Source organism: Temnothorax nylanderi, unplaced genomic scaffold (genome assembly GCF_030848795.1).
Source record: "Temnothorax nylanderi isolate EJ_2023f unplaced genomic scaffold, tnyl_v1.0 TNYL_tig0372_pilon, whole genome shotgun sequence".
Taxonomy (NCBI): domain Eukaryota; kingdom Metazoa; phylum Arthropoda; class Insecta; order Hymenoptera; family Formicidae; genus Temnothorax; species Temnothorax nylanderi.
The window spans coordinates 78,329-150,417 of record NW_027249434.1 but is presented as its reverse complement, the minus strand read 5'-3'; the positions used below and the strand labels follow the sequence as shown (position 1 = coordinate 150,417).

General features: G+C 39.4%; 3 protein-coding genes and 1 pseudogene across 5 annotated transcripts; 2 read left to right on the top strand and 2 right to left on the bottom strand.

Annotated features, from left to right (window-relative positions):
- Positions 1-18,852: 18,852 nt before the first annotated feature.
- Positions 18,853-21,656, bottom strand: LOC139781890 (uncharacterized; annotated as a pseudogene).
- A 12,572-nt stretch (positions 21,657-34,228) lies between these two features.
- LOC139781893 (uncharacterized) lies at positions 34,229-68,869 on the top strand. 3 transcript variants are annotated; one of them, XM_071720780.1, is made up of 4 exons: positions 35,046-35,161; positions 44,522-44,716; positions 46,929-47,704; positions 68,060-68,869. In XM_071720780.1, the coding sequence occupies exon 4, from the start codon at positions 68,080-68,082 to the stop codon at positions 68,692-68,694; it is 615 nt and encodes a 204-aa protein (XP_071576881.1). In that variant the 5' UTR covers positions 35,046-35,161; positions 44,522-44,716; positions 46,929-47,704; positions 68,060-68,079; the 3' UTR covers positions 68,695-68,869. The 3 variants fall into 3 exon arrangements, 1 of the variants encoding a protein (XP_071576881.1); XR_011720725.1 differs by lacking the exon at positions 35,046-35,161 and adding an exon at positions 34,229-34,613 and having other exon boundaries at positions 44,522-47,704; XR_011720724.1 differs by lacking the exon at positions 35,046-35,161 and adding an exon at positions 41,565-42,451 and having other exon boundaries at positions 44,522-47,704.
- On the top strand, positions 42,445-44,515 carry LOC139781894 (uncharacterized). The gene is made up of 2 exons (XM_071720781.1): positions 42,445-43,542; positions 43,619-44,515. Exons 1-2 carry the CDS (start codon positions 43,153-43,155, stop codon positions 44,138-44,140), a joined length of 912 nt encoding a protein of 303 aa, XP_071576882.1. The 5' UTR covers positions 42,445-43,152; the 3' UTR covers positions 44,141-44,515.
- LOC139781889 (uncharacterized) lies at positions 49,830-62,273 on the bottom strand. Its single transcript, XM_071720777.1, has 3 exons — positions 62,260-62,273; positions 61,281-61,992; positions 49,830-49,883 (listed from the first exon to the last, which is right to left on the bottom strand). Exons 1-3 carry the CDS (start codon positions 62,271-62,273, stop codon positions 49,830-49,832), a joined length of 780 nt encoding a protein of 259 aa, XP_071576878.1.
- Positions 68,870-72,089: the final 3,220 nt, after the last annotated feature.

Below are 72,089 nucleotides of genomic sequence, written 5' to 3'. Positions count from 1 at the left end.
GTTTTACAATAAAAGTAATTTTTCCTCTTCATACTTGATGTGAGCCAGCCTTTAAATTTTGGTAAAGACTCCCACTGTTTTGAATATTTTTTTCCATAGAATTGTTTGGCATCAAATTTCTTTTTTCTAGGAGGGGATTCTGTTGGGTCATCATAATTATCTGAATCTGCCATCTGAGACAAACAGAAATCGTACTTGACGTTTTATATACACATTCAGGCCTCAGGGTGCATTCCGTTTCACGCATGATGCATCATTTATCCTTGTTTAACATTTGGTGAACAACAAGGATAAATAATGCATCATGCGCAAAACGGAATGCATCCTATGTCTAGTCTAAACTGTAACACTGCGATGCTTTAAAAAATTGCTGTCGAATCGAAAATTTAGTGTAAGGGATATTAAGGTTAGGTTCACTTTTATTAAAATTAATACTTACTAAACAATAATATTATCATTTATTTTTTTTAAATTTAATATTTAAACATAAAAGCTTCCCTTTCATAAAAACGTCAAATATTTTAAATTTTGGCACAATTAGTTTGTATGTCCGAGGAACTCGCGAGGAGACGAGGATGCGTTTGGATTTCACAAAAGAATAGCTCGTGTTAACTCAAAGTACTATTTATTTTTATAAACGTGATAGTAATCTTGGCGAACTCTAAGCGACTGACGCGACTTCCTGTCGTAGCGCGCTCGGCGCCTTCTTCCTTCCTGGATACAGTCGCCCTCTATCGATTGCGCACGCAGGCGCCTAATAATCGCAGAGAGCGGAGAGTACAAAAACTCACTCAACACGCTCACTGTTTGAGTACTCGTTAAAGCTCTGTAAACCTAAACTATCTCGCAGATTGTTAAATCTCTCTCTCGGCACGGCCTTCGTAAAAATGTCGGCCTTTTGGCTCTCGGTAGGAATATGCTTGACTTCGATCTTTTATGGAACTCAGGGTTCTTGGCTAACCTAATCGCGCTTTGGTTGCCGACATATAACACGGTTGCCTTCTCACAGCTCGCGCCCAAGTCTTTCAATAGGTTTCGAAGCCAAATATTTTCCTTCGCCGCTGCCGCTGCAACAACATACTCAGCTTCGGTAGTACTAAGCGTTACCATTCTCTGTCTTTGACTTGACCACGTGACTAGACCGTTCGCGAAGTTAAACGCGTAACCCGTAGTCGAACGACGCGTTTCGGAATCGCCCGCGTAATTGGCGTCGCAATACCCCACGAGGTTTGACTCCTTTCCCCCGCTACTATATATTATTCCCAGATCTCTACTTCCTTTCAAATATGCGAAGATTCGCTTCACGGCCCTCCAATGTGTCTCGTTGTGTTTGTTTAGAAATTTCGCGACCGTATTGACCGCATACGTGATGTCAGGGCGAGACACCACTGAGAAAAACATGAGCGAACCTACTGCTTCTCGATAAGGCGACCTATTCTCGACCTCTATCTCGTTTTCCACCGGTTCTAGAACCGCATGAGGATCAGCAGGAACGCTCACTGCCTTCGCATCGGTCATCCTGAATTTTTCGAGTATTTTCGCTACGTAGTCGCTTTGATGAATCACCATCGACCTTTCCTCTCTATTTCTCGCGATCTGAAGTCCCACGAATCTACTCGCGTCCCCGACCGTTATTTCGAACGCTTCCTTCAGACACTCGACTACTTTTTCAATCACTCTCAACGATTTACAGGCTATTATTCCATCGTCGACAAACAAGGCCAAGTACAGGATTTCACCCTCGATTAGGCCCACGTACACACACGGATCCGCGTCGGATTGCACTAGATCTAACTTTCGAGTAAATTTACGGAATTTCTCATTCCAACAGCTCGGCGCTTGTTTTAAACCGTACAGCGATTTATTTATTCGACACACAACAGTCGCACTATCACTCTCGACGATCAGTCCCTCCGGTATCTTCATGAAGATCTTCTCTTCCAGTTTGCCGTGCAGGAACGCTGTGCATAAGTCGAACTGCAACAGCTCGAGATCGTTCTGTGCCACTAGAGCTAGAAACATCCTCAGCGAGTCGAATCGTATAACCGGGGCGAACGTCTCCTCATAGTCGATACCGTGCTGTTGGCGAAAACCTCTCGCGCATAGTCTTGCTTTGTACCTTGGTTTGTCACTTGTTTTCTCGTGCACGACCTTGAAGACCCATTTTGAGTCGATGATTTTCATGTCTTCTCTCTTCTTCACCACTGTCCACGTGTTGTTTTTCTCGTGAGCTTGAAGCTCGTTCTCAATAGCGCTCATCCATTTCTCACTTTCTGGGCCGTTGACAGCTTCGTGATACGTATCCGGCGGCTTGTACTCGCTGAAGTCGAGTTCTGCGAGATATCTATTCGGATCTCCTGCGAGATATCTTTTCGGTTCTCTCAGCAGTGCACGATCTCGCAGTCCGCGCCGTTCGGCTCCTGGAGTCTCCACCGATCCTTGTCGTATCGGGTCTGTTGCTTCCCGTCTCGCTTGCTCGTCTCCCTCGCCGTCTGCTCGTTCGTTGTCTCTGGCCTCATCTTCTTCGTCGTACTCATCGCTGATTTCGATAACATCTTCTTCTCGCGTGCCTCGAGTCGTACTTGGTAAGCTGAGCTCTCTTTCGCTCGATGCTACACCACTCGACTCTATCAAACTCGACTGTTCGTCAAACACGACATCTCTCGACACGCTCACTCTCCTTTTCTCCGGATCGTAGAGCCGATAATTCGAGGACTCTCCCTGGTATCCCACCAGTATCATCTTCTTAGCTTTGTCGTCGAGTTTCCTGCGAAACTGCTTTGGCACATGCGCATAAGCCGTCGATCCGAAGACTCGCACATGCTCGAGATCCGGTTTCCTGTTCGTCCAAGCTTCGTACGCCGTCTTTAGATTTTTTCTGCTTGAGTGCGTAGTGCGGTTCAGCACGTAGACTGCTGTACTAACTGCTTCTGCCCATAGATTCTTCGGCAGGTCCTTAGCTCGGAGCATCGTCCTTGCACATTCAAAAATCATCCGGTTTGCCCTCTCCGCCTTTCCGTTTTGCTGCGGTGTGTGAGGCGCGGTGTTCTCCATGACGATACCTCTTTCCGCGAGATACTCTGTCATCTTTGTATTTTTATATTCACCGCCATTGTCTGAACGCACGACCTTTATCGGCCTCCCGAATTTGTTCAAAACCATTTTCTCGTACATCTTGAATTTCTCAAGCACTTCGCCTTTGTGACGCACAAAATAAACGTAACAAAAACCCGACGCGTCGTCTATAAATGTCACGTAAAACTTTGCGCCTCCCAGGGACTCAACCTGTATTGGTCCACAAACGTCAGTATGCACGCACTCTCCCGGCTCGCTACTTCTCTTTCCCGGTCTCTCCCGAAACGGCTGTCTGTGAGATTTTCCGAGTTGACACGGCTCGCACACGAACTTCTCGGTGTTTTTCGATTTCACCCCTTCGACGAGGCCACCGCGTACCATGTCGCACAGTGATCGAGCACCTACGTGGCCGAGACGCTCGTGCCACACTCTGAAATCGACCGACGAGATATTCACCTCAGTCTTTTCACCCGGCTTTATTACTCGAAACAGCATCCGGTAGAGCTCGTTGCCCTGTTTTGCCCCGAACACCATAACTTTATTGTCTCGCGTGACCGTCACTTGCTGCTTGCTGAATTTCACGTCGTACCCCTTTTTGGTACACATACCGACCGAGAATAAATTTTTCCGGAGACTCGGCATATACAGCACACCTTCGATGCGTGATTCGCGCCAACGGCCGTCGACGAACTTCGTGATATGTATCACCCCTTCGCCCTTCACCTCGCATTGTCCATTGTTCCCGAGCAGAACAGCGCCGCCGCTGCTCGATGTGAATTCATCGAACCACTCGCGCCTGTACAAGATGTGCCTCGACGCTCCACTGTCTGTCAGCCACACATCCTTCTTATCGGCCGCTAACACTTGTTTGATTACCTCACTTAAGGGGCCGTTGCTTCTCTCTCGTACTTCCGGTCTTCCACGCGCTTCGTCGCTTGTGGCCACAAACGCGTAATCACGCGATTCACTTCCATCGCGCTCACTTCGATTTTTCTTTTTTGACGGACAAGCGCGCGCGAAATGCCTCTTTTCTTTGCACTTGTAGCACTCCACTGTTTTCTTCGAACGCCTGTTCTTGTTTCCGTCCTTTTTGTTGTTCTTTCCAGCACTGTTCTTTATCACAGCTAACGCTTCTGCGGAGTCATCTCCCGTCTCCATTCGAGCTTCCTGACGGATGAGTCGCTCAGTTAAGTTATCGACTGTTTGTCTCGTTTCCTCGATGTTGTCCCATACCGTACGAAACGCACTGTATTTCGGCGCTAGACTGGCTAGAATTTTTGCCATCACAGTGGTATCATCCACTGCTCCGCCGAGATCACGCAGCTGCTGCGCCATGTTTTTTACTTTGGCCACGTGCTGCACCATCGAGTCTCCCGTCGCCATCCTGTACTCATGGAACATCTGCATTAAATACAGCTTGTTCGATGCTGATTTCTGCTCATGTACTGCGCACAGAGCATCCCACATCTGCTTGGCTGTGGTGCACGTTACCAGCGGCTGTAATTGAGCCCTCTCAACTGACGCCGAGATCAGCACCATCGCCTTCGCATTATCCTTTTTCCAGGTCGCCCTTACTTCTGCCGCCGCATTTTCTGTCACCACACTGTCCCATCGACGACTTCGTCCACGCCCGCCGCGACGAACACCGCTCTCATCTCGAATTTCCACGTGAGAAAGTTTGTGCCGTCGAGCTTCTCGACGTGTCTCGATGTCACTTCCGACGTCATTTTTGTCGAACAGACCACTTGTTTTCGCAAAATCCCGATCGCTACCACGCGGTCGCACCGTTACGCGAACTCGCGTTTTCCCGATCGCTGCCACGCGGTCGCACCGTTACGCGACTCGTGTTTTCCCGATCGCGCTTCTCGCTCTCTCGCTTAATTTTCTGCAGCTAGTGTGGCTGGGCCCATAACCTTTTGGCACAATTAGTTTGTATGTCCGAGGAACTCGCGAGGAGACGAGGATGCGTTTGGATTTCACAAAAGAATAGCTCGTGTCAACTCAAAGTACTATTTATTTTTATAAACGTGATAGTAATCTTGGCGGACTTTAAGCGACTGACGCGACTTCCTGTCGTAGTGCGCTCGGCGCCTTCTTCCTTCCTGGATACAGTCGCCCTCTATCGATTGCGCACGCAGGCGCCTAATAATCGCAGAGAGCGGAGAGTACAAAAACTCACTCAACATTAAATAGGGAAAGAAAACCGGTTATAACACGCAATAATGGGCGCGTTCATGATGGAAGGAAAACAGATGTGCTCTTGCGCAACCTTCTCTAATAACCAGTCTTCTTCTTTGTGATATGGCCTTTGAGCAGTACTGCTCTTATATGGCCAGGACAAACCAATTGTCGTATGAGCCGTAAGGCGTGTCTTAATTTTCAGTTGCACTGACGCAATAAATTTAATTGGACTCACTATGCAGACAGTAACAGTCGTAATACTTTAAAAAAATGTTTCCTTCCGGACAAAACACGTCCGAACTGGTCCGTGCCCCGCGATCACTCGCGACTCTCTAATAACCAGTGAATGCGTTGGAACAAGCGGGAGACATTGATGATATTAGCCAATAAAAGGCTACGTATATAAAGAATATATATTACATCCAACATGGCGCTCGCTTGTTCCAGTCGCGACATCTGCGCATCCCTCTAACGAGCACACCTTGTTTCCTTCCACCATGGGCGCGTTCAGCCGCTTTAGCCGCTCAGTAGCAGTCGAATGTGATTGGTTCTTACTTTTAGAACCAATCAATCAACGTAGAGTGTTGATAAGACGAACTCAACAGTTGTGTCTGCCGAACGCGCCCAAAATGTGAAAAATCCCTATTAAATTTATCTCCCCCTAAATTCTTAGATGTCCTAAAAATCCCTAGATTAGGGATAAATCCCTTGATGTGGCAATACCACCTCCGCAGGGGGGCGGAACCTACTGCCTCCACGCATACACTTTCCGCGCGAAACGAGGTTAGGTTAGGTTAGGTTAGGTTAGGTGCCACATAATCCGTAGGGGGTTAAAAGGTGATTAAATGTGCAAATATCTATTTTTTTAGACTATTTTACGTTTTCCCCCTTGGGGGTTCAACGGGTGAGAGTTAACAAGGAAGAGTACCACCACTCAACTGCTCTTGTCAAGCGCTACAATATGGGGTATCGCACCCCCCCCCTCCCGGGGGGGGGGTTTGCGTAAACTTAACCGAAATTTAATATTGGAAGTATTAAGTTGGTGATTAATTACTTATTTTGAGTATTAAAAGCACTGTTGTTAAGTGTTGTAAAGGCGGATACGCAATAATTAAATGTAATTGTAAGTAATATCCGCCTTTAGGCTTTAAAGTGCTTGCTTTATTTTCACTTTTTTCTCAAACGTTTGCATCATTTTCATATTACATTATCACACGTTTAAATAACAATATAAAATAATAAATCAATTTTTTTTTATAATCTTATTTATATAAAGCAATTAATGTAATTACAATATGAAGATCAAAGAAAAAATATACCTTAATTATATATATATATATATATATAAATATATAATATATAATTATATTATAATATTAATATATATAATTTATATATATATATATATATATATATATATATATAACTTGTACAATAAATGTATACAGGTAAATAATTTCATTGTCATGTACATGTACAAATTAAGTAATCCTATAGTTTTATACGCGCAGTTACGCGTAAGCAGTTACATTTCATCTGATTAACTCGGAATATACTGCGAAATCGCAAAAGGTGGATGAGGAAACGTCTGTAAGCCAAACCGCAAGATACTATTTCCCGAATGCAACGGGAAGGAGGAAACTACGGTGTATCCGTCTCGGCACTCCGGAGTTATGCCCCACCAAAAATAAATCGGAATCCCCGATGGCGCGGAACCGAAACTCCGACGCGCTGCGTCGCGACACGACGTCGGCTCATGGCGAGTCGCCAGGAGAGCGCAAAGTTTACATAACAGAGGAGTTTGACAGTACGCCGGGCACGTGACCGCGGCCTCTATCTTATCTCAGCAAATACGCCTGCCCGACCGGCGCGACCGGCATGCCGCGGCCGCGGCGTGTGCACGTCGCTCTTATTATTCCCTTTTACGTAACTGGTGGTCGCCCGTATCGACCGGCCATCCTAGGCTCTGGGCGTTTCCCGCCAACTTGGTCCGCGGTTTCCTCCGCTGATATCCTCGAGCTTCCGGCATCCTGCAGTGTGGACAAGATAAAATAATCACCCGCTACCCAGATCAACCTTTGCAATACGCTTTTTTTCCCCTTATCTTCTGAGTATGTCTAATTGTAAGTTGTGTAAACAATGTGATATCTGTAAACGCATCTCTTGTACTCTAATGAAATGCATCTGGTAGCCTATGGATCGACGAGACTATCAAACACGTAAAAGTTTTCCAGCTGTACGAATATTATGTCTGCTAAGCTTAATCTCTATTAAGATTTTAATTTAATTAAATCTGAATTCAAGGCTAACACTTTTACAAGTTTCACACACAAATATGTCTTACTGTAGCTTATTTATATTTTTACATTTAATACTGCGTTTTATAAGTATAAATGAATTTTATTAGTTAAATGTTTTATAATAAGTTAAATGTTTTTGTAATAAATATAGTATTAGATTTTTATCGTATTTTATAGACCAGCATCGAGCCATGTATTATTTTTCAAAAATATGTCCGATAAATCGTTTCTCGTTTTACAGGAAGTGTTTAAAATTTGGAGGTTCGGCGTTAATCTCGCTTTCGAGATTTTCATTGACGAAGAAGATGAAGACGGTGTTATATAAGTGTAACGTTGATGAAAGTTATGGTCATAATTTTGTACGTGTGGAACAGAGCTGTTACGATGTGTAGCATGCAGTTTTTTTTGGCGCATAAGTTATACAACGAGTTCACGTGGAGGAATCACGTGTATGGGAGCAAATGTCGTTCGCAAGGCATGCGATTAAGTAGATCTTATCATCGTTTGTCATTTCGCGATATGACTTGCGCTAGAGCACTTGTCGATTATACTGTTTGAACGTGCACAATATGAAATTTCTTGATGAGTATAAGTAAGCTTCTTGAAAGATCTCTCATGATATGATTACATTTCAAGTCTAATAAACATTATCTGTTAGATGTTTAGATGGCAGGTAGTATGCAGCATGTACTATGCACTCACAAGGGAACATTCTCAATTGTTTCTTATCGACTTTTGCGAGGTTGCATTGTGTTATTGCACTTGAAATATGAGGCACGTATTTTTGACATATATTTCATTATAAATTTCTTATATCAATACTAATATATTTTTGATCGTATCTATTTTTAATTCTGCTTTTTAATTGCCTAAGCCGCCTAATTATTACTCAACCTTCTCGCTATAACATTCTTTGTTATGTAATATCAAAAGTGTAAAAAATAGGTCGATTCGTATGAAGGTAGGAAAGTGTGTTGTAACCTGTTGTTTTCGATTGCAAGGCGAAAAAAAGGTTTGGAATGGCGGATTACAGTTCTCTCTGCGGCAATCTATTACGACATACCAAATAAAGGAGAAGGTTAAATGTGTATACAGAAAAAAATACGAGTTGGCAGAAAAAAAAAATAAGTTGCGTGTCATTGTGACCCAGTTTCCATTCGCGTTTTCCAAATACACTTTATCGTTGAATATCGGAAAACGCTGAGAGCGTGCTCGACCTTTTCTTCACAATGTACTACATTATGTTCGGTAAAACGGAACAACAATTACAAGTATTCCACTTTAAAAAAATATTTAATTAATATGTAGTAAATAAAATATACTACATAATGCTATATATACATATAATAGTTACATAATGCTATATATATACAGCTAAACAAATAACAATGGCCAAATTTCGAGCAAAAATAGGTGTTAACATTTATATATTCACAATACAATAGTACAATCGAATTAGTTTACGTTTCGACCATACTTGGTCTTCTTCAGAACCGCATATACATAATTAAAGTCGAATTTACAAATAAAGGAATCGGGTACGATCCGGCGCTACGAATTTACAATCAAATCTACCCATGTCAGCAGAGAAATAGATCATATTGAATATATATTATCGGATGTTAGTCAAATTTAAAGCTGAGTCGATCGTTTGTTTGTTACGTTGCAATACTTATGTGTGTCCAAGTTGATGGTACAAGCGAGGCCATTGTCTCCAAACCCTCTTAGTGGCAACTGAATCAAATTTTGAAATTCAGTAGGAGCACGTGAATTTAATAATTAAGTTTGACTCGTAAAAATGGACTCACATAAGGGGTCAGTGCAACCAAACGCGAGAGTAATCTTTCCATCGTCAGATAGGAGCGTGTGTTCGTAACTAAAGATTGCGAACGACTGAGAAAATATCCGCGTCGCAAGGGCAGAGCAACCAAATCATTGTTATTAAAACACTTATGACAACAGCCTCAACACATCAAAATAAGCCTCGTTTAATAATTCTGTGTCCTTGTTTGAATTTATGCCGTTAGGTTGCTCCTTGATGTGTATCATTTCTGCAGCAGTCTCTTTTTATAGTTATGCTCCACTTCTAAGATACGAACATTGTCCCAGTCGAAAGAATGATCAGATCCGATAATATGCTCAGAGACTACCGAATGCTTGGACGCATCTAATTTGATATTAGCTTTATGTTCTTTTATTCTAGTGCGAAGACCAAGTATGATCGAAACGTAAACTAATTCGATTGTACTATTGTATTGTGAATATATAAATGTTAACACCTATTTTTGCTCGAAATTTGGCCATTGTTATTTGTTTAGCTGTTTGCTTCATCGAGCGTATTTATTTCGTTTTTTGTTATATATATACATATATAATATTAATTATATATATTAAGAAATAATATTCGACATAAAAATATCTTTAAAGTGTTATAATAATTAAGTTGTAAGCAAATAATGTGTAATATTAAAACAAAGGAATATGATTGCTTTAAAATATTTGGAATATGATATTTTCGTCATTGTGTGTTTTATTATTCTAATTATTATAAGAATTTTTTCCAAGATTACATAACACAATTATGCTACAATTATTTACAATAAAAAATAACTGATTTTCTAGTTTTATCAATGTAGGTACTGTTAAGATATAATATATAGATAATCGATTATTGATATAGATAATTGACTCATTTAATAATTATATAATGACATCATTAATATATTCATTTTCTTTAATTATTAAAATATGGATAACAAAATTGATATTACACGTGAAAATTTAAAACCATCTAATAGTTACTAACATGCACAGCAAATGATAACATCTGCAAGACAATTAAATTATAACGATCATTATATTGTGTATAAACACTAACATTACGTAAGTCAAATTATAAAATCATATAATAGCCTATAATTATTACAATGTTATTACTATTACGCTTAAAAGAATAACTAATTCCTATAAATAGAATAATTTTTATAATATTGTATATATATTTTTATTGTAATAGCTGTCACATTTTTTTATATATATAGTTATATTATGTTTTTTGTTCTGTCTTTTTCTTTATGACTATTTTTCTTGTATTGTTTCAGTACGTATATAGATTTAATAGTTTAAATTATAATTACCTATCAACTGTGTATAAGTAGTGTGCTTATTGATCTTTAAGGATATGTTCTGCGTTTTATGGAGCTTTTGTCGAGCTCTGAACTATCTAATTATTAAATCAATACGATTTACTCGAACGAAAGGTAGGTGACAATACTTTTCAATGCGTATATTACCCTCTCAATTAGGGAAAGCTTCCGCCGGATTAAACGATGAATCACGAATTAATGTGCACGCACGTTTGCAACCCGGTGAATGAGTAAGAGAGCAAATCTCGCGACTATCTTACGTAATTCGCCTCGGTCATCGCAACTCGGAGTGTGGGCGCAACACGCGCTGTAAAAACCCTGCTTTAGATCCGGATCGATTCGCGGCTATTCCTTCATTTGCTACGTGGGTTTCCTATTTAACATCGTATCGGCCAAATTTCCGTTGTCGTGCCAGGCGTCATCCGACTAACTGGCCGGATTGCCCCGCGGTGACTCAGTCAAGCCGACAGCAAATCCGCCTTATTGCGAAAGTCAGATTTAGTCATCGGGATCGTTTGCACTCTATTTTGTATTGTTCTTGGATCGTGTCGTAACCACGACGATTATGCATTTGTGTTTTTGGTCGGGTCATTTTCAAGCATCGAAGATAATAATGTAATTCGTTAAACGATCACCACTTATTATTACCGAATAATTAAAATAATTATTCCCAAGATGGGAAATACACATCCACACATTATACAAATATTAATAAACTATAAAATGATACAATTTTAATTTATTTATATAATATTAATATTAATTATTACTTAATATTAATTTTATATTTAGTTATTTTATTTTAGTTAATATTTATTACATAAATAAATAATAAATATTAATAATATATATGCAGGTAATATATGTTAAATACAAATATAAATAAATAATAAATATTAATAATATATTATGCAGGTAATATATGTTAAATACAAATAATAAATAAATATATATATATTTATAATAAAATAATTGTGTTTTAATTATGCGATAAAATTTGTTAGACATTTTATAAAGTTTAAGCTAAAATGCTTTTAAGCTAAACTTTAACTGTAGAAAAATCTGTGTGACCTTTAATAAGGTAGTTATATATACTCTTTTTAATGTAAATATTTCATTATATACTTTTATGTAATTAATTGTTTATAAATAATGTTGCTTCTTTGATCTGGAAAATAAATCGAAGGAAGATTTTTGAATATATATTTTTGTATTTCAATAAATACTTTAAGCAAAAATTTGGTAATTTTGTTCATACTGTATTAAAAGCTCCCACAAGCTTTTGTGCTTACAATTATAATAATAGATTTTCCGATTTTCATATCATGTTTATTCTTGTCACCAATAAATATGTATAACCGATCGATGAGACTGCATCTTGAAATTGTTTGTATGTGTAGCATGCAATTGTAGACTACACATAATTTCTTCATGTATAACAATGAATCTCTAAAGTAATCTTCTATCACAAGACTAAGACAGCATTATCGATTAAAAATGTCTGTTAACACAACTGAAAACATTAAAGCTTACAAACAAAAAGACTACGGAAATTAGGATAACAGCATTCAAATAGTTATACTAATTATTTTAATTGCCGTTTATGTCTTCCATCGATTTTTTATCGTTACCTAACTTTTACAGGACTTATAATTTCCATATATTTCCGTATACTTAATTCCAATATATTATTTTTAGAACAAATTATTCAAGATGTTATTATCTTTACAAATGTCTGTCTAAAACTGTTTATATAGTGTTTAATAGCAAAATTTTTTAATTAAAACATATTTATTTTTTAGAAATTATGTTATTTATCATTAGATTTTACATATACATATTTCTTATTTACATTAATATTTGTAAAATAAGTACAATCGAAAGTAATTTCGAAACAACAGTGACAATTATGAGCACAATTTAACTGTAACTTGTACTTGTCCGCCACAGCAACATAGTGCAAAGACATGCTTTCAGCCAATATTGTGCAATCCAGTACTGCGCCTCTCGCGAAACGAATCGTAATCGGACTCAATTAGAAAATACGTAAGAGTTCAAGCAGCTAAATCAATTTAAGCACCCTGCATTGATAGAAGCAACCTCGTGAGACCCTCTGCGTTGACGTCAATTATCGCTTTATTCATGAGGACCGGAACTATGATATTTATTTACATATGTCTGAGATGGATTTTATCACACTTGTGATTATTCAGAATAGGAGAATGAAGATTTTCCAGTAACATGTATATGAAAGAGAGAGCGAGAGAATTAAAGAGAGAGATTGATTTACTACTATAGAAACAGCAAGATTCTTATTCTCATTTTTGCTAAAATTCTAAATTAAAATTATTTATATGTTAATAATTGAAATGAATTCTGCTGCTACGTTACTTAATGAATTTAAAGGTATTCTAAAATAATACAGAATAAAGACGATTTTAAAAATGCTAGAACAAAATAATATATTCTAAGAACTTTACGTTTTAAATGTCTCCATTTCACAATCAGAACATTATAACGATAAGTGTGTGAACGAAGGACTATTTTCATAAATACAATTATAAATTTATTATTTAAAAATTTTGTCAAAAAAATTCATTTTTTAATATACTAGACACCACAGACGCGCGCTTTCGCGCGCGCTATTAGCTTTAACATTATGCTATTACTATTACACTATTAACTCCTTGATACACACAACTGTCAAAATATACGAGACAGCTGCAAATGAAGTAGCGCAGCGAGAGAACCAATCGGCATCGCGGAAAAGCGACAAACAATAATTAGATATGATGATAATTTATAAAAATGTAAAAAAATGAAATTTAAAGCGCTATATGTTACATTAAAATAATAATATATACGAAAAAGTGGTACATTTTTTTATGTAGAGAATATCGTTGTTCTTCTGGACTTTAATGTGTATTTTAGAATTAACGTTATAAAATAAGAATTTAAGGGGAGGGAGGGAGGGAGGGAGGGAGGGAGGGAGGGAGAGGAGGGAGGGAGAGAGAGGGGAGGGAGGGAGGGAGAGAGAGGAGAGGGAGGGAGAGAGAGAGAAGAGGAGGAGAGAGAGAGAGAGAGAGAGAGAGAGAGAGAGAGAGAGAGAGGAGAGAGAGAGAGAGAGAGAGAGAGAGAGAGAGAGAGAGAGAGAGAGAGAGAGAGAGAGAGAGAGAGAGAGAGAGAGAGAGAAGAGAGAGAGAGAGAGAGAGAGAGAGAGAGAGAGAGAGCGCATTTTGTCGCATTGTTTCCGGCGCTTTCGTGTCGTCTGTGCCACCCTCGAATATGAGAAAACTGACGTGTGGATTGCTGTTCTTCTCGCCTTGACACAAATCGACTGCGCCTGCGACGGATTAATTTCGCTTCGCGGTAATTGCACAACCGAAACGCACTCGCGGATTTGCAAGAGCCGTGATGGACTCGCTCGGGCGTGACGCTGTTATTATGTTAATATCGATCGCGTAACTTGCAAGTCGCGGGCAAAAGTCGTGGGAGAACTCACGATTCTGACGTGTAAGTTCTCAAAAAAGATCATAATTGCATGTAAAAATGTTTCACTAGATATCTATATAGAGGCTAAATGTCGTGAGATAGATCGCGTCGTAAACGAGCGCGGGAGGTTGAAATACAATGAAAAACTGTAAAAATATAATAACATTGCAACCGTCTACATACTCTACATACATAATGCAACCGTCGGAACAAATAAAATTCAGGGATTCGGTGATAAAAAGTTGACGCTAAGGATTATGTAGTCATTTCTACACTGAAAAAGGATTTGCTGTATTAGCAAATATTTGTCATTATAGTGACACAAACATTTTGATTTGCGGCTGCGGTAGCGAACTTTTTGCTATTGCAACAAAAGTTTGCTACCCGCAGCAAATCAAATGTTTGTTGTCACTAATTTCTCTCAGTGTAGATATAGCTAAATGGAGGTTACGGATAAATACGATTTTTATATTTATCGCATTTTAATAATAAGTCACATTATTATATAAAATAAAAGAAGTAGGATATTATAGACATTTGATTAAGATTATCTAAGTGTCCTAAATGTTTATTTAACGTACATAAAAGTACAATATAGTAATACTTGCAAATCACAAATCGTATCTATTATAGACGAATGCAATAAGTAAATTGGAATAACGGATACGCTAGCTCTCGTATTAGCTTTTGACACAAGAGATTATAAATATACCAGTTACTAATAAAGCTATAATTTTTACATTACAAAGGTTCACTTTATTATTTGATTTTTATAAGTAATAAAATCATCGGTAATATAAAAAAATATTTTACAGAATATTATTTTAAGGTATATAATTAAATATCTAATTTCCAGTAACAAATAATGATACATAATATGTAAATAAAAGACAATAAAATTCAGAAAGAAATTAAAGAATGATTAATAATCTGAACAGCAAGCACAAAGTGCAATTTATTTTCGTAATATAACGATTTTAATATTATTTTAAAATTTACAAGAAAAACTTATTAATCTACATTTGGTCATTTTATTGTATAGAAAGTCTGAGGAAAACATTATCAATAAATCCTTATTATCGCCCCTTTCTCATCAATACTTTACTAAAGTTTCACAATTTTCTTTTGTTTATTCTCTTGTTTTTTCTATATTTCAACAATTATAATAATTTATAATGTTAAAATCTTCTGCGAAACGTATAACTGGCGATTTTATTTGAACATAAGTTAAATGTTTTATGATATTCGATGGGTGAAACGAATTGAGTTTCGATTGATGGATGGGCGCGATCGGAGAGGGATCGAGGACACGACCCACTTTGTCGACGGAATCTTCACGGACGTCGTAAACTACCATTTCTTTTTCTTAATTGCCATTCCGCAATAATACTTCTCAAATTCAAAATAATCTCACATCTTCCCATCACGATTGGCGTTTCGAATCTCAATGTCTCGGTCTTGCATTTGCAAAGACGCGAGATTCGCATAACCATTCTTTACATAATGGTGTATGTGGTCTTAACTCTCTTTGTTAGCATTTCGTAATACATTTCGTAATAGAAATGATAGTACCTGTCCATAAAATATTATTTTACAGAAGAGTATTCACGGTTTTTAATCTTCAACATATAACATGCACATTCTTAGAAAAGAAATAATAAACTATAAATAATTTGTAGAATATTGTAAAAGAGATAAACGAAAAAATCTGATATTAATTCAGATGTGTTCCATCCGAAACAATGATCTTTTTGTAAGCTTTTTCAGTCTTTTCGTCGTATTACGACGTTACTCATGCCCGATTTCACCAACGTCGTTTAACTTGAACCTTAGTTCAATTCACTCTTTGTCTCTTTCTAACAGTCTCCCTTAGAAACAGACAAAGAGTGAATTGAACTAAGGTTCAAGTTAAACGACGTTGGTGAAATTCGGGCATAAACGCGACTATCTGACTCATATTTATAATTTCTTAAGGTGGTTCTTGCAGTAATTTGAAGTCACAAAAACAACTATTGTTACTAGTGACAAATATGAATGATTTAGTATGTTAAAAATTAGCATACATTAAAATTAATTATTCCTTAAGGTTTTTTCTCATTTAACCGTTGCAATAAACTGAAAATATCAGAGCAAAGTCACAAATTTGACTAGAGTTGGTGATATAACCATAAATATGATCACGCCGGTAAAGCATAAAATATACTAAAATAGAAAAAATATACGTCACAATTTCTAGAATTCCGCGATAATGAATATATTTATACAACTGCCGAAAAAGATATGTTATCCTTATAACCTCCATTTAACGGTGGGAGAATGGTAGGACACGTGTCTTATGCGTCAGCTGACGCGTGCGACGTTGCCAAGCAGCCACTCAAGACGGCCGCCATGACTCTCGTGTCGTGTCAAAACGTCGAAAGTTGCCGAAAGTTTGTCGAAAGTTCCGCTTTATTTATATACGGTACGGTCAATCAGTTTGGTGTCGCGTCAGTATCTTTAGAAATGTTTATTGCATCGATTAAACAGTTTTTTATTCGTTCATCTACTCGAGAAGTATGAACGTATTCCATAAATGTGCGATCTGACCCTCCTTTCCCTATTATCACCATGTAAAATTGGCAAAGTTTACGGACATATATCTCCGGAACCAAGCGGTAAAAAAATTCGAAATTTTTTAGACACTCTAGGAAAGTTAACCTTTCATTTAATATCATATTTTCCGGGTTATCTATTTTTGACCTAAATGCAAGAACCACCTTAACTCAAAATTTCGTAATCGAAAAATTATATATTTTATATTACTCCCCGGAAAATTCTACCCCTACTTCATATACAATTCTTTAAGTCTTTAAGGGGAGATATACACCTAGGAGGCCGGAAAAAAGGTCATTTTTGTGAATTTTTTAAAGGAAAACTATTTGAAATTTCGGATTGGGAGTTTTTCTATCTAAAAGTATACACATTCAGGAATATGTCCAATTTTTTTTATTTACAAAAATCAAAAATTGACGAGGTTGTGGTATAATCTTTGGAGCGCCGTAAAAAAATCCGGGTAAACGGTACCCACTGGCGTTTCTTCAAAAATCATCTGAAACAAAAAAACCAAAAAGATTATTAAATTAGATACTATAATCTAGTACTTGTCATAGCCGATTTTGAAAATATCGATTTATGACAAAATGGCGGACGTTTGAACATAACATAGCGATTTTTCGACCAAAAATTAGTTATTATTTTGCCTATAAAACAAAAACTAAGCAACGAAAAAAAAAATCCTATGACAAGTACTAGATAATGATGTACAGGGTGTTAGAAATAAAAGTATCCAGCCGAATGGCTGGGGTAGATTGGGTCAAACTGAAAAGAAAAGTCCTGTACCATTTTGCAAAATTCGCAATAGTTAACGAGTTATTAATAGAAACGTCTGAGCGAATGAGCGCGCAAGGAGCGATAGAGGCGGGTCTCGGCGTCTCGGCTGGCACGGTGCCCGACGCGCGGTGAGCGGTGAGGGGCGCGCGGCGCGTGACGAACGGTGAGGGGCGCGCGGCGCGTGGCGAGCGGCGAGCGACAGATGACATACACTGCGGCGAATAAGTATTAACCAGCACACGTATTGCACAGGCATTGCCGTAGCGTCTTACGCCTTAGATAATATTAATTAGTTTAGCTTGAATTATGTGTAATAGAAATATTTATTTAATTTTAGTGAATTTAATTATTTTGTATGTCAAAGTTTACGATTATTTAAAGCTTTACTTTAACTTTTGTTTATGTTAGAATAACTTTAACGGTGCGTGTCCACCTGCGAGTAATGGTGCGTGTCCACCTGCGAGTAAAACTCTCGAGAGTAGCTCTCGAGATTGATTCTAGCAAATGGACATACTCCTGAGAGTACCTAACGGAGAATGAATTCGCAACTCTCGGCGAGCAAACTTGTCAAGACCTACTCGCTAATCGACACGACGTTATTTTACTCTCGGAGATCAGCTCGCCAAGCTCGAACGCTGTTCGTATTTTGAGAGCTACATGTTGAGAGTAAAAACCGAGATAGCAAAAGTTTGTTCCTTTGATGACACAAAGGAACTTATTGAATAAGTTCGCTCGCCGAGAGCTGCGATTCATTCTCCGTTAGGTACTCTCCAGGAATATGTCCATTTGCGAGAATCAATCTCGAGAGCTACTCTCGAGAGTTTTACTCGCAGGTGGACACGCACCATAAAACGTTTTATTTTTTAAAAAATAATTGTATTAAAAGAACTCAAAATAATATTTAATTTCTACATGACATACGCATAAAATGTTAAGTTCTCACGTTGACATAAATGTAACATATGAAAATGTTAAGAAAATAATAACATAGTTGTTGTATGTGTATTTTACATTAAAGTAATAATTAAATTTTGGTAACACAAGGATATTTTAACGTATAAACACGATTTTTTGCTGCGTACGTGCCGCGTAACGCAACATTCTCGTACGTAATTTCTGTACGTAAGGCGTAAGATACTACGGCAATGTACGTGCGCTGGCTCTTAGCCTCTCGCCTTTTCGATGGCAGGAAAATGATACGCTATCATTTCCACACCACCTTGCGGTAGATAGCTTGGTGCGTTTTTTTTATAGTGGTTTCCCCGGTAGGCCTAATCCACTCTCATTATTTAATGCAAAAATTGTTCGAAGTGCCGTCCTCTCTCTCGTATGCAGAGTTCGGCCCTTCGTACAATATTGCGCGTCGCACGGTGCGCCATGTCCGGCGTAATAGTATCGAAGGCCGCAACAATAGCTTCACGTACCTCGTTTTCTCCACCATTACGCCGCTGCTCGATTAGACTTTTTATATGACCCCATACAAAAAAGTCTAATACATTTAAATCTGGCGACCGTGCCGGCCAGGCGATTGGGCCACCACGACCCATCCACCTATCCGGAAAACGCGCGTCTAATATTTCGCGCACTTGACGACTAAAATGAGCCGGAGCTCCGTCGTGCTGAAAAATTAGCTGCGCCCGTACGCGAAGGGGCACATCCGCGAGAAGAACTGGCAATTCATTCTCAATAAAATTGGCATAAATATTGCCAGTTAAACGCGGTGGGAGGAAATATGGACCGATCTGGAAATAATGAATAAAAATGTTTCTTCACTTAAACAACAAGAGAAAATTGCTTTTTTTCTACTTTTACTTACCACTTGATTCCCGATTACTCCCGCCCATACGTTTATGGACCAGCGATATTGAAAATTACCCTCACGGACGACGTGCGGGTTTTCATCCGACCAATAAACGAAATTCCGGGAATTGAATACGCCGTTTGGTGTAAACGTCGCTTCGTCAGTCCACAGAATGTTATCCGGGAAAGATAAATTCCGTCGGCATTGCGCGAGGAACCCTACGTATGTTTTTTTCCACAGTTTCTAATTATTGTACACTCAAATTACCGCGAATATAAAAAGTTGATAATGACAATACCTTCACAAAAGTATATCCGTGGTTCTAGATCTCGCGCTAAAAGCTGTTGCACCCGCTGGTAGTGGTACGGATGCAAATCATTCTCTCGTAAAGTGCGATGCACCTCGTACCGAGAGAGATGAAACTCGCATGCTGCACGACGCACGCTGTTGTTCGGATTTTCATAAAATGCGTCGAGTATTCTCTCTTCGTCTCGAACACGACGACGCACTGGTATGTCTCTTCTATTATGCACAAGACAACCTGTCTCACGCAATTTTTGCACAACACGATAAATAGTACGATGTGTTGGATGCACACGCCCGGGAAATCGTTCCGTATTCGACCTTCTTTAGTCTGTTCTTGCGCTTGCAGCTCGGCTTTCGCTATGCGAGTTTCGTCTTCTTGCGCAGCGTACAAGTGCGCGCCTGATCCGACCGATATTCCTAACACGTTCATGATTTCTAACAATGACGTGACACCATTGTTGAACGTGCATGTTGCAAGAAATGCAGCAATGTTAACGATTTTGGCCCCGCTGTGCATCGTTTTTGGAGCTATCTTCCAAATAAGTTGGTTGAAGCTCTCATTGCTGTTTTGTGTGTATCCGCCAACACAGCGTTCCAACAATTTGTCATTGCTGAGATTTTCGTAAATTGGTTTGTTAGAATCTAACACCGTTTTTGGCAATGCTGAATAATCGTGACGGAAATTCTTCAGTTCTCCTTTAGCTTTCGCTTGTTGCCACTTGCACCACGATTCGGGGCTTTCGGGACAAAAATGATGTTCAGGCTTGCTGTCTGTTGAGCCGTAATGGTAGAATGTTGCCCATATCGCTTTTTTCATGTCATCCTTGGAGTTACTGTTTCTTCGAATGGCTAAGCCATAGTAAATGCTCAGTTTGTCTATAAACTTTGCCGTCAATTTGTTTTTGCCGCCGATTCCAGGATTTTTTTTTTGCATTCGCGAAGACGGGTTCCCATTCGCTTTTGAACGTGTCCCACGCATTCTTTTTTTATAATCTCAATCTCATCACCATACGGTTTCGCATTCACTAATCCCGTGTACGTCTTAGAGTCGCCATCCCCGATGTAATTAATGTACATAACTCCATGCTTTTTGACAGATCTTGAAAATAATTCCTTCATGGCGTCTACTTCCATTTTGCCTGCCAATCCGACATGATTTGCCTGGCAATTTTCTTCGTGATTAGATTTCCATTCCTGATATTGCTCGGTATTGACGTGTTTATTCCAATAGTTACATTCAGCACAATAAGCAGACTTTACAATAAAATCAACGACTTTTCCTGTCAAGTGACCAATGAGAACCACAACTCCATATAATGAAGTAAAACCACGTTTTCGCCACGTACCATCTCCTGAAACGGTCAGTTTTTTTATATCATCACTCGAATTTTGTTTTGTTATTTCCTGTTGTTCTTCTTTTACAGCTTGTTTTAACACCAATTGAACAATACTTGAAGCAGCAGAATGAATGTTCTCAATTATCATATCATACGTCGTTTGTTGAACCGGAGGCGGTAAATCCATGAGGCCACAAAATTTCATAGCTCCACGCAAACCAATCCCCAATAAACGCATAACAAAAAAGAATCGTGTATTTATTTCGTAAGCTGTCTTGATGTACGGGCACGAAGGAATGAAAGTCGGTTTGCACGATGAACACGAAACTACAATTTTAAAACCGAGCCCTCGAGTGCTTTCTATTGAGAATCGAACATCACTATCACACTTTTTGCATTTTACACATTCCGATAAGGCAGAAAACACTGCCAGAAAATTCAAAATTCGATACCCGATGTTTGGATCTTCTGGTGCGGATGTCTCACGATCAGTCTTCAATTTTTTGGCACTGGAACTAATATTCTCGTCGGAAAGTTCTACTTTTTCGGCAGTATATCGATTTTTGGGCGGTATCTTCTTCTTGCTTCGATCTTTGCGAAAAGATCCGGATTGATGAGCTTCCCGAGAACCTTTATATCTGTTATCCATTTTCCTCAGAATATGTATTCACAGACGAAAACTCACTGTAACGCAGTTGCACGAACGGCAAGCTATTGACTAAACGCGTCTAATTTCTGGCAAAGAATAACGGTCGTGTGATATTTCCGTTATACCTGGACCCGAGCACGCCCAAAAACACAATAGAATCGTAAACAGGTTTAGACACGCTCTCTTCGAAGGGTCGCTTGCCTCTCGGCTCGGCCACAAAACAGGCGGCACGGCGCGCTCTCGGAGACGGTTCACTCTCTCGGCTGTAACTTCGTTATTTATCGAGATATTGACTTGCAATTTTAACCAGATATTCTTGAGACCTCAAGCTTCAAGAAAATGCAAAAAAAAATCGATTTTTTCGACCATGCTAGGTGTATATCTCCCCTTAATTCTTTAATATTCGATCAATTATTTCCCGAAATACTGGAAAAATTTCGTAGCAATAACACGATTCTTCTTTATGAATCATTTCATTAACTCAAAATTTCGTAATCGAAAAATTATATATTTTATAGTACTCCCCGGAAAATTCTACCCTTACTTCATATACAATTCTTTAAGTCTTTAATTCTTTGATATTCGATCAATTATTTCCCGAAATACTGGAAAAATTTCGTAACCGGTTTCCAGAAAATCGGTAACAAAAATTTCGTAATCGAAAAATTATATATTTTATAGCACTCCCCGGAAAATTCTACCCCTACTTCATATACAATTCTTTGAGATTCGGTCAATTAATTCCCGAAAAATTGAAAAAATTTCAGTACCGGCTTCCAAAAAAATCGGTAACGAAAAATTATACACTTTATAGCACTCCCCGGAAAATTCTACCCCTGTTTGATCTATAATTCTTTGAGATTCGGTCAATTATTTCCCGAAAAATTAGAAAAATTAGAAAAACCGGTTTTCAGAAAATCGGTAACAAAAAATTATACACATCATGGCACTCCCCGGAAAATTCTACCCCTATTTCATATACTTTTGGTAAAAATTCGGTCTACTAACGAATAAGATTCGGTCCACTATTTCCCGAAAAATTAGAAAAATTAGAAAAACCGGTTTCCAGAAAATCGGTAACGAAAAACTATACACTTTATGGCACTCCTCGGAAAATTCTACCCCTATTTCATATACTTTTGGTAAAAATTCGGTCCACTAACGAATGAGTAGTTCGCGGTCAGACAGACAGACAGACAGACGTCCGGTACTTATATATATAGATAGAATATAGAATATAGATATATATAGATAGATAGATAGGGGTAAAATTTTCCGGGGAGTGCCATGATGTGTATAGATTTTTGTTACCGACTTTCTGGAAACCGGTTCTTCTAATTTTTCTAATTTTTCGGGAAATAATTGACCGAATCTCAAAGAATTATAGATCAAACACCGGTAGAATTTTCCGGAGAGTGCTATAAAGTGTATAATTTTTCGTTACCGATCTTTTTGGAAGCCGGTACCAAAATTTTTTCAATTTTTCGGGAATTAATTGACCGAATCTCAAAGAATTGTATATGAAGTAGGGATAGAATTTCTCGGGGAATGCTATAAAGTGTATAATGTTTCGTTACCGATTTTTTTGGAAACCGGTTCAGAAATTTTTCCAATTTTTCGGTTCAAAAATTTTATTAATTTTTCGAGAATGGGTTTAATCAGTGATGTGAATCCCGGTTTTTCGCGTATGCGCGCCCCCTCCACTACGCACACAGAGTGACGCTCGGTCTATCGGTGTGTCGGCAGCGCTCGGCAGTGCCGAGCGAGAGGGAGAATATTACTCCCTCCTTGTCGCTCTCACTTAGCTCGCGCGATCGACGATGTTTTTACGCTGGAAATGCTTTCTCGGTATCTCGGCGTGAATCTGAGTTGCCGTTGCACGATAATCAAAGAGCGATCTTTGGAATAATGTAGAGATGTAAAAATAATTAATAAACATAAAAAAATTGTAGTAAAAAATTATGTTGATCACTCTTGCAGAAATTTTCATGCTTTGACCTATACTCCTATTATTTTGACAATTCCTTTCCGAAAAAAATTCCGTAGAAGAGAAGACACGTATTTTTTTGTTTGGCCTACAATTAATATTTCCGAGTGTAATATTTGTAAGAAATTGAATTTGTCGGTAACTGTTATACTTTTAAGTTAATTAATATCTTGGAAATATTCAATTCTATGTATACGTATGAGATATTTTCGTTAACAAATATATTTATATAAATACTATATTTTATATATTTATTTATGTCGAATAACCTGATATATATGTATATATATACAATATAATATCAACAAACTTCCTTGACCATAACTGGTAAATTTATTAATAGATAAAACGACGTTTTGGTCCAAATTCGGACCCTCTTCAGGTGAATAAAGCTCTTACAAATATATTCAACAGGCAATCCATGACACTGTGCCCGCAAGTCACAAACTGAAGACTATAGGCAGAAAAAGAATTTTCCTTTTGTATTGTGATAACTTAAATAAAATAAAAAATATATAAAATTAGAGTATCTAAGTAACTTACATGATTTGTGCGTTGTCAGTGTGAATATGGTATATTAATGTAAGATATAAAATTAAAATAGTATAAAATTAAATTCGTGCTATTTTAAGCAGTCGCGGCTTCGACGTCGCTTATACTGTTCCTAAGAAACTTAATAACATCATTAGAAAAGGTAAGGATAGGCTGGATTACATGAAACAAATTGAATTGGTTTATAAAATTGACTGCCTAGACTGTAATGCTACATATATAGGACAAGCAAAAAGACACCCCGAAACTGGAATCAAAGAACATAAAACTGATATTAGGAAGCACGTTAGTAATCATTCGGTAATAAGCAAACATCGGCTTGAATTCAATCACGAGTTTGATTGGGCGGGAACGAAAATATTAGGTACATAGAGAGCAAAAGGTAAAAAAGAGAGAGATCGCGGAGATGTTTTTTATTAAAAAACACACACAGGCAATAAAACCTCCAGAAGGACACGGAGAATTTAACAACAATTTATGATAGAATAATAGGTACTTCTTAGTTAACCATTACTGGTTATAAATTATTTATGTCTGTACTCATTGTGTTCTCCTCAATCGTGGCATACGGACATGCTTCCTAACACGCTCTACGTACATTATTTAATTTTATACTATTTTAATTTTATATCTTACATTATTATACCATATTCACACTGACAATGCACAAATCATGTAAGTTACTTAGATACTCTAATTTTATATTTCCTTTATTTTATTTAAGTTATCACAATACAAAAGGGAAATTCTTTTTCTGCCTCTAGTCTTCAGTTTTTGACTTGCGAGCATGGCACAGTGTCATGAATTGCCTGTTGAATGTATTTGTAAGAGCTTTATTCACTTGAAGAGGGTCCGAATTTGAACCGAAACGTCGTTTTATCTATTAATAAATTTGCCAGTTATGGTCAAGGAAGTTTGTTGATATTATTTTATATTCACTGGCGAAGAAAATTTCCTATCATTGTTATATAATATATACATATACATGTTTTTTAGAATATTGAACTAAATAAGAAAGAAAACCTGAGAACTTGAGTCGCCAGTGAATAATTAAAAATTAGTAAAGGTATTATGATCGATCCAACTGGCCAAATTTTATTGATCACAAAAACGCTACGTTCGACCGCAGATTCCGGTCCTTTTCAAGCGTATATACACTACTCACAAATATTAATTTGTCTGACATAATGCCCAAACTACGCCGAATCTAAAAACTAAACGACAAAAATTGAGCACTCCACAATAAATATAAATAAAAATCCATAAAAAATTATATAAACCAGAAACTTACATATTTGTGCGTCAAAATCAAAACGGTAAAATACTTGTTAAACGGCATTATTTGTTAATTGTTTGTATCGGAGAAACATGTCAGAGCCGTGCGGTGCATGGTAAAATTTAAACTGACAAACTTGACAATATATAAAAACAGACCAGTGCCGTCAATAATAAGCTAAGGCGTAGAGAGGGAAGTGGCGAAGAAGGAAAAGAAAATTATGTGTTTCTTTTATAATATGTTCGTAGAGAGCGTTAAGATTCTCCGTGTCTTTTTGTAAATTAATGGTGTCGTCAAATTTTTTAATAAAAAACATTTCCGCTAATTCCCTCTTTCTGATCTGTCTCTCTTTATGTATTATTTCTGGCTTTCCCCAATCGAAATCATGCCCAAAGGATATTCGGTGCTCACTCCAGTGATGTGAATCCGGCCCGGTTTTTCGCGCATGCGCGGCGAAAACAACTGCTAGATAGTGCCGTCTATAATGCGACCGTTATGGGCGCAAAAGTCTCGGGTCTTGGCGCGAAAGTGACGGGTTCGTCGAAGGAGGTTAGAGGTTAATAATACCTACACAAGGTAAGTTAGTAAGTATAACACTTATTTATATATTTGTGCATGCTGCATGATGGATTCTGTTAGTCAAGGAGCTATTAAGAAACGTAGAAGTAGAGAATTTCAAAATGCCTGGCTAGATGAAAATATCTTTAAAGGATGGTTTGCTCCTCATCCTGCAGAAAATAAAGCGCTTTGTATTGCATGCAATAAAACTATCAGATGTTGCAAAACAAATTTAGTTGAACATTCACAAACGGTCAGACATATCGAGAACATAAAATCTTGTAATTATAAGACTGCTGATAATATTGATACCGAAAATAGTTTGTCACATAAAGATAAAGTCAAACGCGCAGAAATTAAATTATCAACTTTTTTTGCCGAGCATAATATAGCCTTTCAACTCGCGGATCATTTATCACCTTTGATAAAAAATATTTTTAAAGATCCCAAAGTTGTGCAAGATTTTTCACTAGCTCGAAATAAGTGCGCAAATATTGTTAAAAATGTCACTGCAAAACGGGAAATTGAGACAATCGTAACATATTTAAAAACTTGTAAATTTTCTATTTTAATAGATGAGAGTACGGATATCTCAGATACTAAATTAATGTGCTTTCTTGTTCGATATGTATCACCTTCGAATAAAAAAATTACAACTCAATTATTAGAATTATTATCTTTAGATGCAAGAGATTGTTCCGCGATTAAAATTTTTGAAATATTTAAAAAATGCTTAGAAGAAAAACATATTCCTATAAAAAATATTGTTGGAATGGCATCCGATAATGCGTCAGTTATGATTGGACGCAAACATTCTTTTATGAGTCGTCTTAAAGAAGAAGTTCCAAATTTAGTAACATTGAATTGTATTTGCCATTCATCCGCGATTGTAGCCAGTAAAGATTGCAAAAAGTTACCTTCTTCTTGCGAAGATTTGATTAGAGGAGTTGCCACTTACATTTCGGGCAGTGCGAAGAGATGTGCAATATTGGGTGAATTCCAAGATTTTTTTGAAATTGAACGAAAAAAAATATTAAAATTATCAGATACTAGATGGCTTTGTTTACAAAAGTGCGTTGTTAGACTGTTAGAAAATTGGGAAGTCTTGAAAAGTTATTTTTTGTTAGCAACAGTAGAAGATAAATTAAAATCCGCGGAAAATATATTACAATATTTAAATGATAATTCCATTAAAGCATATTTGTTGTTTCTCAAATACGCATTAAATTATTTTAATAATTTTAACGCACTATTCCAATCGCGTAACATTTTAATCCATAAATTATACGAAAGCAGTCAACAATTAATTCGTCAATTAGCCGACAATTTTTTAAATTACGATAATTTAGAAAATATTTCAATTTCAGATCTAGATAATAATGTACAACACATAGATAACATACGTATAGGACCGGAATGTGACAGTTTTTTAAAAACATTATCTTTGGAATGCGTGCAAGAAATTAAATTGAAATGTTTGGACTTTTATGTTACGGCAGTTCGAGAAATGCTAAAGCATCTACCTTATAACGATGAATTTTTTAAACAGTTAAATTTTCTTGATCCTAAAATTGCTCTTTACAAAGAAGGTAGAAATAAAATTAAATATCTAACTCATATTGCTAAGCAAGTAGAACATGTTAACATATCAGATTTAGCTTTCGAGTGGGACATATTACCATCAAGTTTTGACGAACAACAAAAAATACAGTTAGCTTCTTTACAAATAGATGAAATGTGGGATAATATATTACAATGTAAAAATTTTGACGGGCAAAAGTTGTTTCCAAATTTAGAATTATTAATTGAAGTAGTCCTTTGTTATCCTCATTCCAATGCCGAGGCTGAAAGAATATTTTCTATTGTTACAGATGTAAAAAGTAAGAAAAGAAATCGATTGTGTAATAATACTCTTTCCTCAATTTGTGTAATTCGATCAAGTCTTCAAGCTAAAAACATTAATTGTATTAACTTTGAACCTGACGCGAAGCATTTTGAACTGCATAATACGCAAAATTTATATAAAAATCAATGCACATCTGATAATGCTTAATATTTTTTGTATTATTGCATAATACTTTTGAATTTTTACATCTAGCCCATCTAGCCTATATTTTCTTTCTGCATGCTGCACATTATTAATTTTTATTTTGTTTTTCAGCGTTTAATTACTAGATATTAAATTTTTATTTTGTTTTTCAGAGTTTATTTTTCATATATTATCTATATATTTGTAATAAAATAGTAATCAGTATGTGATAAAAGCCAAAGATGCAATATTTTATTTTGTAAATTAGTCTTCATTTCTGTTATTGAACATGTTTTAAAAATGTTATATTGTAACATGTTGATTACAAGTAACTTTTATTTTATTACTAAATGTGCTGTTTCTGTATTAATTTGCAAATTTTTCTATTTACATTAATTTATAATCATATTTATAAAATATGTTTCTTTTGTACTTTCAAAATGTATTTTTTTTTTTAATGAAGACTGGTAAGGTTTTTGGCAGTTTTCCTTACCCTTGCAACGAATGTTGGTTTTCTTTAATAATTCTGCCAAATTAAATATCCTATTTTGAGTCATTATTTGTTTTCTTGAAATTATTTCAGCTCCCTTTCCCTTGGCAGTCAGAGGGAGATGGTGGCGCGAGAGGGGGGTTCCCAAAAACCTCCACGGAGGCGGAAATCCTCTCTCCCGCTGCCGTTTTGTGCCGAGCAGGTCGGCGGAGGAAGCGGGCCGGAGGGGGCTCGGGCGGACTCCCCAAGGGGTCTCTGCCACAAGCGCTCCATCCGTCCCGCGAAGGCGGGGGGCCTGGCTCTGGGTTGCGGGATTCCGACGAGTCTTCGCCCCGGGGCTTGGTGACCGCCTACCCTCGATGAGGGCGCGGGAGGAGGAGGATCTCGGTCGGCGCCCGTGACTGGTTGCCGCGGGCGCTCCCCTGATCGGGCGCCACGACCACATGGGATCCTTCTCTTCCCGCCCGGGGGGCGGGCGAGCGGTCGGGGACATACCGCTCGTCCGCTGCGGCTGCCCTAACCAGGCAGCGGCAACCCCGGAGGGAGGGGTGGCGGATGAGTGTAGCGACGCTCATCCGTCACAAGTTAGAGGTTCTCGCTACGGCGAGCGCGTGGGGGGGCTCGCGGATGTGATCACTGCGTTTCCCAGGGCCCCCCCAACATAGCGCAGTTAGGGTCGCTCGCAGAAGTTTTAGCTGGTAGGCTATTTGTTTCATCAGATGACCTAAGAAATTGAAAACTGAAAACAAAGTCCTATAACCTCACTTTTTGTCGTAACCTAGCAGAGATCAACGAATATTGCCTCACAGCGACTCGATTACATGTAATCTGTAACTAAAGGGTGAAAAAAAGAGAAAATGAAAGTGTGGATATGATTATCGATGGAAATTATTTTATTTTATAGGAAAATTTAGGCACTAACATTTACTATTCCGCGATCGAAACACACTACGGAAACTCGCGCTGTCACGTAGGTAGGTTAGATAGTTCTGTAAGCGTGGCACAGAGGACCCCATCAACCTGCGTCACATTGGACCCCACTGAACATCGATATTATTTATCGTAAATAATTCAGATACAGAACAATTAAACGTTTTTGTGCGCACGTTGGTATTGAACCTCCCAGCAAACGCAAAAGGATTAAAAGATATTGAAATTTTTTAATACCTTTGAATCCCTTTTTTGGCGGAATTAGATGAAATTAGATGGGATTCGAAATGAGATGGTCCAATCCCATGGAATCCAAAATTCTTGGAGAAATAAAAAAAATTATTTATTTCGAAATTTTATTACTATTTTTTAACTAAATTTGTTTCTTAAGATGCAGTCTATGATTATAAATATTTTCTCGTATTTGAAAAAAACACTTACCTTGGTGGGATTCGAACTCGGGACCTCTGGATCGTGAGCCAACTGCCTTACGTGGTGGACTACTTCTTAATTTAATGTAAGTGTTATATATAGTCTACATATGGGATAACCAGCGCAAATATATAATTTTTCAAAAATCATCTTAAGAAACGAATTCAGTTTAAAAAGAGTAATAAAATTTTGAATTGGATATATAATATAATATTTCTTAATGTCGGGTGAATGTCAGAAACCAGTGTCGGCTCATTACGAAATTTTGTGTTCGTAAATATATTTATGAAAAAAGTATATTTATAAAGTTAAAACATCCTTATCAAATCCACTTTATTCTATGCAGAAATTCTTTTGCGCGCGCAATGGAACTAACCTCTCAATCATGCAGTGATTCAGTGCTGTACCGTGCAGCTATATCTTATGGATCTCTCAACCATAATATTTGTGCTGCAGACCACATAAGAGAGATAGCAATAATTCTTTGGTTGAGGCAACCATATACGAGGGTATTGTAACCGAATGTCACGTATCGTAAGAACTACGGTTATGAAAACTGTATAAATGAGCATATCTTAACAGCTACATTCAATGTAATATCAATTTAACTTGAATTCACATACATTTCTTTTTCAATCATAGAGAATGTTGTTGTAACAACCGTAGCAATTTTCTCCGTGTGAGATACCACATATGTGGAAGATAAGATCGCTAACAACAAGTAATCAATTTTTAGTGTCGATAGTCGAGGTTGCTTCAAAGATGGTTCTAGTAGACATTGGAGAACAAATGTATGTTTGTTCAATGCCTAATGTATTCGAGGCTGATTAATTAAAACCTTTTACTTTTAAAAATTATCTTTAATCAATAATTTTATGTAAAATTGATAATGTAATTTATTGTAAGAATGCGTATTATAATACTTAAGGGGGTACATACGTGTAGACCGCAAGAAAAATTGGTAAAATTCGAGAATTTTTATCTTGGAAACTATTAATTCGATTCGATCCGGTTTTTTTTTATTTAATAGTATCTACATTGTGGCACGTTCACAAATTTTTTTAAGGGAATTCATTCCCTCGGAGCGCTGTTCTCGTGGCCGGCGTAAAATGTGTTTTCGCAAACACGGTTCACGGTGCCCAAGATTTCGCGCAGTCGGTTGATCTGAAACGTAAAATTGAAACGGATTCTTAAATAGCAATACATAAAGCAATTTCCAACGGGAGCTTTTATTTAAAAAATTTTTTTTACTGAAACGTCGACTGTTTGAACTCAAGATTCATGTTTTGACACAAATTTTCGACCTTTATAGTCTGATTAAAAAAAAACTAGTTGAGTAAAAAAAAAATCTCCCGATGGAAACGAGATAAACTATCGCAAAACATTGTGTGTAAATTTGAAGCAAATCGATCCAGCCGTTCTCGAAATATTCTGGGCACCGTGAACCGTGTCCGCGAGGAACACATTTTACGCCGGCCACGAGAACAGCGCTCCGAGGGAATGAATTCCCTTAAAAAAATTTGTGAACGTGCCTCAATGTAGATACTTTTAAATAAAAAAAACCCGGATGGAATCGAATTAATAATTTCCAAGATAAAAATTCCCGAATTTCACCTTTTTTTCTTGCGGTCTACACGTATGTACCCCCTTAATATTATTTTAAAAAACACTATGTCTTATATGACTTTATGTGCTTGTTACTCGGAGTATCCAGATAGCACAGAGAATCGAAAAAGAATTCTTTTGTATGTCACCAATTCTGAATTCTTTTTTAGATGCAAAAAGAATTCTTCTTAGAAAAAGAATTCTTTTTGCATCTAAAAAAGAATTCAGAATTAGTGACATAAAAAAGAATTCTTTTTCGAATCTCTGTGCTATCTGGGAGAGGGTAGATTAGAATACAATTCTCCTCATCGAGCTCACGCTGTACGCTAAAAAACGAAAAATAATATAATTTATTTTATTGTCAACTTAATTGTATATATATTTGCAATAAAAATTGTCAAATATGATTTTTGTAAATAAAACGTTTTATTTTAATGTAACAATACCGACTGTTGAATATTTAAAAAATTTAATGTTTTACATTAGTCTGTTTATCCCAAAGTTACCAAAAATTAAACTAATACGGAACTTTTAAAATTACAATTAATTCATAAGAATGACTTTCAATTTTGTAAGTGATAGGGAATGACATATTCAATATATATTATAGACTCAAATAACGATGGGATAAAACTAGGAATTTAACGTATTATACTCGTTTTTCAATCTTAATTTGGAATAAAATGGAATTTGTTTTGTTGTAAATATCGCCGGAATTCAATGGTATTCGATATATACATATTGATTTCCAAATTTGGGATTCAATGGTATTTATTTCATTGTCGGAATAGTCGGAATTCAATGGAGTTCAACACGGACACTTTTCAATCCCTATCCTGGCATTCAATGGTATTCATTTTATTGTCAGAATAGACGGAATTCAATACGGAAATTTTTAATTCCTAGTTTGGCATTCAATGGTATTCATTTCGTTAACGGAATCAATGGTATTCAATGGAATTCATGACGAAACTTTCCAATCCCTAACCTGGCATTCAGTGGTATTCATTCACGGAGAAAATTGCTACGGTTGTTACAACAACATTCTCTATGATTGAAAAAGAAATGTATGTGAATTCAAGTTAAATTGATATTACATTGAATGTAGCTGTTAAGATATGCTCATTTATACAGTTTTCATAACCGTAGTTCTTACGATACGTGACATTCGGTTACAATACCCTCGTATATGGTTGCCTCAACCAAAGGATTATTGCTAAGGATTATTATGTGGTCTGCAGCACAAGTATTATGGTTGAGAGATCCATAAGATATAGCTGCACGGTACAGCACTGAATCACTGCATGATTGAGAGTTTAGTTCCATTTCGCGCGCAAAAGAATTTCTGCATAGAATAAAGTGGATTTGATAAGGATGTTTTAACTTTATAAATATACTTTTTTCATAAATATATTTACGAACACAAAATTTCGTAATGAGCCGACACTGGTTTCTGACATTCACCCGACATTAAGAAATATTATATCATATATCCAATTCAAAATTTGATTACTCTTTTTAAACTGAATTTGTTTCTTAAGATGATTTTTGAAAAATTATATATTTGCGCTGATTATTACATATGTAGACTATATATAACACTTACATTAAATTAAGAAGTAGTCTACCATGTAAGGCAGTTGGCTCACGATCCAGAGGTCCCGAGTTCGAATCCCACCAAGGTAAGTGTTTTTTTCAAATACGAGAAAATATTTATAATCATAGATGCATCTTAAGAAACAAATTTAGTTAAAAAATAGTAATAAAATTTCGAAATAAATAATTTTTTTTGTCGGGTGAATATTTGTTCATTATGGTTGTAACATCCATATATTATGGTTGCAACATCCATATAGTAGCTACCCTCACTAAGGTTAGGGCAACCATATAGGTCACTTCCAGAGTACTATGGTTTCCATAACCCTTTTGTATGGATGGGCGAAAATTAACATTATTATTCTGTTGTAGCAACCGTAACTTTTTCTCCGTGTTTCGTTACGTTTTTGTGTCGGAATTGGATGGGATTCAAAAAAGACAAATTCTTTCCAAAATAAGGAATTCCATGATATTGAAACTATTTCAATCCCTTTTTTGGACAAAATGGAATTCGGAAAGTCCTTAATTGAATTCCTGGCAATCCCGTTTTAATTCTTTTCAATCTTTTTTCGTTTGCTGGGCTAGATCCCGACGAACGTCTTATGAATTTTTTTTTAACTGTAGAATCCCTAGAAATCCATACATATCAAAAAGTTATGACAAGTAAAAATTTACTTTGTAAGGCTCCAATTACATATCTGCCTTTAACTAAAGTATATATGCTTATTTCGGCATAATTTTTTGATGGAAGTTATATGTTTTAAAAACGAAATTTTTCTTACCCACCGTCACTATTTTGCAGAACGTTAATACAGAAAACTCGCACTGTCACAATGGACCCCGTGGTTCAAGGGAGCCCACTTTCCCCTACTTACGCATTATATCCAAGTAGAACAAAAAGTCAAGATGATGTCAAAATAACGTCATATTGATAGTTTAGTGTGTTAATTTAGTATTTTATTAATTTAGTATTTCCAAGATACGTTACGAAAAAGTAGTACTAGCAATCTGTTGGGATTTGTACGGCCCTGCGCCATCCCCCCCCCCCCGCTATCGTCCCGACTCGAATCGGAGAGAACTCGACCGAGACACTCGTCGTTGTGCAGTCGTCATTAGGCCTCGCATTAGGCCAGTAGTCTTTGTACATTCGTAGAGTGTAGTCGTTGTACCATGGTCGCACACAGGCCACATTCGTATTAGTAGTATTGTACCATGGCCGCACACGCCACATACACATTCCTCGTGACAATCGTAATAAACTACAGAGCGGTGTTAACATAATCAGAAACGTCTTTTTGGCTGCCTCTACCTATACCATTAACGTAACGAAAAATAAGTGGTCCAGAACGTAAAAGTTTTGCCACTACAGGGACGACCGGCGTGCATACACATTCGAATACAAGGGGCACGTCGCACCCGTCCCAACATTCTGGTCCTTCGAGCCGGATCTTTCCGGAAAACGCATGGCTATTCGAGAGATATCTATCCAGGCTTGCTCAAGGGTGAGATCACACAAATACTAAGATATCTAATCGCAAAATTTCAATTCGGCAGCGCTCGTTTTTAATCATATATCCGTTGGGACGAGCCGACCGCCACGACTTACGACTTAAGAGAGAGAGAGACAGAGACACGCAAACCTGATCACGAGGTATACACGAGGCATACACGAGGCACCGCAGAGAACGAGGCTTACGGCTCACGAGAGCAAGAGAGAGACAGCGCTACAACAGGACAGCGAACACAGAGGACGACGTCAAAATCATATCGACGAAATTCAACCGTATTTATATTTGCGTATTTATATTATTTCAAAGCGTATCTTGTATTTGCGTGTTAACCGAAATTTCGTATTTTCATATTTTGCTAATTTTTAATTACTGACACGATGGCTGACGAGATGCGTGCGCTCGTACAGAGACGTGCTACAATAAAAGCGCAGCTGACTCGATTCAAGGGTTATTTGGAAAAATGGTCTGATCGTCCAGATGAACAGCAGTTGATTGAGCGTTTCGAGAAATTTAAAACTACGTGGGATAGCTTCGACGAGGTACAGACTAGTATTGAATTAAATGCGACCGCTACGGGCACACAATCAGATGATAACGAAAGAGCGTATTTTGAGGAATCATATTTTGAACTGGCTGCGCGTGCTCAGCGTCGACTTGCGTCCGTCAGGCCCCCCGCGACTAGCGATAATGTAACAACTGTCCAAAATCAGCTCCCTGTACAAAGCGTAAAAGCGAATATAAAACTTCCTACAATTAACTTGCCTACTTTTAGTGGTAATTACGAGGCATGGATGGGTTTTTATGATAATTTCAAATCGATCGTACATGATAACGCGAACCTTACTCCTGTTCAGAAATTACAATATTTAAGATCATCATTAACAGATGAAGCCGCCCAGGTAATTCAATCTCTAGAAACTTCATCACAAAATTACGAAGTAGCATGGGCTCTTGTAGTGGAACGTTACGATAATAGAAAAATAATAATTCAGAGTCACATTCGCGCGCTGTTTGACCTCCCGGTAATATCTAAGGAATCGTCAACACAATTACGATCGTTAGTCGATGCCGCTCTAAGACACACGCGAGCACTTCATGCTCTTGGTCAACCGACCGAATCTTGGGACGCATTGCTTTTTCATTTATTGACATCGAAACTTGATCGAAATTCTCACAAAGAATGGGAGCGTTCTCTTGACGGTACCGATATGCCGTCTATTGATGGTTTTTGGAGGTTTTTAAAAAATCGCTGTCACGTTTTGGAAAACGTAAGTCAGGAATCTTCGGTTCTTTCGGGCCAGTTAGCGAGAAATCAATTGCGATCGAGCAATATGCGAGTTAATACGAATCAAAGGACGCGGCCGATCCTTGTGACCGTCCATACCAAACTCGAGTGTACTATTTGTAAACAGAACCATCACATATTTCAATGCGAACAATTTCTTAAGATGACTCGCGACGCGAGATTTGCCAAGGTGAAATCCACGGGGCTCTGTTACAATTGTTTAAGACCAAATCATTTGGTTGATGAATGCAAATCTGGTACGTGTAGGAAATGTAAACGTGAGCATCACACTCTTCTTCACTCTGAAGGTGTTTCATTTGATCGAGGATCTGGTAGCTCTAACGCGGCAAACGCCAATCCAATTGCAAGCCTCCAAGCGGTCGTCGCTTCGCAGGTTCTTTTGGCTACGGCATCCGTGCGTATGCTCAATGACCGCGGAGAGCCTGTCAAATGTAGAGTTTTATTGGATAACGGATCTCAGTCTAACTTTGTTACTGAGAAATTATGCAATACTTTAAATCTCGCCAAGAGAGAAGTCAGTATTCCAGTGTCGGGTTTTAATCAAAGCTTAACGCATATTAAGCATTCTATCACAACGACCCTCCAGTCGAGGGATGGACGTTTTGCTGCGGAGTTATCATTCTTAGTGGTTCCTCGAATTACAGAAACGCTTCCTGCACAAACGATTAACCGTTGCGATTTAAATCTTCCCCGAAACATCACCTTGGCAGATCCCGAATTCTGTACTCCGTCGGAGAATTACGTTCTTATAGGAGCGGAACTATTTTACCATTTGTTATGCGTGGATCAGATCAGATTAGGCAATTCTGCCCTAATATTACAAAAAACACGTCTTGGTTGGATAGCGTCGGGAGCTATACACGATAAGGGGCGTCAAAACGAATAGCATGTAATTTAGTAGTAGACTCTTTGGATGCCCAGGTCGCTAAATTCTGGGAGCTTGAGGAGGTCTCGAGCGTTAGGCATTTGTCCGATGACGAAAGGGCATGTGAACGACACTTCTCTCAGACGCACTCGAGGGATGAGAGGGGACGATACATAGTTAGGCTTCCGTTTAATAGTAGAAAACACGAGCTAGGCGACTCTTATCAAACAGCAAAAAAAGGCTGTATTCACTGGAAAGAAGATTAGCACAGGATCCTCAATTGCGTGAGGAGTATACGAATTTCCTTGACGAGTACGAGAGGCTCGGTCACATGACCGAGATCTCTGTTTCCGATGTGACCGAAGAAGGATATTTCATTCCACATCACCCCGTCTTCAAGCGCGACAGCCATACAACAAAATTGCGAGTTGTTTTCAACGCTTCATCAAAGAGCAGTACTGGTGTTTCACTCAACGATGTACTCCTCGCTGGTCCGACCCTGCAGGAGGATTTGTTCTCCATCGTCACGAGATTTCGAACCCACCGATATGTACTGAGTGTCGACATTGAGAAAATGTACAGGCAGGTTAAGGTTCATCCCGAGGACGGCAAATATCAAATGATTGTATGGCGTAAAAGTCCAAAGGACCCGATCAAAATATACATTTTGAACACGGCAACGTATGGTACCGTTCCGGCTTCCTTTCTCGTCATTCGATCTTTGCTGCTGTTGTCTGAGGACGAGCGAAAGCGTTTTCCCCTGGCTCGCAGGGTTCTTCTTGAGGACTTCTACATGGACGACGCTCTCACCGGCGCACAGTGGGAAATTTCGGTGACTTTTTGGACAAAAATCTTGTTAGAGCTCAATTCTTTATGAAACTGAATGAATTTTTTTTTAAAATACTCGTAAAGACTTATACTTTAAACAGGAACTGCAATAATTTAGTTATCGTTTAACCTACATTTAAAAAAATTATCAAATGCGAGTAAAAGTAAAACTCATGTATCAACCATATATTCTTAAATATTTAAAGCATAGAACCTTTAGCCATAAACTCTTAAATCTAAAATGCTTAAGCCCTAAACTCTTTAACTTATACTATTCAACCCTAAAGTCTAAATTTTTTAACCCAAAATCTTTAAACCCTAAACACTTAACCCTTTGAAGGGCACATTTTTCTTCTGAATAAAACATTACAATCGTAAGTCATCTATAGGTTTCTGGAGTCACTGATTACGATTCTGACGTCAGAATTACAAAATTCAAAATGGCGGATCCAATATGGCGACTATTTTTGGCTCAATTCACGGTTTTTCGTTCAATTTGCACGAAACTGAATATACGAGGGTTTTTTGGGTCGCTGATCACGATTCTGACGTCAGAATTACAAATTTCAAAATTCAAATAAATAATAGACTTATTTAGAAAAAGTTCAATTTTCCGAAATTTTAAAAATTTATTTCGGAAAAAGTAGCGTGTAGAAAATTTTGGAAAAAGTATACATTATAGTTTTAAATATAGAATACATGTACAAAAATTTTCAGAGCTCTAGAAATTCGCGTTTAAGAATAACCGAATTAATTCTGAAAAAATCGAGTTTTTTCACATTAATTATTTATTAACAAAAGTGCAAATAAATAAATTAACGTGAGTTTTCATGAAAGTTGCATAACTTGGATCCCTAGAAGTCTAAATAATACTCATAGAAACTGCAAAATAGATCACAAATATGGAAAAAACTGAGAACAAAAAGGTAGTACGTATGTATATGTACCTCTGCTCGACAAAGGGTTAAACCTTCGAAACTTCGTTTTCAGTGAAAACAATTTTGACTGTCTTTGGTTATCATTAACGTATGTAAAATGAATGAAAGCCCCTAAACCGCGTCAAGGTAACAGTCGTGAAAGAGGTTTTTTATCTAGATCGTCAACGAAGAGCTACATAAAATTTTAATATTTTTATGATTATGAAGAACGCTTAATCTCAGATTTTCTAAAAAGCTATTGAATGAGTTAAACTTTTCTATGGGTTTTATTATAAGTTAAATTATTGAATGAGCAAAACTATTGCATGAGTAAATTTAGGATAGACATGATGCAATTTTTTTTGGTTTCTCCGATATCTCAATTATTAAGATATTGAACAAATTGTAATATTGCAAGAAATTAGAATAAATTGCGGAAATTTTTTCAATAATTATTTATTACTCGATTACCTGGCCAAATATAAATGTATGCTCAACGTTTCGGCTCACGGTTAGAGCCCTTATCAAGTGCGTTCTGAAATTTAGGATCACGATAAAGGATTACGATAAAGATTTACTGATGGAAACGAAAACAATTTTACAAGTTATATCGTGCGGAAAAACTCGAAATCGATCTGGACAAATTCAAAAACTATTGCTTAGATATCACAAAGAAATGCATTGGACTTTATCCATGGTACAAAATGCCACCCTCTGTACACAAAGTCCTCGTTCATGGATGCGATATCATGAAAGAATTAAATGATCCAATGATTTGGTTTTCTGAAGAACCACAGGAAGCTAATAATAAAGTATTCAGAAATACACGTATCGGACACAGTAGGATGTTTCAAAGATCTGAAACAAACAAAGATATAATTCATCACCAGCTGATTACATCAGATCCCGTAATTACTTCCTTGAGAGAAACTGAAAGAAAGAAAAGTAAGGAATTATCTCCTGAAGCGAAACAATTTTTAAAAAATAATTATACATTTGAAGGTCAGGAGAAAGTAAAAAAATAATATTATAAATGAATAAAGTAATAAAATCAGTTTAAAAAATATTAAAAAATTATAAAGCAAAAATATAAAAAAAATACAAAAGTAAAAAAAACAAACCCCTTTCACGACTGTTACCTTGACGCGGTTTAGGGGCTTTCATTCATTTTACATACGTTAATGATAACCAAAGACAGTCAAAATTGTTTTCACTGAAAACGAAGTTTCGAAGGTTTAACCCTTTGTCGAGCAGAGGTAGGGTTGTGTGGGGTGATGTGCAACATGGGGTGATGTGCAACGTTTCCGATTCCTGGTCTGCATGTCGACATTTGACAGAACCGCATACTGCCATCTGTTTGTGTTGACAGTACCTTGTTTTAGATAAATAACTCGCGAGATAGCACGCACCCTGGTTTGCTGTACGAAAAGCGAGTTAAATTTCTCGAGCTGAATGTAATTTTTGCTTTCCACATTCATAGTGATTTCGTGAATTGGTTTTAGTCATCTTATAGGTAAATATTTTTATATTGTCAGTTTTTCAAGTACTTTTGATAATCCAAAGCGATTTTGTGATTTTCTTACATTGTGTTGGTGTCACGCCAGTCCGCGCAAAATAGCGTGTTTGGGGTGATGTGCAACATGATGTGAAATGTGTCGACATGCAAGGTCGCAACTATTTTACTTGTGACAACTGCGATTCAGATGATGAAAAATAAAGTTTTTTGCGTTTTTCCTTTCATTATATTAATTTTTAAGCGATAAATAAATAAGAAATCAAATAAAAAATGATTTTTTTTTTTCAGGTCGATTACAACACAGTGAAATTTTTTGTTCACCAGATTTCGATTAATTTGTATTTAAGAAGCCCAAATTTAACATTTAAGTCGATTGATGTCGATATTCATGCATTTTTTACCTTAATTTTACCTGTGTTGCACATCACCCCAAGAAAATTTGAAAATGCTAAAACAGTTTTACAAGTTATATCGTGCGGAAAAACTCGAAAAATTTTTAGGAAAAATTTAAAATTTTGAAAATCTAATCACGCAGAATTTTAGTATTTTCCTTCCTCTACATTATACAGCCATGATATATTCAAGAATTTGATTTTTGGATATGTTTTCCGAGCAACGAGTGAAAGTGTTGCACATCACCCCACATAACCCTACATATACATACGTACTACCTTTTTGTTCTCAGTTTTTTCCATATTTGTGATCTATTTTGCAGTTTCTATGAGTATTATTTAGACTTCTAGGGATCCAAGTTATGCAACTTTCATGAAAACTCACGTTAATTTATTTATTTGCACTTTTGTTAATAAATAATTAATGTGAAAAAACTCGATTTTTTCAGAATTAATTCGGTTATTCTTAAACGCGAATTTCTAGAGCTCTGAAAATTTTTGTACATGTATTCTATATTTAAAACTATAATGTATACTTTTTCCAAAATTTTCTACACGCTACTTTTTCCGAAATAAATTTTTAAAATTTCGGAAAATTGAACTTTTTCTAAATAAGTCTATTTATTATTTATTTGAATTTTGAAATTTGTAATTCTGACGTCAGAATCGTGATCAGCGACCCAAAAAACCCTCGTATATTCAGTTTCGTGCAAATTGAACGAAAAACCGTGAATTGAGCCAAAAATAGTCGCCATATTGGATCCGCCATTTTGAATTTTGTAATTCTGACGTCAGAATCGTAATCAGTGACTCCAGAAACCTATAGATGACTTACGATTGTAATGTTTTATTCAGAAGAAAAATGTGCCCTTCAAAGGGTTAAGTGTTTAGGGTTTAAAGATTTTGGGTTAAAAAATTTAGACTTTAGGGTTGAATAGTATAAGTTAAAGAGTTTAGGGCTTAAGCATTTTGGATTTAAGAGTTTATGGCTAAAGGTTCTATGCTTTAAATATTTAAGAATATATGGTTGATACATGAGTTTTACTTTTACTCGCATTTGATAATTTTTTTAAATGTAGGTTAAACGATAACTAAATTATTGCAGTTCCTGTCTAAAGTATAAGTCTTTACGAGTATTTAAAAAAAAAATTCATTCAGTTTCATAAAGAATTGAGCTCTAACAAGATTTTTGTCCAAAAAGTCACCGAAATTTCCCACTGTGCGTCGACCGAAAGAAGGTTAGCCGTTTCTTGCCCGATGCCGACTCACTCGCCGACGTCGGCGATATGATACGACTGTGATCACTACCCGATCGCAGCGCGACGTCGCCGCGTCGGTCCAAAGGAGATTAGTCGATCGCAGCGCGACGTCGGTCCAAGAGGTTAGTCGATCGCTGCGCGATATATGTCGGCTCAAAAACAAAAATCCGATATTACTTGAAAGTCCCCTTGTAAACTCGGTTGAAAGTCATATTTGTGTAAATGGGCCTTAATTGTCGATTATATTAAGCGGTGTTCAGAAATAGTAAAACCTAACCTTCAACTTCATAAATGTTAGCATATATGTTGTCATATATAACACGTCATGGCATCGTCTTATTACTATCTGAAAAAGAGGCGATTTTTACGCACACAAAAAGAGGCTAAAAGTGATAGCAGCCAAGTATTTATAGAAGATGAAGAATTCGTGCAGGAGAAAGAATTAGTGGACTCGAGTGAAATTAATAAAGATATTTTAAATACTGACTTAGATTTTAATGACTCTCATACTTCTGTTAATACAAGTACGAATATAGATACTAACATAACAGAAATTTTACCTTTGACTCTGTCAGATAAATTAAAATATTGGGCACTTTCTAATACAACTATCTTAACTAATAAATGTATTTCCAAATTGGTAAACATATTATGCAGTGAAGGTCACGTTAATCTTCCTCGCAGAGCGGAAACTCTTTTAAACACGTGTCATGTTCGTCCTACACAGATTATGGCAACAAAAAGAGGTAATGAAGGCTCTTACATTTATATTGGTATTGAAGAGGCACTTAAGAAAAGAATAGATGAAAACATTGGTAAATATGCATAATAGGGGACCCAGCCCCAATGACCTTGACCTTGACATATGTTGTCAAGGTCACCCTCCTGAGTGACCTACAGAAAGTTTTAGCTGTCGCTCGTTTTTTATTAAAAAGTTATTAACAAAAAAAGTTTCAAAAATATATTAGTTATTTTGAGTATATTGAAAGGCATAAATGACTAAGTGTATGTAAAAATAGTACATGTATGAACAAAGAAAAGTCATTTAAAGCAGCTAATCGTTGATACATTGAACAGTCTTTTTGTTAAAGTAGAGATATATACTTTTCAATATACTAACTATTCTCTGCTTTAACAATTTATTCCTGTTACAGATATTAAGCGTTTAATTTAATAAACTTTCTTGTTAATAACTTTTTAATAACGATCTCTAACTAAAACTAAAGGGAGGGGGGGCGAAACCCATTGCGTTCACGCAACAATTATATGTAGATCTCGTTTTGCCCTGCTTCCGCGTTCAATAGACTACTGTTTATTTATGTGTCCTTGTCAAAGAAACGATAGATACTATACCATTCAAAGTATAAACATATTACCACAAATCCTTCTCAGTTGATTTTCACTCGTCAATCTTGCTAGTTGTGTTGTGCTAGAAATTAAACGCAAAATGCTGCTTCATGAATTTATTAATCTAACATATAATAAGCAGCGTCTTATTGAATATTTGTGTGAGAAAAAAGTCATTCGTCGAGAAATAACATGTCCACAGTGCAATACAGTTATAAATATAACATACGAATCCAAGAGACAAATTCTACACTGCAGCAATAAGTACTACAAGCAAGTTCGAGGACGTAAAAAACAAAGAAAAACTTGCAATTTTAAAATAAGTATCTTTCATGGTACTTGGTTCGCAAAACAACATCTTGCTATGGTAGATGTATGTCGATTTATTGCATATTTTTTATATATACATCCCCCACGGCATACTTTTCTACGACAAGAACTACAGATTACCGATCATACAATAGTTGACTGGACCAACTTTTGTCGTGAGGTAAATATTAAACATCTTCTGAACATATTTCTTTATTCTTTTTTTTCTTTATTTCTTCATTTGTTACTATCAATAGCTTCTAATGCAATGGGTTACTGACCATCAACAACAAATCGGCGGACGCGGAATTATTGTTGAAATAGACGAGGCAAAATTAGGAAGAAGAAAACACAATAAAGGCCGCATTGTTGAAGGACAATGGGTTTTCGGAGGAATAGAACGAGACAGTCACAAATTTTTTATTGTTCCCGTACCTAATCGCTCAAGTCATACGCTAATTCCTATAATAACTCGTTACATAGCGCCAGAATCGATTATTCATTCGGACTGTTGGAAAGCGTACAGCGAATTACATAATTTAAATTACCAACATGAAACAGTTAATCATAAAAAAAATTTCATTGATCCCACTACAGGTGCTTACACACAAAACATAGAGCGATTATGGCGCGAAATGAGAGCAGCAATACCACGCTATGGTACGCGTACATACCATTATCAAGCATATCTTGCTGAATTCATGTTTAAAAAATATTACAAGTTTAATGAACGTATTGACAGTTTTTTCCAAATAATGAGCAAAGCATATCCTTTATAATAACTATAATAAATGTATACGTATACTTAAGCGTGTATATATCTCCTTAATAAACTCCTTAAATATGTATGCAATGTCGGAAAAGTTTATTTTATTGATTAAATTTATTTTGTTAATAACTTTTTAATAAAAAACGAGCGACGGATAAACTTTCTGTAAGTCACTCAGGAGGGTGACCTTGACAATATATGTCAAGGTCAAGATCATTGGGGCTGGGTCCCCTATTATGCATATTTACCGAATTTGAAATAGTAGCTTTTGTGTGCAACACACCAGCAAGATCGTATATAAAATGTTACAAAGGTCACAATGGTTTTTATGGTTGCGAGCGTTGCGAAACAAAATGATTAACAATAGGAAGAAATACACGAGTTTTTCCAGAAATGGCAGCTGCACTCAGTGTGGAGAGATGGGCTCGGATTTTCGCGCATGCGCAGCAGAATAGTCAGGTTATGTTGGGGTTAGATAGGGATTCCAGTAACGTATCTGGTACCATGATCGTATGACCGCAAGTTTTGGCGGAATCCGAATGACAGATAGGATGGTGCCGCAGGATAGGATAAAGGTAAGTGTAAGGTAATATTATGTACACATTAGTAACAGATTAATAAGCATGGCTAAGGAAGGAGCTGTTAAAAAAGTTAGAGTTGGAAAATTCCAGACATCGTGGTTAGATGAAGAGAACTTTAAAGGATGGCTAGCTCCCCATCCAACAGAAAATAAAGCTATCTGTACTTTTTGCAATAAAACTATTACATGTTGCAAAACGAAATTAGTTCATCATTCGCAATCGGTTAAACACAGAGAAGAAGCACATCGTCATAACACTCATAACGTAGTTATTGAAAATAATGAAGAGACTGATTCGCATATAAATAAAGTTAAACGCGCGGAAATAATATTATCAGCATTTTTTGCTGAGCACAATATAGCTTTTAAAATCGCGGATTATTTGATTCCACTATTTAAAAATATCTTTGTAGATTCTAAAATTGCATTAGATCTTTCACTCGGTCGACATAAGTGTAAAAATATAATTACAAAGGTAATCGCTAAGCGTGAAACACAAAAACCGATCAAAGAATTACAGAAACGTAAATTTTCCATTTTAATCGACGAAAGCACTGATATCACCGATGAAAAAAATATGTGCGTTCTTGCCCGATATGTTTCGCCAACAACTAATAAAATTACGACTCAATTATTAGACTTAGTATATCTTGACGCAACGGATTGCTCAGCCAATAAACTGTTCGAAGCTTTTAAAGAACTTTTTAGAAACATGAAAATTCCTGTATAGAATATAGTTGGAGTGGCAAGCGATAACGCAGCTGTAATGACAGGATGCAACAATTCTTTCATGTCGCGTTTAAAATTAGAAGTACCGAGTATGCAGTGTTATTAAATTGTATTTGCCATTCATCCGCGATTATAGCAAGTAAAGCATGTGCTAAGTTGCCGCATTCGTGCGAAAATTTAATTCGAGGAGTAGCTTCATATGTTTCGGGTAGTGCAAAGAGAAAATCAATTTTGACTGAATTTCAGGAATTTTTCGATGTGGAAAAAAATAAGATCTTAAAATTATCACGTACAAGATGGTTAGCGTTACACAAATGTATTGTTCGTTTACTTAAAAATTGGGAAGTTTTAAAACATTTTTTTATTGTTGCAGTAGTAGATGATAAGTCAAAATCCGCGGAAGTTATTTTAGAACAGTTAAATGACGACTCAATAAAAGCATATTTACTTTTTTTAAAATATTCATTAAATTTTTTAAATACTTTTAATGCCTTTTTCCAATCACGTCAGACTTTGATTCACACCATATTTGAAAATAGTAATCGATTGATTTATGATATAGCTCAAAATTGTCTTTTGCCAGAGGCTTTACAAGACATTGTTAATATTAATATTGATGATCCAAATATTAGATTAAATGTAAATGATATATACTTAGGACCAGATTGCGAATGCTTTTTAAAGACATTGCCTTCCGAATGCACGCGAAACATAAAATCTCATTGCTTAGAGTTTTATATAACTGCACTTCGCGAAATGTTAAAACGTTTGCCATATAATGATTCATTTTTTAGACAATTAATGTTCCTACAGCCCAAGATTGCACTTTATCATGAGGGTAGAAATAAAATTGCTAATTTAAATGTTCTTGCAACGCGTTTAGGATTCACAGATATTGATAAATTAGTCTTTGAGTGGAGTCTTCTATCCTCTACGTATAATGACGAAGAAAAAATCGAATTAGCACGTTTAGAAATAGATAATATGTGGGATAAAGTATTAAAATGTACAGATATTAATGGGGTAAAAATATTTCCAATTTTAGAGTTATTAGTCCATTCAGTTCTTTCTTTTCCCCATTCAAATGCCGAATCCGAACGCATTTTCTCCATAGTCACGGATGTCAAAAATAAAAAAAGGAATCGATTAGCAAATGCTACTATTTCCTCAATTTGTATTGTAAGATCTGCTTTTCAGGCTCAAGGAATTAATTGTTTTCAATTTAAAGTAGATAATGAACATATTAATTTACATTGTTCGCAAAATTTGTATGATAAAAGTTAGAAAGCATGTAATACTTATAATGTAAATTTGTTGGCTTTTTCTGTAATCATTATTTTATTTTTTATTTTCTTGTATTTTATATAATTAATATTTATTAATTTCTTATTATCGATGTCTGGTCTATACATGTGCTAGTCATATGTGATATATAAAATTATATATATTTTATTTTATTATATATATTTATTGAAATGTAAGTTTTCAGAGTTTATTTCGCACACATGCAGATACACACACGCGCATGGACGTGCTTCCTCGATGAGAGCAGGATTATATGCATTTATGTTTATTTTATTACAATTTTTAAAAATATAAATAACCATTGCTACTTTTTTAAGTCAGTTAATAAATTTTGATTTTTGTTTTATAACCCGTAATTAAAATTATATATTTCTTTATTTTGTATTGTTGAGTACTACACGTAAGACAATTTTTTTCTAATTTTGAAATAGTACTGTTTTTTTGAGTATAATACATATACATATGTTTATTATTATATTGTATCATATTATATTTTTTATTTCAAAGATTGTGCAACATTTTTTGTTCTTACATGGGTACTGGTAAGGTTTTTGGCAGTTTTCCTTACCCGTGCAATAAATGTTGGTATCCGTTCAAATTTCTGCCTAATAAAATATTTTTCTTGTTGTTACATAAAAATTGTTTTATTTAAAAGACTAGTTTTAATACCTACCTCCCCGTCCTTTATTCGACAATACATATATTACTTTGTATTTAATTTATTTTGATAATAAAAATTAATTTGGATAATAGTAAATGAAGTATTTTATATATAAATATATATCTCGTTTTAGGAAGTTCCGTTTCCGGAGCGACTGAGGTGACAGGTGCGAAAGTGTGCGTGAGGAAAGCGAAGTGAATTGAGAGTACAAGGAGGCAGAGGAGGGAAAGTGTGACGGAGCGAGAAGGTGTGGAGGCAGGAGAGCAAGGAGACGAAAGGGGAGAGTGGTGGAGTAACAGGTAAAGGAGAACTAAGGGTAGAAAAGTGGCAAGGCCAGAGGCAGGTTAGGCACGAGCAATAGTGAGAGTAGAGGGGCGTCGCGGTGGGGGAGCCGAGCCACGTGCGGCAGTGAGCGCGCGCGGCAAGGCACGAACGTACGAAAGTGGGTGTAGAGGGGCGACTGGACGGGAAAACTAGGACACGGCAGAGCATAGAGTATAGTATAGGACAGGTAAAGGGAGAAGAGAATAGGAGAGATAACGAATAGGAGGGTCAAATCAAGGTAGGAGCGGCGGATGGAGCAAGAGAAGGAAGTAAGAATAGAGAGTGAACAGCAAGAAGGCAAAGAAAAGAAGGGAGAGGGCGAGGGGGAGAGGAGGGCAAGGGGCAGACCAACAAAGGCCGAAGAGCTTGGAAAGCTGAGAGGGAGAACGGATAGCCTAGGGTCGGTCTTAGATTTCTTTCAGAAAAGGAAAAGAGAAGAGGAGGAAGCAAAGGCGAGAGCAGAGGAAGAGATCCTAGGAAGGTTCAAAGAAACAAGGAGGGTCTACAGATCACCGCCAGCGAAGATCAAAAAAGGAGAAGAAGGGGAAGGAAATATGGAGGCAGAAGAGATGTTCAAGGAGATATTAAGGAAGATGGAAGAACAAGAGAAAGAAAGGAAAAAAGACAAAGAGGAAATAAAGAATGAAATCAAGGGACTGAAGGAGGGGATGAAGAGAAGGGAGGAAATATGGAAAAAACAGAGAGAAGCGCTGGAAGAGAGAGTAAAGAAGCTAGAGGAGAAGGTGGAGGGAAGAGAGAAAAGATGGGAGGAGAAAATAGGAGAGAGGAAGGAGGAGAGAGAAGGGGAGTCAGATAACGAAAATGAGGAAGTGGTGGAGAGGATGAGAGAGATAGAGAGAAAGCTGGAAAAGAAGGAGAAGGAGGAGAGAAGAAGAAATGTAGTGGTAAGGGGGCTAGAAGTGAAGGAGGGAGGGAGAAGACAAGAGGTGGAAAAGCTATTGGAGGGAATGAAGGCCAAAGTAAAGGTGTTAGAGGTGAAGAAAATAGGGGGGGATAGGGAAAAAGGAAGGGAAATGGTGCTGCTGAAGTTAGAAAATGAGGAGCAAAAATGGGAGATAATGGAAAAAAAGAAGAGTTTGGCGGGACGAAGGGAGAGAATCACGGAGGACTTGTCTTGGGAGGAAAGAAGGACGGATTGGATATTGAGAGAGATAGTGAGAAGAGAGGGGTGGAAGGGAAGAAGGGCTTGGTTTAAGGCAGGTAGAATAAGATTGGAAAATGTATGGTGGAGATGGGACGCGGAAGAGGGGAGTAGGTAAGCTAGGCCGATTCTAAATAAAATGTGGGCGAGGAGGGTGAGGGGCGGGGGGGGTATACCGCGGGGGGGGTACCGCGTTTTCGGGCGCCGCGAGGAGGGGGAGGGGGGAACCGCGTTGTCTGCCGCGCCGCGGGCGGGGGAGGGGGGTACCGCGTTTTCGGGCGCCACGAGGAGGGAAAGGGGGGAACCGCGTTGTCTGCCGCGCCGCGGGCGGGGGAGGGGGGTACCGCGTTTTCGGGCGCCGCGAGGAGGGGGAGGGGGGAACCGCGTTGTTTGCCGCGCCGCGGGCGGGGGAGGGGGGAACCGCGTTTTCGGGCGCCGCGGGAGAGGGGTCCGCGGGGTGAGGAGACCCGCGTTCGCGTTTTCGGGCGCCGCAGGAGAGGGGTCCGCGGGGTGAGGGGACCCTCGTTCGCCTTTTCGCCGCGCCGCGGGGAGGGGCGACCGCGTTTTCGCCGCGCCGCGGAGTCCGCGTGCAACGGCCGCGTCGGTCCGCGTGACGTCACACGGCACGCTCCCGCTCGCGTTATCTCCCCCTCGTAGATGTTCTCTCGCGCCCCCGTCCCCCGTTCGCGCGCGTCTTCACGGTCGCGCGCGATCCCTCTCCCCCGTTCGCGGTCTCGTTCAGAAATTATGCGAAAACTACAAATAGAAAATTTGCTTACCACCGCTTGATTTCAACCTGAAACCCCTGGCTCTTGAGTCAGACACCCTCGGCAATTTGCAACACAACAATGATTTTATACAAAATATTTAAAGTTTTGAACACAGATAAGTTAGAAAGAAGCAACACATGAAAGAAGCTGTAAGCATAAACTGCAGTTTTATTGATATGCAATACAGACAGCCTTCGAACACCATGTCTTTGCCACGTAGCACTATCAATCACAAACAGTGCAAATTGAACAGAGATTACACGGCATTATTTGATGTAGTGGACCTCCACACGACGCACAGAATAAATGATCGATCAGTATATAGGCACGGGTGTCATGTTTTCGCTCAGCGTACAACATTGAGAATAATTCTCGTAATCTCACAGTACACGATGCACAAAATTTTACATTACCAGAAGTATAATAAAAGTATGTGCAACACATCTTTTTCAATTCATCTAAGGTATTCACTTCAGCCTGGTTTAATACTCGGAAAATTACTTCCGAAACATCCTCAAACTTTTCACTGTCGTAACACGAATCGTTTGACAAAATTGCATCATCATCAATTTCTTGTTCATGTTCTTGTTCATGTTCCTGTTCATTTACCTCAATGTCCATTTCTTCAGGCACTTCCATTTCTTCATCGTTTGCTTCAACTTCCATTCTTTCTTCTCCTTCAAACTGCAATTCTTCAAAATCCATTTTATATACACTCTGTTCCACTCACGCGCTAAAATATAAACTTTGGAAAATATCCGAAGTTTCTTTTCCAATCAAATTCGCTGTTGAGAAACTCTCGGTTCGATCGGAGATCGGCGATTCCCAATTCGCGACGGATCAAATATCGCGCTACGTCGACGTTCCACAAGTTCAATCTGCTACAATTTCTCATGCGCGGTTCGCTGATTTTCACGATCCTGAATTTAGAATTGAGCACCGGTTTGCACAATTTTATGTATTCGTCGCTCATATCGCGTCATGTGCTGTACTCGCGACTTTCGGTCCACGACTACTGAGCATACCCTCAAATTCATCCTTCTATATCTCACTATTGTCACATCGTTTGTTTAACATATCTAATTTCACAATGATCTCAACATCCGTACGGATGCGCCTTGCGAAAAATCTACGATGTACAGTTTTGCACGTGTGCAATGAAGTCACCGCGAGACACGTATGTTCATGAAAACGATATCGCACCATTAACTTTCAATGGTTTAATCTGTATAACTGCTATTGAACCGCTATCAAACTTCTTTAAAACAGCTATCAAACAACAACTAAAAACAGCTATTAAACAACTAAAAACATCTTTAGAAACAACTAAAAACAACTAAAAACAACTATCAAACAGCTATCAAACAACTAAAAACAACTAAAACAGCTTTAAAAACAGCTATCAAACAACTAAAAACAACTAAAAACAACTAAAACAGCTTTAAAAAACATCTATCAAACAACTATCAAACAACTAAAAACATCTTTAGAAACAACTAAAAACAACTAAAAACAACTATCAAACAGCTATCAAACAACTAAAAACAACTAAAACAGCATTAAAAACAGCTTTTGAACAGCTAAAACAGCTTTTGAATAGCTTTTAAACAACTAAAACATCTATATTATATTACAAACTATGTGGGAAAAGGAAATAAAACATTTTATATATACATATATAGTTTATTTAAAAAAAATCATAATTTTTTCTGGTGTCGCGACCACCAGTTACATATTTTTAATACATTTTGTAATGCGCAATTCTTAACATGTTTTTCACATCTTATAGTATTAGTAACATCTAGATTATTTAAAGATTCGATATCTTCGTAATCGGATTCCAAAGTCTCAATGTTTAGATTTTTTCTAGCTTTATTCTCAAGTAGATCCACCAGCCATTCTCGTTTCTGGCATCCCTTGACGTACACAAGAGTCGACGTCTCGTCGCTCTCTCCAAGCACGGCCGATGTAATTAAATGTTTCGCCATGCTGTATGGCACGTTTCCATCCTCCCATCGTAGTCCATGGTGATTTGCAATCAACCAAGAAGCGCATGATTTGTCGGATTTCGTGAGGAGACTCCATGGCATGGGACATGTAAAAATGTAATGCGCCAAAACGGTCCCGTTTCTCAGAACCGCCACCTCCTTTACGACAAATTTCATCCCGATGGTGAAGCCTTGCAGATCGACAAACGTTGGTACGATCATGACGAAACGACGGAGCAATCTGTATCTTATCGCGGTACATCAGTGTATCTTATATCGCAATACCCGCTGATATTGCAATTTACATGATTTTGCGCACTACGTTCGACAATGGACAGTATTCGATTACGCGATCATGCAAAATGAGACAATAGGCGGTAGTATTTGCCGGTACATTCTCTTTGCAGTCAAATTCTATTCGCACATCCACGGTGGCGCTCTTGACAGATTCGTTTTGTCGCGAGCAATCGATGACAACAAAAGGTCCTTCCATCAGGAATGTATACAAGCTGCAAAGCGTATCACTGGAATCGTATCCGTAATAAGCTTTACGAAAACGCGCATACATATCGAAAAGGACGGCGTATCGATTTTTGCCAAAATCCAGATTCAAGTCGTCGTACGGATAAAATTCAGAGTTTAGATAAAGTTTCACGTTGGTCAAGTTACAGTCATCGAATACGCTAACATTTTGAGACATGATATTCTTGCGCCCGGTCTGCAGCGCAAAGATAACGTATCGCGGCTTCTCCAGCTGAGTCGCCGTTTTGACGGCCCACGAATGCTTGGTCGTGCTCTGCAACATGGGGTACTCGTACAGATCCCACGAACGGAAACTAACACTAAGATATCGCCCGTTTCCAAGGCCCGTAGCATGGATAGCTTATTGATCTCGTTTAATGTGACGTGAGGCATTCGCCACTGTACTTTAAACAATTCAATTTCCGGCTCCGTCGCCGGATTTCCCACAATGCAATTGTTGTCGCTGCGCGCTCGTATCAAAATTAATTCGTGACGAGCGTTAACAACCACGCGTTTGTAATCCTCGCAAAAGCCCAGCAACCTCTTGAGCGGTACGCAAAAGTTGAAGTATCCTTCCGGTATGCTCGATGAAACGTCCCATCCAGCATTCCGCATGAGTTGAGAATCATTATACGATAGCGATACATAGTTCTTGATGGTACTGGTTATTCCAACGTTTCTGTTGCGATCAATCTCCACACCGTTGAGCTCGTATCGAATCTCATCGAACATGAACGCTGCACAATTATTCGCAAGCGTTGCCTGAGACTCGTCATTCCTTTTCTTTATCGTCAATCTTCCTTCAACGTAGAGAAAGCTCTCGCACGGCAACGTGTATAAATCCTGTTGTTGTATGGGTATTCTTATCTCATCGTTATGTTCAAACGTTGTGTTGGCGTACGGATTGTACGTGTGTGTCTCAATCTTGACGACGCTGTCGTCAAAGATCGGTTCACCTCCAATGTTTAAGATATTAGCCATTTCGTACGACGAAACCCAATGATTTCAGAAATTCAACGTTCGACGCAGTGAGTTTCTTCTTTGGCGATCGGATTGTCTCTCTAATTTTGTTTCTCGTCTGTTGCACCTGCTCAGCTTCGTTCAGTACGAGCATCTCACGTTATCGCTGTCGTCTTCGTACATGCAGTCTAACGGTGATCTCCTCTCCACGAAAATCAATCAATCGGCCGTCCTGATCCACGACGCGAAGCGTCAAGTCCGAAATGCTCCGTACGATGATCGGAAGGTAAATGATCTGTGCCGGCGTTTCCGATATCTTATATCCTGGAGGCACACTCGGTGAAAACTCGTGTATCGTGTGCACGTACTTGTCGTTGCTGTACGCACCCGCGGTCACGTTACACTCTATGCGAATGATGTTTACGTTGATGATATTTATCGGAACATCCGATTCGTGCCATTGTCGCGACTCCAGCACGCGATTCGCTGAAAATCCCAGCAGCGATCCAATGTTGTTCGGTTTGGTGAAATTTATCCGATAAGCGCACTTGATCTCGCTCTTCATCGTATTGTTATTAGCCCGAATAATAATCAATGGGTGCGATTCATCTTCGTTTATCGAGACATTATTGGATTGATCCCATAAAAGAGCGCGTTTCAGATACATGTCTATATCACGCAGTTCGTACGATCCTTCGGGAATGGTAATCTCCTTGTCGTCGTCATAGTAGAATTTATTGTTCGACGAATTTACATTCGGTATCGTGTGATAGGTTTCAAAATCTGTCAGACCGAGCTCGTAATCGCCATCGCTCAAATCCACGGCGGGAAAGTAGCTTACCGCGAGGATGCTGCTCTTGCCGGTGAGCGTAAATGTCAGTGACATGTTTGAATGAATACTGAGATTAAACAGCGTAACGCCGGTCTTTAAATTGATTGTCAGCCGACTGTAGAAAACGCAGACACAGTTGTCCACAATTGCTCTGATCGTATCGCTGATATGGCGTGCGATTGTACTCTATTACATTGTTCTTTAGATACTGCGCCAATTCTCTCGGTGGTCGAAGATTGCCAAAACTGTCGAAATATATGGCACGATCTTCCCTCTTCGCGTACGCCACCCAGTGAGTACCCGGTCCCTCAGTATTATCCAAATTCACGATACCGCTCTCGTTTCGACGTACACCGCCGATCGGTAACGAGTCGCGCATGAAAATACCTCGAAAATATGGAATGTGCATACGTTTTGCCAATTGTTGCAGTTGTACGTTGGTAGTTACGCCCTGGGGAATTTTTAGCGTCTCTTCGACGTTTTTTTTTTCTCGAGACTCCCCGTCCGCGTTTGTTTGGAGCGAGATAAAGTCCGTGACCTTCCATGGCGCGATTGTGACGTTGCATCTCTTCCAGCTGACGTCGCGCGGCTTTGTTATCGTTCACGGCCTTTGCGACTCCCGCCGCTCCGCCGACCAACGAACCGAGAACCCCTAATAACGGCAGGATCGGTAGGATACCACCGCGTTTCGCTATCGGAAGTATTCGCTTGTTCTTCTTCTTTTTCTTAGTTTTCAAACCCATACCGAGTTTCGTTTTAGCCTTCATGGCCGCCCAGACGGCTGTAGCTGCAGCTCTCTCTCCGAGAGTCGAATCGTTCGCGGTGACACGTTTTCGCGCTTTCGCGGCAAGTATATTGTCTGCCACGTGTCGTTCTGCGAGATCGCTGCTACGCGAGTAGGCTATGTCGTGCTCGCGACACGCTGCGTCCAATGGATTAATACCCTGATCACCTCTTGCCAATCGTGTATCTAAATGAGTTCCCGGACCGCAAAATTGATAGCCGGGAATGTGTAATTCGATCGGAAGCGCGTTTATCGCGCGATTCAACAGACCTCGACCTATCTTCGGCGGCATTCGCCGCAGTTTTTTATCAACGGCGGCGGACCGTCGATGTGCGTTTGCTGACACGACAAATTATAATGTATTAAACAGCGACGGTATTGCTGAACCTCCGAATCTGCCTTGATATGTTCGGGAAGCTTATCCCACAAATAACCTATATGATTATAAAACTGCCGTAGTAGAATGACCTTTGGTATATACTTTAACTGCTCGGCGGTTAAATCGTAAATATCGCTGTTATCCGACACGAGCAAAAACATTTTAAAGACTGAGCATCTCAGCTCTACGCGCCTCTATAAATAGGCCAGCTTTCTCGATACTGTTTTTTATTCGTTGTGGAGGGGAGGTAAAATGCGGTTCGTACGACAATCGCGGACGATCAAAGTGACAAACTTTGACGATAGGATACAGTTAACGAAAAAGGTACGCAAACATGGAGACATGTTACCGATTTCTATACGTGGTATCATCTGCGGTCCGTCGAATTGCGGCAAGACAAACGTCTTGATAAGCTTGCTGGAAAGTCCGCACGGTGTACGCTTCGAGAACGTGTATGTGTACTCGAAATCGTTGCAACAGTCGAAATACCGATATTTGGAGAATATACTAACACCGATAGAAGAAATTGGCTACTTTACGTTCTCGAATAACAGTGACGTCATTCCACCGAGCGAGGCGCTCCCGAATTCTATTTTTATCTTTGATGACGTGGCATGCGACAAGCAGGATACGATAAGAGAATACTTTGCAATGGGCCGGCACGCCGACGTTGACTACTTCTATCTTTGTCAGACGTATGCAAAGATACCGAAGCATCTTATACGCGACAACGCGAATTTATTGATTCTGTTTAAACAGGATGGTACCAATCTGAAACACATATTCAACGATCACGTAAACACAGATATGTCATACGATGATTTCAGCAAATTGTGTCATACATGTTGGCAACAAAAGTATGGATTCATGGTGATAGACAAGGACAGCGCGATTTCAAATGGTCGATACAGAAAAGGATTTAACGACTTTGCGATACCGAAACGCGGTTAGTTGTTGTCGACGCGCCGATTGAACAACGTTATCGCGACATGGACAGCGGCGAGGAGATTAGAGAGCGCGAGAGAATAGCAAATCAAATTGCGAAAACGAGCGATTCGATTCGCAAAAAGTATCACGCCTTGAAAACTGGCAAAATGGAGGAAGATATCGCGTTGGAGAGACACTTTAAGCCCATCATCGAGCCTCTAAGACAGATTGCCGAAAACACCGTTGGCAAAGAATCTGACGTGTCAAAGCTTGAGAATAAAACTGCGTGGGAAAACGAAGAGCCAAAGTTCAAACGAAAACGACCAAACGCCTCGTTTAACGACTCTGTAATGGCTTCAACTCCGGTTACGTTGAAACGATCGATAAATGTGCCATCTAATTTGAGCGAAATAACCAAAATTTTACAACCGCATAAATCGAAACGATCGACAGGTCCATTGAATGAACCACCGATAACCTCTGCGCCTTCCGTGCAGCCCACAATGCTCGAATCACTCGTAAACGAAGATGTTTTCGAAACCACGGATGACTCACTCGTGACGTCCGTTCGACAGCAGTTGCAAACATCTGAAGGTCGAGAAACGTTGCGAGATCACTTTGGTCTATTGGGCCAAAAGTACGTCGGGGCAGTTCTGAGCGGCGATCAAGAAAGCGGTATAGACACCGTATACGGCGTTTATTTCAGCAACGATGGAATGATGCTCGGTAATAAACGTTTTGACGTGAACAACGCGGACAACATAATTATCGACGGCATACGATACGCTGGCACACGCGGTCTTTACGAGTTGATCTTTAAGAAATTTCCCAATGATGATATCTACACGGTGGACGATATGCAAACATACAAGAGCATTCTGTTGACGACGAGTGCTCATAAACGCAATTATGATGCTCACGCTCGAATAAATGGCAACAGGGGATACAAGTACACACAAATAATCGCACCGTTGATTTCGGGTAAAAAAGCTGGAAAAGGTATACCGCGTGCCATGACATTAAACGGCAACAAGATCGACCATATAATTGCATCGTCGATTTCGGGTAAAAAAGCTGGAAAAGGTATACCGCGTGCCATGACATTAAACGACAACAAGATCGACTATGTTCATTGGGACGATCCCAACGAGCTTGTAGATCGTCTCCGATTGCTCGAAGCTTCGCGCCTAGCGGGTCACACCGGTCACGATAACGAGATCCTGTCGATTATCGAGGAACTTCGCGAGGCTGGACTTATTATAAATTAAACCGCGCGTCGGCGAGTCGTTCAATCAACATCGAAATGCCGATCAACAAGTTTGGTATATCGCTCGGAAGAGGCGGTGCGGAACCGTACTATCAATGGAGCGGATTAATCAGAAATTACGTGCGCGATAACGCTCTTTGCATGGTCGCCACCGACTTTGACGCGAAATCGCGCAAGATTCGACGGATAGCGCCGCTTGTAGATGATGGCGATGCAGCCAATAAACGTTACGTGCAGCAGAGCGTGCAAATTTTGAAAGATCAGCAGGATGAAATCGAGAAAAAGATGGCCGCATTCCAGAATAATGTGCAAATTACCCTAAACGAACTTCAAAAGATGATTCAAGATGTAATTGCGAATCATCGCGAATAGATAAGAACGTACATCTGATCTCTGCGTCAGTTGCGCGTCAGCGTCATGGCTAGTAAGAAGCAATCAACTGAGAAACGGAGGCTGGTGGAAGAACTACACGCTCCTGCGAGAAGAAATTTTTCGCGAAGACGCGTCATAGTGCGCGGATACGATGACCTGTGGCAGGCGGATGTGGTCGAGATGCGTCCATACACGCGATTCAACAGAGGCTACTACTACATACTCACCGTTATCGACGTGCTGAGCAAGCACGCATGGGCCGTACCGCTCAAGGCCAAGAGCGGAACCGAGGTTACTACGGCGATAGCGAAAATAATTCGAGACGGCGGAAGATGTCCGAAAAATCTGCAGACTGACAAGGGCAAAGAATTTTACAACGCAAACGTGCAGAAACTCTTGAAGAAACATAATATCAATCACTATTCGACCTATTCCGTAATGAAGGCATCGGTCGTCGAACGATTCAATCGCACGCTCAAGAACGATATGTGGAAAATGTTTACGCTCAACGGAAATTACAAATGGATCGACTCGCTGCCGGGTCTCGTATCGGATTACAACGCGCGAAAGCATCGAACTATCGGCATGCGACCCATCGATGTTACCCCCGCGATCGCCGACAAGCTCCTAACAACGGTGTACAGCCACGTAAAGATCGCTGCTCCCGCGCGATTCAAAGTGGGCGACTCGGTACGCGTGAGTAAATTCAAGACAATCTTCAAGAAAGGATACACGCCAAATTGGACCACGGAGGTGTTTAGAATCGTCAAAGTGCAGAAAACTAATCCCGTGACGTATCTGTTGGAAGATTCCTGCGGAAAACCCGTCGCCGGTGGCTTCTACGAATACGAGTTACATTGCGTTGCCAATCCCGACGTGTATCTCGTTGAAAAAGTTTTGCGCAAAAGGGGGGATGAGGTTTATGTAAAGTGGTTAGGATTTGATAATTCACACAATTCATGGATACACAAGAATAATGTATTGTAAAAATTTATTACAATATAAAAACATATTATACATACAAATGAGTCATTTATTTACATAAATATCTAAATGTATTTACAATTGTATTTTACAATGGTATTTTATAATGCCCCCATGGCAGCGTCTCGGTAGAACCGGGTATAATGTATCGTTTATCATCGTACGGACTTAGAGCTATTTTCGTTTCGGACACGGTGTATACCTCGTGCTGTTTGGATCTTATGCAGGTCTGCTGTCGCGTCATTTCAATTTCGTCGCGCAGACACCGCGTGTAATCGTCGAACGTTATCGACCTGGCTACGACGTTACTCTTAACACCTTTAGCTTTTTTCGTATCTTTCTTACCGTCTACTCGCAAGGCGTACATCTTTGCTCTAAGCCCGACGAATTCGGTCATTATCGCACCGTTATTTTCGTCTTTCATTAAGCCCGGAACTTTTTTATTGGTGAGTTGGATACCGTACGCATTATCGACCGCGTAATCGCTTGTGTCAAATCTAATAATGTGGCGCTTCATGGTGTCATACACATCTTCGCAATCGATGTGATAAATGAGACTGTCCGTATCGGTGTACGTGACTTTACACTTGTCGCGATACAACGGTAACATGTACTCGTGATGAAATTCGTACAAACATATCTTGGATATATCGAGGATGCACATACCCACGTAGATTGGTTTGTCCAACTTCACCTCGAGTTTTTGCATTTCTATTGCTACTAAATTCTCCGAAAAGACGCTTCGGTTATGAAAATTTGGTTTCGCGATCAATGCCTCCGCGCCGTATCTACCCTCCCAATGAGTCACGAGTCGCACGTCAACGTGATTGCGCACATTCTCCATGGTTTTGCCAAACACAGCATTGTTCATCAATTTGTATAAATTTTTCTCGAAATCATTTTTGGCCAATGTTCTAAATTTCGTATTAAGTTCTATATAATCGCGAAGCCATGGAGATTGCGCGAATTTCAATATGCGGTGAATCTTTGATATACGGAGACCGTGACGAGTACACTGCTGCAGGTTGCGATAATGTATTACATAACGTTTCTTATCGTATAATGTTGCGAGGAGCTTGTCCTGCCGCTTACCGGGTGGTTTATCGCGCGTCGGACAAAACGGTAGGTCAGTGTGCGCGTCTGTTTGAACATTGACTCAAACCGCCGCGTATACCGCGTTCGATAAACATGACCATGTCAATGTCGGTGAGCAATTCGAAATTGATACGCGTATGCTTCAACATAGCGTCCCACGTAAAACCTGGTAGTGTATAATAATACGCCGGATCGAGTCCATAACTCGCGACGCAGCTATCGCGAAAATTTTCAAAGATATCGGCCAACAGCAAGACATCGGTTTTGAGATATAAATCGCTGTAGTCACCGAGCGTTCGAATGGAGAACCGCTGCCAGACGTTGACGGCGTGCGCGTAATCGCTCTCGGATACGGTGTCACCTGTCAATGAACTATAAAACGAGTCGCGCGGCGGTAAACACGAGTCCTCCAACTTTTCGACGCAGTCAATGTACTCATACGGAAATACGCCTTTTCGTGTCAGCAAATCAAAATTTTCTGCGGATATTTTACAAAATTCGCGTTGCAATATTCGCAGTTTATCCTTGCTGAGATAAGATGCCAATTTGTCGAGACTAGCGGTGAGAAACTTGTACGAATCGATAAATCGCAATTTGACGCAAGTTTTCTTATCTTTATCTTCGGTGCTTTTAACGTTTTTTGTAAATGAAATATATTTCTCTTTTGTGATTGGGAGCAAGTCTACATGTCCTTCGTACGCTGTTGCTATTTCCGTTATAATAAAATGTGCGTCGTAGCCAAATAAATTATGAAAAACTATGGGAATGCAATGCGAATCTTTGTAGTCCAGATTACAGTTTGAGTGCGCGGGACCTCTGTACTGACCGGTCAGATGACAATGATCGCATACTCGCACGTCGTCTGGCCCGAACGGTTTTTCGCACACGTGACAGTGCGTTGCGCTGTTAAACTTTTCCCACTCGTCTCGCGTGAAATCCGCCATGGGTATATTAGTGGACAAGATTGTCTTTACGTCGTGAGCTAAACGTCTTAGCTCCTCAGCGAACCACGCGACGCACTCCTTATCGCGACGAAACCGATACATTGATAGCGAGTCGTCGTACGAGCAGCGCACGTAGTACCCTATGCTAAACACGCGATGATGTTGATATGTGTACCTGGACGTTTCCGGATCCGCTTCCATCTTCTCCAGGGTACATTCAAGGTCGGCGTATACGATAAACGGAACTCGTTCCTTCCTGCCGTGATTCTTGAAAGCCAACCACTTGTCGTTATCGCTCGGTAACTTGATCGCGCAGTCGTTCATCTCCTGACAGTCGACGGTGTGGGCTTCCAATTTCTCGCTGGAGCCGAAGTAGTGCAAGCATCTGCAAAAATTAAACACAAATATTATAAATTTTTTTTATACACAAAATATAAAATATTCTATATATTATTAAAAGAACTATTGGTACTTACCGATCACAAATGTACTTTGTATGTCCATGTTTATTAATTTGTGAGCTCACGAGGCGGGACAGGTTCTTGATCCATGCAAAATGTCCCACGTTGTCGTCCTGCACGTACAGCAGATTTACATGCCTGCCAATCTTTCGACCAGTAACCCGTATTGTCAAGATAGCAAGTTCCTTGTTTTTTTTCTCGATGCTGTACACGTTGATGGAGATGTCGTTGTGATCTTCAAACCGTTTAATTTGATCCAACGTCATTGGAAACTTAATGTCTGTAAGATTTAGCACCGACGTGTAATGAGGATACGACGATTGCAGATCTGCATTTCTTTGGGCCGGATGTAGAGCAGCCACCACTGACCATGCGAAACATGCATTGCCCATTGATCGCACGTTTATCACCGCTCTCTTTATTTTAATTTCTCGCGGTATTTCCACAAAACACCCCGCGTGCAATGGATTATATTTGTTTATGTTAACTGTCAAATTAAGTATACGCGACAACGCCCATCCGCTATCACGTTCCTGGAATTCCTCCAGCGATGCTAGGGTAGGCTCGATGACGTGTCGCTTGTACCACTCACACAGATCGGACTCACGAAAGAGTTCATAGTTTCTCGTTGCGATACTTTTATTCGCGCGTTTGTCACCCGCAACAAATTCACCATTAAACATTGTGTTTATTTTTACATTGTCATGTCGTTGCATGACGTTCCGCACATGAATGAGTACAATGTCTCTCGCATCTTTGAGAAATTGATGAGAGTCGATGTGTTTGGAATTTATTACCACACCGGTCAGTATACGACTTTCAAAAGCCGTATCTATCTCGCGCCATCTGAGTCCTGTCTTACTCGCACTGTATCCTGCACCCACATGCACAAAACGTTGACGTACCGAGTCTTTCAGACCTTCGAGTCGTGCGATACAGGCGACCAACGACTGTTTAAGACCGATCGATAATCGTGGCCGTTTAATTCGGCTTTGTTCTTCCAACGATTCGATAAACTCGTCGCATCGTTGCTCCCACGCGGCAAAGTCTTCCCTCGAATTTAAAAGGGTGGATTGGTCCAACAACTCTTGCTCCATGTTCCTCTTTCTGACATAATTTGTTGCACTCGCGACTTCCAGTCCTCGACCACTGAGCGTATCACCCAGATTCATCAATTTATATTCTACTAATGATGCATCGTTTGTTTTTTTATCATATCTAATTTTATCTCAGCATCCATACATTTGCGCCTTCCGAAAAATCTACGATTTGCAGTTTTGCACGTGTGCGATGAAATCATTGCGAGACACGTATGTTCTTGAAAACAATATCGCGCCATTGACTTTCGGTGATTTGATCTGTATCAATGCAGCAGCCGTACATCGGCGCTATTTGCAAAATTTGCAGTTTTGCACGTGTCCGATGAAATCATCGCGAGACATGTATGTTCTTGAAAACAATAACGCCCCATTGACTTATGTAAAATTGCAGAATTTGCAGTTTTGCACGTGTTCGATAAAATCATCGCGAGACACGTCGCGACATGTTCTTGAAAACAATATCGCGCAATTGACTTATGCGAAATTGCAAAATTTGCAGTTTTGCACGTGTTCGATGAAATCATTGCGAGACACGTATGCTTTTGAAAATAAATCATATTTGATGCTATTGCCCGATGAGGTGATCTCATCACGAATGTTCTTGACAAAGATATCTCATTTAACATATATGTGGATTGTGGTGGTGGTCACCATGCAGCAGCAGCCGTACATTGGCGCTATTTGCAAGATTCGCATTTTTGTACGTATAAATAGTCTACGAGGATTCTAGAGCGCAGTCAAGAGTTTGATACGGTTCGAGTACGTCGCAAACAGCCTCCAGTTACGATGTACACTCGTGGTGCGAACTACTACGTTCCGATTCAGGATGAAACGTGCGAGAAACAGCACAATGAGTAAGTACCGCTAATTTTCGTATATGCTTGTGCAAAAAAAAACTTTTATAAACATAATTGTATTTTTTCAGTTTTGATAAACCCCGCTACACGCCTCGTATTTTGGGAAGGAGATTTGCCTTGACATCGACAGCGTATAAATTTTTGGATGTTGGAATCAACGCGGGACCTATGTCCTCTGTGGATATACATATTGGTGATAACCGAGGCAAGCGGATAATTCTGCCTCATGCAACGTGGGTGACATTCATCGAAAAACGTGCAGATATTCAGCGACTCGTGCAGTCATCGGCGCCATCATCGCTAGCGTTTCGAGATCTGGAACTCGTTAAAATACGTGACGCAGATATTGTAAAGTTGACATCGTGCGACACCAGCCTGTACATGAAACCGTCAACCGTACTCTTCCTGTTCGAACTAGAACATTGCGTCGAAAATGTATATTTTCAACTATGTCAAAATGTTCACGGCGTAAGTGAAAAATTTAAACAATTTGTAACAATTTTACGTCAAAATTGTATTACCAATAAATGTAATGCAGTTAGAAGCTTACGTGAAGTTTATGATAAAAATTCGCTAATAGATTGCGAACTGTTGGCGTATATGCTGCCGATACTATTGTGTATAATGCGCTACATGATAAATAAATGCATATAATATGGTTAAAAAAATTTTAATTATTTTTCCTTTTCATTTACCGTTCATCTCATTCCCTATCATTAGAATTAAGCTGTCTTCGTTTATCGTTTACTTAAATGTAATATTAAAAATTAAATATTAAGATCTAAACTATTAAATATCGTTGGCGAAGAAAAGATATGCGATCGTGAGCGAGAACGCGAACGGGGCCGGGAGCGAGAGAGACCGCGAACGGGGGAGAGGGATCGCGCGCGACCGTGAAGACGCGCGCGAACGGGGGACGGGGGCGCGAGAGAACATCTACGAGGGGGAGATAACGCGAGCGGGAGCGTGCCGTGTGACGTCACGCGGACCGACGCGGCCGTTGCACGCGGACTCCGCGGCGCGGCGAAAACGCGGTCGCCCCTCCCCGCGGCGCGGCGAAAAGGCGAACGAGGGTCCCCTCACCCCGCGGACCCCTCTCCCGCGGCGCCCGAAAACGCGAACGCGGGTCCCCTCACCCCGCGGACCCCTCTCCCGCGGCGCCCGAAAACGCGGTTCCCCCCTCCCCCGCCCGCGGCGCGGCAAACAACGCGGTTCCCCCCTCCCCCTCCTCGCGGCGCCCGAAAACGCGGTACCCCCCTCCCCCGTCCGCGGCGCGGCAGACAACGCGGTTCCCCCCCCCCCCTCCTCGCGGCGCCCGAAACCGCGGTACCCCCCCCCCCGCGGTATACCCCCCCCGCCCCTCACCCCCCTCGCCCACATTTCATTTAGAATCGGCCTAGCTTACCTACTGAGGGGGTATTAAAGGATGAAAAGGGAAGGGTAAGAAGGGAGAGCGGAGGAGGAAAAGAAGGGGAGGGAGGCAAATTAGGAGGGGGAGGAGTAGGAATGGAGACGGGGGAATAGGAGGAGGAGAAGCTGGAGGGGTGGAAGTCGGGAAGGGAAAGGCGGAGGTTGGAAGAGAAGGGGAGGGGGGAAGTAAAGCAGAATGGAGAATCGTATTCTGGAATGTAGCAGGTTTGGAAAATAAAGATAAGGAGTTCTGGGAAGGGCTGAAGAAACAGGACGTCCTGGTCATGGTAGAGACGTGGATAGGGGAAAAGGGTTGGGGAAGAATAAGAGGAAGGCTGCCAAAAGGGTATGAATGGGGAGTGCAATTGGCAAGGAAAAGGAACAAAAAAGGGAGAGCGATTGGAGGGATGATAATGGGTATAAGAAAGGAGTTAAAAGAGAAGGGAACGGAAATAGTAATAGGCAGGGAGGGACTGATAGAAGGAAAGGTTAGGATAGGTGACGAGAACTGGAGTATTGTTGGGGTCTACGCAAAGAAGGAGGAGATGGAAGATATGCTACAGGAGCTGGGACTAATAATGGAGAAGAAAGAAGAAGGAAGGTTTACGATTATTGGGGGAGATTTTAATGCAAGGACCGGCCAAGAAGGCGGAGGGATAGAAGAGGAGGAGGGGGCAGGACAGCGCGGAGGGGGAAGAAGATCAAAGGATAAAAAGATAGACAGAGAGGGGAGGCGGCTGATAAATAGCATAGAAGAGAGAGGATGGGAAATCTTCAATGGCAATGTGAGAGGAGACGAGGAGGGGGAGTTTACTTTTACGGGGGGAAGAGGAGACACGGTGATCGACTATGTGATAGGAGAAGGAGAAGTAAGAGAGAAGGTAGAGAGTATGACAGTGGGGGATAGAGTGGACTCGGATCATCACCCCTTGGAAATAGCCTTAAGGAGGGGGAAAGAGGGAAATGGAGGAAAAAGGAGGGAGAAAAAGGGAAACAGGGGGATATGAAACGAGGAAGGATCAAAGAGGTTCATGGAAAAAATAGGAGCGATGGAGGAAAAAGCGGCAGATTTGAACAAGGAATGGGAAGAAATGGAGGCAAGAATAAAGGAGGCAATAAAAGGGGTGGAGGAGGAGATGGGAGGAAAGAGGGGGAAGGTAGGATGGTGGGATGAAGAATGTAGAGAGGCGAAGAAAGAGGCAAGAAGAAAATTAAGGAATTGGAGGAAAGGAAGAGGAGAGGGTGGAGCGTACAAAGAAAAGAGGAAGGATTTTAGAGAGATGTGTAAGAGGAAGAGGGAAGAAGAGAATCAGAGATGGGAGAGAAAGGCGGAGGGAGCAAGGAGGGAGGCGGAAGTATGGGAGATAGTAAATAAGGAGAGGAAAAAAAGGAGGGGGATTGAGGAAGGAATAGAAGAGGAGGAATGGAAAGAGCATTTTATGAAGCTACTGGGAGGAGTGGAAGGGAGGGTGAGGATGGGGAAAGAAGGAAAAAGGAAGGAAAAGGAGGGAGAAGAGGAAGAGGAGATTAGCCTAGAAGAAATGAGGAGAGCGGTAAAGAGGTTAAAGGACGGAAAAGCTATGGGAAGGGATGGGATACCAGGAGAGGTCTGGAAGCGAGGGGGAAAGGGGCTGGAGAGTTGGGCATGGAAATATATTAACAGGATATGGAAGGAAGGGGGATGGCCGGAGAACTGGAAGGAGAGAATAATTGCGCAATAATTGTAAAGAAAGGAGAAGGGAAAAGAGCGGAGGAGTATAGAGGGGTGACAATAATGCCGTCGTTATACAAGGTGTACACGGCTATTCTGGCAGAGAGGTTAAGAGAGGAGACAGAGGTGAAGAGAATAGTACCACAGAACCAGACAGGTTTCAGAAGGGGGATGGGAACAATAGATAACATCTATGTGTTGAACTACTTGGTGAACAGAAGGTTAGAAAAGAAGGGGGGAAAATTGATAGTATGTTTCGTGGACCTTAAGGCGGCGTTTGATTCGGTAGATAGAAGAGTCCTAATAAAAGCAATGAGAGAAAGGGGAGTAAGAGAAGGGCTGGTGAGGAGAACGGAGGAGTTGTTAAGCGAGACGATAAGTAGGGTAAGGGTAGGAGACGGAATGGGAGAAGAGTTCTGGACGGGAAGAGGAGTAAGGCAAGGGTGCCCACTGAGTCCGTTGCTGTTTAACGTGTTACTGGCGGATATGGAACAGGAAATTGGCAAGGTTAAATGGGGAGGAGTGGTGTTAGGAGGTAGGAGGGTATATACGTTGGCGTATGCGGATGATATAGTGCTGTTGGCGGAGGACGAGGACCAAATGAGGAGCATGTTGGAAAGACTTGAAGGTTATCTAAGTAGGAAGAGATTGGAATTGAACGTGGGGAAAACAAAGATTATGAGATTTAGGAAAGGAGGAGGGAGGGACAGTAAGAGAAGATGGAGGTGGGAAGGAAAAGAATTAGGAGAGGTGAAGGAATTTCGATATTTAGGGTACATGTTCCAAAGGAATGGAGGACAAGAAGCGCAGGTAAGGGAAAGGATCAAGAAGGCGGCGGCAGTGATGGGGAAGATCTGGGGGATAGGGAAGAGGAGATTTGGGAGAGACTGGGGAAAAAGATTGTGGCTATTTGATAGACTGGTGTGGACGGTAATGGGATATGGAGCGGAAATATGGGGATGGATAGAAAGGGAAGGAATGGAAAGACTGGAAGAAAGGTATATCAGATGGGTACTGGGAGTGGATGGGAGAACGCCATGGTATCTAGTTAGGGAGGAGACGCAAAGGGATAAGTTGAGAGGGAGGGCAGGGATGAGAGCATGGAGATTCGAGAGAAAACTAGAGGAGGGTAGAGGAAGTGAATTGGCAAGGCTATGCTGGGAGGAGGTGAAAGGAAAGGAGAAAGAAGGGAAAACAAGTTCAAACTGGGAGAGAGAAAGAGGAAAGTTTTTTGAAGGCAGAGGTGTTGAATTGAAGGAACTGGAAAAACTGAGACAAGACGAAGAAGAATGGTTCCACAAACTGTTCGGAGGGGACAAGGAAGTACAAAGAAGAGAGAGATGGGAAAGGATCGAGGGTGCGGAGTATAACAGATGGTACAAGGTGATAAAAGGAGAGGGTATTCCGGGGTATTTGAAGAAAGGATGGGGAGAGAGCAGATGGAACAGGGTGGCGAGATTTAGATTAGGAAATGAGATGAGAAAGAGCAAATACTGGGAAACGGAAGAGAAGAAGAAATGTAGGTTATGTGAACACAGGGAGGAATCATGGGAGCATGTGTGGGAGGAATGTACAAGATGGGAATCAGGAAGTGGTAGCTGGCAGGAAGCGGTGGGATGGGTGCTAGACGAGGACGGAGGAGGGGAGGAATGGATGATGGAACTAGAGGGGGAAAGAAGGAGAGGAAAAGGGGGGATGGTGGAGGCAGTAGAAGGAACGAGGTGAGGGAGAAGGGGAGTAGGGGGGAAAGTGAGGAGGAAAGAGGAAAGAGGAAGAAAGAGGAGGTGATTAAATTAAATTTACAGATTACCCAGGACTAATCAGGATGGAGGAAGAAGGAAGAATAATAGCGGAGGCGGTGGAAAGGATTATGGAGAAGAAACTAAAGAAGGTGGAGAAGGAAAGGAAAGAAGTGGAGAGAAGGAAGGAGGAGAGAATAGAGGAGCTAGAGGAGAAGGTAAGGAAGATGGTGAAAGAGAAGAAAGAGGAGGAGAGAAAGAAGGAGGAGAGGATAGAGGAGCTTGAGGAGAAAGTAAGGAGAATGGAGAGGAAGGTAGAGAGAATGGAGCAAAACGGAGGGAAAAGGAAGAGGGAGGACAACGAGGAGGGAGTGGGGGTAAGGAGGAAATGGTGGGCGGGGGTGCGTGAGAGGAGTGAAGAGGAGCAAAGGAAAAGAAATGTAATAGTAAGGGCGGAGAAGGAGGTATGGGGGGACAAGGGCTCGCACTGGGAGAAGGTGAAGGAGGTGTTTGCGGAAGGACTAAGGATAAGGGTTACGGTGAGAGAGGTGAGTATAGTGGGTCAAAGAGGAGCATGGATAACGCTTTTGGTGAAGCTAAAGGACGAAGAGGAGAAATGGCGGGTGATAGAGGCGAGGAGAAAGGCTGGAAACAGCTTAGGAGTGAAGATAGACAAAGATAAGTCTGGAAAGGAGAGATAGGGAGAGAGAGGAGAGAGAGGAGAAAATGGAGGGTGGGCGAAGGAAGAGATCGGAGAGATCAGAGGAAGAGGAAATCTCCAAGGATTTGGAAAAGAAATTGCTGATGGAGCCGGACGAGGATAAGGGGGAGGGAGGGAAGAGGGATTGGAGTAAATGAGGATGGGACGAACGGGAGGAAGGCCAGGGAGGGGTATCGACGCAAGAGAGGAAGAGAAAGAAGACAAAGAAGAGCATGAGAAAGAAGATTCAGTTTTCGATATAAGTAGTTATGATTTGAATATGTTTAAGTTTTTGATTTTGCTTGTAGAGGTTTGGGTACGTTCCTCGTAAAAACAAAACGCCTTGTAAACCCCATGGGGATATGCAATAAATATACATACATATATCTCGTTTTAGTTTAAATGTATATTTTACATTTTATTTACATTTTCCAAAATTTTTCGCAGAATTTAATAGAACCCACTAATGGTGTCCTATTCTTTTCGTCGTAGTCGCATCTCAGGCGAAGTATTCTCGCTATTTGTAGAATAAATTTCAATCTATACTTTTCTTTTATATGATTCACGCTTGTTGAAGTATAAAAAATTGTAATTTGTACATGTCATATGTGTATATAATGTATGTGAGGTACCCCTAAGAGGGTGGCAGTGTGGTCTTGTGGTAAAGCGCCAGACTCGTAATCCTGTGGAACCGGGTTCGAGTCCACCTGATCACAGGAATTTTTATATTCCAAACTGCACCCCCCGCACGAGTGGGGCTCGTGCGGAGAAACTGGGCTATCTTTCGGAGGAGAAATGGAGAAATTAAATTAAAGACAGGTCAAAAAATTGGTTTCTTCGGTCAACTAAAGCAGCGAAATTTAAAATTCCCCCTTATTCATTGTATTATTCATCAAGAAGCATTATGTGGGAAAGCTATAAAATTATCTACCGCCATGAAAAAAAAGAAAAAGATCACATGATCTGTTTTACAAAGGACAGGAAGTCGTGGAAAGTTCTGTTAACAAATTACTTAAGCAGAAGCAGTATAAAACTCCCAAGCTCCCCAAGCTTGACGACCAATTTCAAATTTAATTAACTCAGAGAAAATTATACAAATATATAATTTATTGTGTAATACTAAATAAAAAATATTATAAAAAAATAATCAACCTTTATTATTAACAATTTATATCTACAAAGTGTTACTTCGAAGGCTTTTTTTATTTTTTCTATGTAATTTCATCTGCAGAATAATTTTGAAATGAATATTCATAAAAAATATTATTTTCAGATAATTTGTTTAAATAAATTTGTTTAAACAAATTAATTTCGCAATTCTGAGGTTAAATTCGTAATCAGCTATCAAAAATCGTGAAAATTATATTCATTTCGCTTGATAATCTTCCGTTAATTTCTTTAAATAAAGATATAGGAGATATTATACTTTAAGTTAAAAAAATAATCGTAAATTATTATTAACAATTTGGATCTAAAAGATATTACTTTGAAGGCCTACTATGTTTTTTCTATGTAATTCTATCCACAGATTTTGAAATAAAAATTTATAAAACATCTTACTTTGAGATAATTTGTTTAAACAAATTAATTTTGAAATTTAAAGCTTGAATTTGTTATCAACGACTTGAAACATAATTAAAATGATATCCATCTCGGTTAAACTATACCCTAGAAGCTTGTGTCTATGAAGGGATTACCGTTTTTTGCATATGAATTTCATATTTACTGGATTGCACTCTATGTTTAACCATTTTCGTTGTGCGACAAATATATTTCCGCAGTACTGCATTAATGCACAAGTCTTCCTGAGCATTTAAAAAAAAATCAACGGGATATCTTAAAAATTGTGCTGTCACAAGAATTTTGTCCAAAAACAGCACGGAATTTCCCACTGTGCGGCGTGATTATTATCACACCGTGCATACACGAACGCATCATGCTCGCTTCACGAAGTGATTTTGGCATACGTACCCGAATTTATACGTATTTGTAACATTTTTGCTATTTTATCTGATATTTAAATATTATTTTTATATGTACCTTTACGGAAAGAAACTACAGCGGATTACAGAAAATTATATTACAGGAACTACATAAAAGTATTACACAAAATTACAGACTGAAGTATCAAGAGACACGGTAGTGTCTCGTGCCAAGTACACGCGGAGCGAGACCGACCGTGACTCTTTTACGCGACGCGACGGGTTGCGAGTACCCAAGATGTTGAGATCTCGATAACGAGTGAACGGATCAAGTTCTAAGTAGGCTTGATCGATAGCTTGGGGTCGACTTTGGGGGGGTATCTCCTATAATATTTTCCGCTACGTGCCCTACGAGCGGAGATATTGCGACGCAAAGTCCAAATGTGAAAAATTTTATTAAGATACTTCTTCTACTAACGCTGATTTATATTATTATTATGATTATCACAGAAATGTCACTTTCACTTTTTCGACGCTGGCGGCGCAGGTATCGCCAGTTTCGATATCGCGCGCGTATTTCGATCGATCTAGTAGGCAAATTAAATAAGGTCGATAGACTTATCGGTCAGGAGGAAGATTTCTATTTAGGTAAATTAGGTGTATATATATATAATACATATTGAGTCAATTGCTTCATGTTTATCTGGAGAGATTTCGTATCCTTACATCGTATTACCACCGCTGCCGGAAAAGAAGGTTCTCTACGCTTGGCAGAAAGTGCCGCTAGGGAATTTTTAAGTCGATTCTTATGAATCAAGCTTGAATTCGACGTCTAGGTATCCCAGGTTGCCGATGACGAGGTCCAGATAGTGCGCTTCATAGTTTTCGGTGTCCAGGTGTAATAATACGTTGAATTCGATGTCTACGTGTCCCAGGTTGCCGATGACGAGGTCCACATAGTGCGCTCCGTAGTTTTCGGTGTCTACGTGTATTAATACTTTGAATTTGATGTCCACGTGTCCCAGGTTGCCGATGACAGGATCCAGATAGTGCGCTTCATTGTTTTCGGTGTCCAGGTGTAATCGTACGTTGAATTCGATGTCTAGGTGTCCCAGGTTGCCGATGACGAGGTCCACATAATGCGCTCCGTAGTTTTCGGTGTCTACGTGTATTAATACCTTGAATTCGATATCCACGTGTCCCAGGTTGCCGATGACGGGATCCAGATAGTGCGCTTCATAGTTTTCGGTGTCCAGGTGTAATCGTACGTTGAATTCGATGTCTAGGTGTTCCAGGTTGCCGCTGACGAGGTCCACATAGTGCGCTTCGTAGTTTTCGGTGTCCAGGTGTAATAATACGTTGAATGCGATGTCTAGGTGTCCCAGGTTGCCAATGACGATGTCTAGATAGTGAGCTCCGTAGTTTTCGGTGTCTACGTGTATTAATACGTTGAATTCGATGTCTAGGTGTCCCA

Bases quoted from the DNA above. Each gene is read 5' to 3' on its own strand.
- LOC139781893 (XM_071720780.1), top strand. From the start codon at position 68,080: ATGGAGGAAGAAGGAAGAATAATAGCGGAGGCGGTGGAAAGGATTATG.
- LOC139781889 (XM_071720777.1), bottom strand. The intron at 49,884-61,280 runs GTGGGACATTTT...TGTGATTGATAG, and splicing joins TGTACGTGCAGGACGACAAC to TGCTACGTGGCAAAGACATG.
- LOC139781894 (XM_071720781.1), top strand. From the start codon at position 43,153: ATGCTGCTTCATGAATTTATTAATCTAACATATAATAAGCAGCGTCTT. The intron at 43,543-43,618 runs GTAAATATTAAA...TACTATCAATAG, and splicing joins GGACCAACTTTTGTCGTGAG to CTTCTAATGCAATGGGTTAC.